This window comes from Psammomys obesus, unplaced genomic scaffold (genome assembly GCF_907164565.1).
Source record: "Psammomys obesus unplaced genomic scaffold, mPsaObe1.curated_primary_1811, whole genome shotgun sequence".
Lineage (NCBI taxonomy): Eukaryota > Metazoa > Chordata > Mammalia > Rodentia > Muridae > Psammomys > Psammomys obesus.
In genome coordinates this window covers 11,823,616-11,895,704 of record NW_026588752.1, presented here as the reverse complement: position 1 = coordinate 11,895,704, position 72,089 = coordinate 11,823,616, and the positions used below count along the sequence as shown (strand labels likewise).

Below are 72,089 nucleotides of genomic sequence, written 5' to 3'. Positions count from 1 at the left end.
ACATATCACTCTCTCATTAGCCCTTTCATTTGTAAAAAGCTTTGCAGTCTACTCAACAAGCCATAGTTACAGAGACATTTTGTTTTAGGGTAAAGTAAAACCCTTATGAAGTGAGTGTGTTACTCCTATTGTACTAGGACCTGTCCGGTTCTCACTTCCATCTGGAATGAGTCGTTGTGGGGGGAAAAACCCACTAAATGCACAGAATTATGCATGGGACACGCTTTGATATAGAGCAAAGCAATGGGTTAGTCAAGTTCGGGGAAATGTTTTTTCATAACCCTCACTGCTATCCAATTCTAGGGGACAGAATTCCTTATCCCAAGTCATTAAGCAGGAAAGAAACTGTTCAAATAAGCCAAAGTCATGCACGAATGGTAGGCGAATCTTCTCTTTGGCTTCAAACTCTCTTCCCCTTACCTCTGGCTTTCCCCTTTTAAGTGAGTCCCTGAAGAATTTTAGGAAATATATTTTGAAAAAGCATTCAAAAGGTTTAGTAGCCGAAGAGAAGAGTTAACTGCGAATCCCCTTCCCGCATCTCCTTGTTATTCTTCAAAAGCCACTTCTTCAAATGATAGCTTGTGAAGACGTCCCTCGTCATTAGGTCATCTCTCACCCTGGTGTGTCACCACCTTCAAAGATGAATGACCTGGTAAGAGGATGAAACACACTGAGGTTCAAACACTCCCATGGACAGATGGCTCCACACTGTAGCTAGGAGGTATCTTTCTCTCTCCTTTCCAATCCTGGTGCTCTGTGCTGAAAGGACAATGATTATTTCATTGACTCCAGAGGTGAAAAATGAAGAGTCAGGGCCGAGAAGAATTGGAACCAGGACATCTAATCACATGTTTCTTAGGAGAAGATAAAACAGATGAAGAAACACATAGAAAAAGAAACTCTTTGCACAGAACAAGAATTAACCCTGCTCTATTAAGAAACTCAAGAGTGTGTTACCACATACAGTCACAATAGCCAAGCTAGGAAATCAGCCTGGATGTTGGTACTCAGAGGAATGGAAAAACTAAACATGCTGTATTTACACAGTGGAGTACTATTTGGCCACAAAGAGAAATAAGATCAAGTCATTTGCAGAAAAATCAATAAAGCTGAAGCTAATCATGCTGAGCAAAATCAGGCAAGCATACAGAGGCAAGGAGCACATGTTCCGCTCACTTGTAGAATCGAGAAACAAAATCTGAAAGCAGAAGAGCAACTGATAGAAAAAGAAAACGAGGTGGGGAGAAATCAGGAGAGGGCATGAGGGAATGTACATTCTCACAAAGCACAATAAGTAGACTTGTACACATGGCAGAGAAGGAAATTATTCTGCAATTAATAACATTTAACAATTAAAAATTTAAAGTATGTATTATAGAGAGGCCTTCAGAAATTTCTATGTGTTCTTCAAATGGGTCTTTACGGTTTAAGTTCAGGGGCTGATGAGATGGCTCAGTGGATAAAGGTCCTTGCTAGCATTCTGAAGATCTGAGTTCAATCCTCGGTACCCATGTGGTAGAAGGAGAGATGCTTTCTCTTGCAAGTCGTCCCCTGACTTCACATACGTGCTGTGGCACATGAGCACTCCCAACACATAAGATACATGCGCACACACACAAAATAAATAAAATATTATTTAAAAAAATTAATTAAAGTACGGGTTGGGTAATTCTAACCAAAGAAGCTGAAGTGTGAAATATTCCAACATCTGAAACTTCAAGATGTGTTCAAGAAACCTTTACTTCAGAGTTTCAGATTAGTGAAGTTCAGCTAGCTACTGAAGTACCTGTATGTATTCACCAAGCAGAAAAGCTATGAAGGGTCTAAAGGATTTCAGGGAAGGGAGGCTCAGCTTGTGTTATTAATAAAATCCCCCGAGTCTCCCATTCCACGGAGATGGAAGACTCTTAGCAGAAGGTTTGCCCCACACCCCTGCCTTCTTTCTCTCTTCCAAAGCAGTTCGTGTAGCCCGACTGCCAGAAGGTGACAAATGGCCTGTCACTGTGTGGACTGCTCCCAGCAAACCTTGTTGTGTCCCCTTTTACTGTTTGCACATGCCATGCTTCTTCTATGGGACTGATGGTTTCTGAAAGCAAGCACTGTGTTGACTCACTCTAACAAGGCCATGCTATGGAGATTGTGTTGGAGAAGGTTTAGTGCCTAAAGTCAAAATGGAAAGGAAGCCAAGTGTGGTGGTCTGTGTCTGTAATTCTGGCACTTGGGAAGATACTTCTAAGTTCCATACCACCCTGGTCTACAGAATGAATTTCAAGTCAGTTAGGGACACACAAGACCCTAACTCAAAACCGCGCCAAAAAACAAAGGCTAAAATCTCCTGTGGCTAAAGCATCTTTGGAACTCTCTAAGAAAGGGACAATGTGGAGACCATCACTCATTTAATTCAACATAGGTTTCCTCTAGTGTCAGAGCAGACTGCTGTGCCCATCGATGGATCTTTGTATAAAAATTTATGTTCTATCATTTCCAGCTGGCCATCAGTTGTCCTGTGATTAGGTCTCTATGATAGACATTAGTTCTCATTCAGTGCTTCTCAGGTATGAGAATCTCATACTGAATGAGAAATAAGAACATTTATATCTTTTGTGGCATACTTGCCACAGTTGGAACTCTGTCATGAAAAGGAACCTAGGCTAGGAGTTCGAAAGAGAAGTGAGAATACAGAGAATGAGTTCCACATTTATTGGAAGGCTGAAAGAGCACAAGGGGCAGGCAAGCATAGGGAATGGTTTAGCAACCTGGATCTCTATTGCTTTGGGTCATGCACACTCTGTCTGTGTGTAGTGTGCCGGGCAGCCTATCTTCTTTACCTGCATGTGCTAAAGGTGTATGCTTTACCTGCACATACACCCCTCTCCAAACAATGCAGACAGTAACTGTGAACTCACATCGGTGATGAGCTGCATGTAGTACCTCTCTGAATAATGGAATAACTTCTCCTCCTCCAAAAAAAAAAAAAAAAATCAAACATGGATGGTTTCCATTTAAATACTTTGCCAATACGTATGGAAAAGCTGATCTGGCCTGAACTGGTTTGGGACAAATGAGCAGTAAGGCAAAACTCTGTTGTCAAATAAACTTGAAGAACAAACTCCTATTCCCTATTTCATGCTTGTGCATCATTCAAGGTGCATGAGAAGTGACATGTACAGAAGAAAACAATTATATGACCCCCCTCCCTTCAGGCCTTAAAAGGCTCAATGTTCTTGCTCTTGAATCCCATTGAACTCTTGATGCCTCAAACAATATTCAGGGCTTTTGACTATCTTTGCTCGTGACACCACTGCTGCCTAGCAGTACATTAAAGTCTTCTCTGTTGCTGTCTTTTTACATAATCTCCTTACTGAATTTGCAAGTCTGTGCGATCTTTTGTTTCAATTCCAAGAACCCAGCGAGACCAGACTCCAACCCCAACCACCAGGCTAGCCTTGCCATCAGGGGCATGAGAAGTGGTTATAGGTATTGGAGCTGGAAGATTGAAGGAGAAGACCTGATATTTCCTAAAGCCAGACACTTGGGGTAGAGGCGGGGTTCTCACACAGTAGATGCCCAGATCACTAAGATGGCTCAGAGCCTCTGAAGAGAACATTACATGATTGACACTAGAATCCAAGAGAAAGGATTGCACTATCAAACTGTGGAGAAATGCTGACTTCAGTCACATTCCTGTCCAGGTCTGGGGGGAAGGAAGCTGAGCAGACCTGAGACAGAGACCACCTTCTGCCTTTTACTCCTTCCAAATTGCTGCCACAGCTTCAAGCCGGTATAATCTACCCAGAGGCCCCCTAGCAATGAAGTCTGGGGAGTACAGTCTGTAGACCCCTGCTTCCAGAATAGAACACAAAAGTTGGGCTTGATCATTCTGAGATACAAAGTAACTGAGTCAAACAGACAGATGGTGTTTCTGATTTCTCTGCTCCTGCACTGAACAGGCATAGATCATAGATGAGGCAATTTTCACGTGGAAGAAACTTCTTTCGTACAGTTCTAGAGGCTGAGAAGACAAAGGTGTTGGCAGTGATATTTGAAGGGCCTACATGTGAGGTCGTAACACGGTAGAGAGCATCCAAGCATGATAAAAAGAACTTTCTTCATAACAAAGCCAATCTGCAATAACTAACCCACCCCCAGTAACAGCTTTAACTCATCCAGACAATACAGCCCTCATGAGCAAATAACATCTTAACACTGTCACAATGACAATTCAGTTTCAACACCAGTCCGGAAGGTGCATTCAAACCACAGCACTGCCCTATTTAGATTATTTTCTTTTCACAGTCTTTTGCCATAGTTAGATTCTAGTAAGCTAAATGTATGCATGATGTTAAGTCACCTCTTCTTGACCATCATTTTTATGGTTTGTATTCCCAATGTCCTGCTTGCAGCATGCAAGTAATGGAAATGTTGAATGGATGATAGATGCTTCTTTGATCCTGGTGGGATTTTCTCTGATTATTAGCCCTCTTTAATGGCCACTGAAAGCCAAGTTAGAGAAGACGTACAGGAACCCAGGGTAAACTCCGATGTAGTCCATAGATACTGCAAATTGCACCAGAACAGCCGTTTCAAAAAATTCCCTGGCCATGTCTGCTAACTTCAAATGTACTATTGAAAAAGTGCTGTGGTAGCTAGAGCTGTGCTTGCATAGCCTAAGAGTGACATCCAGTGGTTTGCTGAGGAGGGATGCAGAGAGAACAGTTTCCTAAGTTCAGACTCTACTGAGTTTGGGTTACAGACACTCCCTAATATCCCCTAGCTTTGTTCTAATAGCGCAGCTGACAGCCTAGTTTCTTCTTCACCTGCACGTACTGTGCACCCCTACCCCTCCTTGATCAACGCACCTAACAACCTTGGGCCCCCGCCTGCACCAAACAATGGAACAAGTTTCCCCTGACCTAGTGATCACCAAACTTGGATAGTCCCCATTTACACATATTTTCAGTTATGTCCAGGTACAAGAATCTGGGGTGAGACCCAGTCTGAACTGGTTTGGGGTATATGCACAAGGCAAAACTGCCCTCCAGTAATTTTTTTTTTTAAGGGAAAATATCCTTAGTTACTGTCTTATGCCTCTGAAGAATTGGGCATGCTTATGATTAAAAGCAGATGCAGTATGGGTAGGGACATGTGTGGCAGAAAAAAAAAAATATATGACCTAACCTGTCAATAAAATCAGAGAACCACCTACCGTATATTCTTTAGTACTCAACCCCCTCCTCCTATTCATGAAGCCCATAAAATGAAGCTCCAAATAATAACTGGGGTCGCTGAGAATCTTCACTCCCAGGGCACATTGCTCTCTTGCAGTATATTCAGACCTATCCTATAGCTTTTCTTTTAAAGTTTTCTAGATGCATTTTCAATGCATGCGTGCTTTTTATTTTGAAGTCCTTGAATCAGAAACCCCAAACTTCAAAACACCTGATCCTGGCTACAACACCAGCAACGTAACTTATAACTTAATCACGTCTGTAATACATCTGGAAATCTAATAATCCCTCCATTGTCAACATAAATAGGAACATAATACGTGAAACCTTAAACACAAAATCATTAGATTTACTTTGGGAAATTACGAAGTAGTGTTACCTAGTCATTGGAGACCTCACACGTTCAAGTTCATTCATCTGTTTTACTCTTGTAAACAAAAGCCTGTTCTCATGCTGGTGATATCTGCTGAAGGCATGAGCTAGTGGGCACAGAGGGAGAATGGAAGACAGCTATGTTTACAACTAACCATCAATGAATGCAGATGCAGAAGGGAAGTAAGATACATAGGGATACTCTAGGAGAAGTAGCCAACTCTAGACCTGGCTCTCAACACCAGACGTTCAATTATTTATGGCTCGAGTGAGTGTCGAGAAATCAGCCCAGACACTGGTTTGAGTTAATATATGAATGCTCCTCTGAGAAGAGAGCCTGTCTGTGCAGGGTTCCGTACAGAACAATACTTAGAGTTCAGTGAGTCTGTGCTCATGGTCCCAGGAGATTAGGCAACTCTACCAAGTTTCCCAGACAGCAGCTAAGGCAAGGAAGCCTGAAAGCAGTGAACTGTCAGCCAATAACTAAACTGCCTCAGATTCAAGATGGTGCTGCGTTCAACAACATGCTTCAGAAAGCTCACGGGGATTGTCACAGGTAGACGGGGGAGTCAGTTTTATTACATTATAGACAGAGTCGCAAAGTCAAATAATTAAATAACCAAGTCCATGTGTGTTTCGAATCTTCCCCCATTCTTTTCTCTCCATAAAAGAGTCAAAACAATAATTTTCTAACAGCTCATACTTATGTCAACAAGGAAATCTTTGCAACTTTGTTTAGATAGATCTTAGCCCGAAAAACATTAATTCAGAACTCATAGTGATTTGAATATGTTCTCTGGCATAAAGGAATTCCCAGACAAGCCTCTTCCCCATTTAATAATATTTTCCAGAAGCAAGACAGCAAAAGCGTATTTATTCATAAGTACAGAGCAATGACAGCAAAGGAAATCACGAGGTGGCTGCAGTTGGAATTGTTGAGAAACCTCTTAAGACTCTTCTTGATTGGGGAGCAGGATGCTGACAGTGCGGGTGCTGTGAGTACTGTAGAGCCACTGTAAGGTGTGGCTGGAGACTTGTCCTCGCTTCCCTCTACATAGGCAAACCACACAAGGCAGTGGGAGCTGATCTTCTACAGCATCTGCAACAAACCAGTTTGCGCAAGGTTTGCTTGAGTGGTACCTCAAAGTGATAGATGGAGTTAGCCTCCCTTGTGGGAATTTCATGCATGTTTCAGACCATGTGGAAACTGCAAGGGAGAGCTATAAAATCCATACCTGCTTACAGTGTTAAAATGTTCTTGACAGTGAGGTGGTGGACTCACCTTCTAGCAGGCATCAGGAACTTTCAGGAATCAAATCAAAGGGAAATAATTTTCAATGTTCAAATTCCTTTTTTGTTGTTTTGGTTTTTTAATTTGTTTGTTTTGAGACAGGGTTTCTCTGTATATCAGCCCTGGCTGTCCTGGAATTTGCTTTGTAGACCAGGCTGGCCTTGAACCCAGAGATCCACCTGCCTCAGTGAACAGGATGATGTCTGAAATGAAAACAGCAATGATACGCCATTCAACTTTCTCTTTTGTTTTTATTAATATGACTTAGCAATGACTGCCTGGCCAAGACAGGGTGAGGCAGATATTGCAATTCAAGTAGAAACTTATTCAATAGCGTTTTGTCTAGAGTTTTTTTATTTTTTTCCCCCAAACATGCTCTTGTTTCTAAGACTATTTTAATAGGAAACAGATTATGTCTTGGTCTAATCTGTCTATGCAAAAACTCTCACTTCTCACCTCCCTTTCTAGTTTATCATCCACAGGCATCCTGCCTGTGTGTTCTGCTTACTTAAGTATGGGCTTTGTTCTACCAAAAAGGAGCCCAAGAAATATGAAGTAAACCTGGGAATCCTCTAGCATTTGAAAGGCCTTCATGGCTTATTATGTGTCATGGCAGACCTGGTGATAACAGCCTGAAAGAGTATTTTCAGGAGAGCCTCCACAAAGTTTATTGCAAAGGTCCACTGCAACTCACTTCTCTTCAGCCCAGAAGGCCTGTCCTCAGGACTGCCCTGTCTCATACAAGCAGGAAGAATTTCTAGGGAAAGTGTTGACAAATCTGCAAGGAGGTCAAGGTTAACTTCCAAGAATTGAGTTCAACCCAGTGATAAGACTTTTGAATTAATTTCTTACTTCATGCAAGATGAGAAAGATTATTACTTAAACATGTAAGAGAAAGTTAAAATAAAGAAAAAGTGCGTTTAACTGAGAAAGTTTCATGATGTGTGTTTGTGTATTTATACACAATATATGTATGCATGTCTCTATATACACATATATGTATGTATGTATGTACACACAAGTATGTATTTATAAATATATATATATATATACAGAGAGAAAGAGATTGAGCTTGTAACAACCACTCCCTATAATACTTTATACTACCAGTTTACCTAAGGGACAAAGAACAAAATGCCACGTAAAATATTTATTAAAGACTCAGTTGAGAATAGATTATATTGAAGTATAATATTTTCCAGGAAAACAAAATTTAATTCTCCAACAAGCACAGGCTAGAAGCTCAAATTCTGTCTTTTCTAAAAATTATTATAGGATCAGATCCTCATAAAAATGCTTTCATTTGCATATCCAAATGAAGATCTCTCATGTAACTCCCAAGAAAGAGAAGGGTTCATATTAAGTATGATTTCATATTCTTGTAACATAGCCCCTGTTCACTCCATGCCTAAGGCACTCAAATATGAATCCCTGCTTGTATTTTCAGTAAATCAAGCCAGAAGACGTTGACTGCTCAGCAACTTTCAATTTCTGTGTTCAATTATGTCACCCATTTAAATGAAATGCTTAACACAGACATGTATGACCTTGAACAAATGGTATTTGTGTTGAGCATTGTTCAAAAGTGATTATGTTTAGTGGAAGAGAGAAAGGCAGCAAGATTTATCAAAGTAAAAGTCAGTTAATATTTTTACAAAAAAAAAAGAGAGAGAGAGAATTTAGGCCGGTGACACCTTCATCTACCTATAACAAGGCAGGGGTCAGCCGGGGTTCCTCTGATCACAAGAACAGGTACAAGGAGCTCTGCTGGAGAGTCTGAATGATCCAGAGGAGCTGGGTGTATCAGGAGATGGCACTTATAATCTGATGAATCTCAGATACATGCTGGCCACATTTGCTGTAAGATAGATAACATGCAAATGTAATAAATAGTATTTAGGGGCAAAGCAGCTGTGGCCTAACCAACTGCTCTGTGTACAAGACCAAGGAGGAGCATGAAACAGAGGCTGAGGTCATGGTATGAAAAAATCACCATGGCTTAGGGCTTGGCTAGCTTTTGGGTTCCACTGTTCAACCTGTCATGGACTGTTCTGAATTTCATCATGAGGAGAACAGATAACTAACCAATGCAACAAGTATCTTCCCACTTACATTGTCACAATTTAAATGGTACTGGACTTTTGACCCAGAGAGTTATTTTCAGGGCCTCAACTCTACGTAAGTATTTGCACACGGAAACAAAGGCAAGTAAACAAAGTTTTTCAATGTAATACTGTTTTTAATAAAGATATTGGAGCAACTTAACTATATACACAGAGGAATACTAAAGTATGTTATATTTGGGGCTGGGAAGGTGGCTCAGTGGGTAGGAACATTAGCTTCATAAGCCTGGAACTTGAGGTAAAATCCTTAGCACCCATGTCAAGAATGGCCATGCCTGTGAGTGCCTATACCCTAACACTCATTGGTGGCAAAGGCAGGCAGAACCCAGAAGCTTACTTGACAGGCAGCCTTGCTTCTGGTTCAATGAGAAAACCTTCCTTTCTTAAAGGAACAAAGAGAGCAAGACACTTATTGACACACATATATATACACACACGTACATGCAACACACACAGTTATGTACAAATGCATGCATACACATACATGAACACACAGACACACACACACACACACACACACACACACCAAAAGAAAATAAAGCAAACACAAAAGAATGTGATAGGCTTATACCAGGAACAAACTATAGTGTTTGAATCAAAGCCATCAGAATTACAGTTTGCTGCTTACTAACAATTTAAACTTGCCAAAATTATCTACATATCTAGTGATTAAGCTTCCCTTAAGTGTAAAATGATAGTGAGGTGTCATTCTTTACAGAGCTATTATAAAAATTATACAAGGTACCCTTAGTTAATTGCCAGAATAGTGACACATGCCAAATACTTAATTTGTGCCTACTTTGAACACACTGTTGTGTAATATTTAAAAAAGAGTAGAGTTCAGTTGTAACTCTTCATGAAAAAGAGACCTCTAAAACATGAGACCAAAAAATGAACGTAAAAAGGTATATGTCTTTGTCACTGTTCTACTGCTATAAGGAGACACCATGACCACAGCAACTCTAATAAAAGAAAGCATTTCATTGGAGCTTGCTTACAGTTTCAGATGTTCATTATCGTCATGGCAGGGTACATGGCAGCGTGCAGGCGGACACGGTAGCTGGAGAGGTAGCTGAGAGCTCTACATCCTAATTTACAGAGAGCAGGAAGAGAGAGAGCCACTGGGCTTGGACTTCTGACGCCCCAAATCTTGCCGCCAAGAACATACTTCCTCCACCAATGCTGCACCTACACGGCCACATGGCCTAACCTCTGTCAAGTAGCACCACTCTCTAATAGCCAAGCATTCAAATCTGAGCCTGTGGGGGCCATTCCTATTCAAAGCACCACAGGACGATATTAATTTTAAGTGCATGCAGGCGAACTTTTGTTTGCATAAATGCACAGAAGATAAATAGAAAGAATAGGTGAGGTCAAGGGTTATCCTCAAAGAAGCAGTTGAAACAATGAGGGGGAAACTTGGAAGGAGATCCTCCTTGTCTACTTCCATCTACTTTGCCACTTGGGGATGTGTTCGAGGATTATGGAATGGCATATTGCTGATGAGCCTTAAAAATAATACCTTTGTAAATATAACATATAGACAAATAAAGAAAAAAGAATAAGTAAAATTAGTATAGACAAATGAATGTTTACAATGTTGCAGTCAGGGAAGCTGGGGTTTTCAGTCCGTGTTCAGGGGTCCAACACAAAGGCCGGATGAGGCTGAATCAAATTATGTGCCTACTGAAGATGCTTAAGAGGGCCTCCCTTTCAAGGCCATGTCATGCATGAACTTTAGACCATCATTGATCTAACACTATGATGAAAATACGGCCACAAAGAGCCTGATTATTAGTAGAAAGTACAAGTTCAATGTCCTGAAATGCCCAATATAGACTTCTTTTCCCCACGTCTTTCTTAAATCACAAAATGAGCAATACTTTAATCTGTTTAAGTTTAAAATGCCCCAAGTGTAGTCTCTTAGAATGTAAACTGAAGTACTTTCTGGCTTTAGGAACGTCTCCTGAGAAAATTCAAACAAACAAACAGTTGACAGTTGGGGAGACCTTCATGGGACTTTCAAATACCTGAATAATAAAGTTTGTATTCTCAAAGGATCTTATAGGGGATTTATCCTCTTTCTTTTACAAGTATGGTTTTACTATGACCATTTGTAAAGTTAACTTTGGTTAGAAATGTAATATCTTACTTTTTCAGTTTTTTTTTAAATAAAAGCAAAAACATAGGTAAAAGGAAAACTATATAATTAACAAAGAAGCTGAAAACAAACTGTTTTCTCAACATAAAACAAGGGAACTATATTACACAAACAGGGGTTGAAAATAAATGTCAGTACACCACTGACCAAGAAAATTTTTAGCTGAAGCAAAGAAAAGGAATTTTTTCTTTTTTTATTAATTTTTATTTCATTATTTTTACAATTTATTTGCTTTGTATCCAGATTGTAGTCCCCCCTCATCTTCTCCCCATCCCACCCTCTCTCCCTCTTACCCACTCCTCCATCCTTCTCTCCTAATCCACTAAAAGGCGGAGTCATCCTTCCCTACTATCTGACCCTAGCCTATCAAGTCTCATCAGGATCCTCTTCCTTTGTGGCCTAGTAAGGCCACTCCACCAGGGGGGAAGTGATGAAAGAGCCGGCCACTGAGTCCATGACAGAGAGAGTCCCTGCTCCCCTTATTAGGGAACCCACATGGAGACTGAGCTGCCTATAGGCTACATCTGAACAGGGGGTCTAATCTTCTCCATGCATGGTCTTTGGCTGATCCATCAGTCTCTGCAGGTCCCCTGGACCCAGATTTTTTTTTTTGGCTTTGATGGTCTCCTTGTGGGCTCCCTGTCCCCTCTGAGTCCTTCTATGCCCCTCTTCTTCCATAAGAGGCCATGCACTCTGCCCAAAGTTTGGCTGTGAGTTTCTGCATCTGCTTCAATCCCCTGATGGGTGGAGACTTTCAGAGGACATCTGTGATAGTCTCCTCTCCTGTTCCCTTTCTTCCATTGCTTCCTGTATCTATCTTGTTTTCCATTCTTAATGAGAACTAGGCATCCTCCTTAGGATCCTCCTTTGTAGTTTAGCTTCTTTATGTCTGTAGATTTCATTATGTTTATCCTATATTATATGTCTAATATCCGCTTGTAAGTAAGATATACCATGTGTGTATTTCTGCTTCTGGGTTACCTCCTCAGAATGACCTTTTCTAGTTCCATCTATTTGCCTGTAGATTTCATGATTTCCTTATTTTTAGTCACTGAGTAGTATTCCATTGTGTAAATGTACCACAATTCTGTATCCATTCTTTGGTTGAGGGACATCTAGGTTATTTTCAGATTCAGGCTATTACCAATAAAGCTGCTATGAACATAATTGAACAAACGTCCTTGTTGTATGGTGGAGAATCTTTTGGGTACATGCCCAGGCATGGTATAGGTGGGTCTTGAGGTAGGGCTATTCCCAGTTTTTTGAAGAAAGAGCTAGATTGATTTCCAAACCCAGAATAGCTAAAACAATATTATACAATAAAAGATATTCAGGAGGTAACTCCATCAGAGATTTCAAGCTGTACTATAGAGCAACAGTAATAAAAACTGCATGGTACTGGCATAGAAACCAGTTAGTGGATCAATGGAATTGAAGACCCAGAAATAAACCCACACACCTACAGACACTTGATTTTTGACAAAAGAGCCAAAACCATACGATGGAAGAAAGATAGCATCTTTAACAAATGGTACTGGCCTAACTGGATATCTACATATCTAACTAGAAAAATGAAAATAGATCCATATTTATCACCTTGCACTAAACTAAAGTCTAAGCGGATCACAGACCTCAACATAAAAGCAGACACATTAAATCTGTTAGAAGAAAAAGTGGGGAAGAGCCTTGGTCTCATTGGCACAGGAGATAACTTTCTTAACAGAACACCAACAGCTCAGGCTCTAAAATCAGCAATTAATAAATGGGATCTCATGAAACTGAAAAGCCTCTGTAAAGCAAAAGACACTGTCAACCGAACAAAATGACAGTTTACAGACTGGGAAAAAAATCTTCACCAACCCTACATCTGACAGAAGGCTAATATCCAGAATATATAAATAGCTCAAGAAATTAAACACCAACATACCAAAAAAATCCAGTTTAAAATGGGATACAGAGCTAAACAGAGAATTTTCAACATAGGAAAATAGAATAGTGGAGAAACATTTAAAGAAAATTTCAACGTCATTACCCACCAGGAAAATACAAATCAAAATGACTCAGATTTCACCTTACACCTATCAGAATGGCTAAGATCAAAAACTCAAGAGAAGGTATTTTTAACTGGACTCTAAACTGGACGCTAAAAGAATTTATCATCAGCAGAAAGCAATACAGCAAGCTTTTTCCTGGAGACAGGGTTTTTCTGTGTAGTTCTGGATGCCCTGAAACTCGCTGTGTAGACCAGGCTGGCCTTGAACTCACAAAGATCCGTCTGACTCTGACTCCCATGTGCTAGGATTAAAGGAACGGGCCATCAGCCCCTATACAGCAAGCTTTTTAAGTGGAAGAAAATTGATACCATATAAAACAGAGCTAAAAAAAAAAAATCCAAGATATAAGACAGAGCAATGGCAAATGTGAAAATATACTATAAGTGTGTGTCTGTGTGTGTGTGTGCCTGTGTGTGTATACCTAAAATAGTAACTGAAATTTACTGTAGTTCTAAATTATATAAACTTAGAATCTCACACCTGGTCTAGTAAATTTTTCTCTCTTGTTTCATCTTTTAGATGAAATATTTTTATTATAGTATTTCTCTTCTTTTCTATCTTACTCTCATATATTTTTAACCTAAAAATATTTTTTTCTGGTAATTACAATATTTCTAATGTGCTTAAATCTGGTTTGAATGGTTTGCCATATTTCGAGACAAGCAAATGTTGTGAGAATGTTTGGGTCTACTTATCTCTCTCTTGCCTTGTTATTTTGGGGCTCTCGTGGTCAGAGACACATCCCACTGGACATATTTGCCCTTCTCCCCTCGGGTTACATTTTCTCCTATTGGTTTAACTTCAAAAATCCGTATTATTCCTGCTTTTAACGTTTTCTTTTTATTCTGTTCTTTATCTGCAGTATATTATAAACCTTGTCATCCAGTCCACGCTCCTCTTTTAAGAACAGCCTTATTGGTAAAAATGACATATGGTGAACTGTGCACACTTACTAAGGACAGTTTGGTGAGTTTTGACATGTCTAGGTAACATAAAACCATTACCACAGATACCCAACACATGGGAAAATTTCTTTGTGTTCCCATCCCGCTTCATCCTCTTAACTTCCCAAACCCATTCTCAGGCACCCTCTGACATGCTTTCAATCACTATAGATGATTCTGTTCTTCTAGAATGTTACATGAAAGGAAGGTACAATATGTACTCATTTTTGCCTGGCTGTTTTACTTGGCAGAATTATTTTGAGATTCAGCCATGCTGTTGCTTCATTCCTTTTTATTGTTCTGCTAAAGAGAATCCTATTGCATACACATAGTAAACTTGGCTTATCTGTCCATGTGTTGATGGACATTTTGACTGCTAGCATTGGGTATTAACAGTCTTTTTACTTTTAGCCACTTTAGTGGCTGCAAAGTGCTATCTCAGTGTAGTTCTCTTACATGCTTTTTGTGTACTTACTAATTCTGTCAGCATCCCTTGCTCATTATAAATTTCGTTGTTTGCATTCCTATTATGAACCACAAGAGTTCTTTGTTTACGCTTAATATAAGTCCTTGTCATATAGATGTTTAAAGAACTTTTTTTTTCTTATCCTGTTATGTCTTTCAAAGAAATAGATTTTTGGCTCAGTAGTTAAGAGAGCTTGCAGCTCTTCCAGAGGATCTGGATTTATTTCCCAGCATCCACTTGGTGGTTCACAACTGTGTGTAACTCCAGACAGATGCAGATCTGATTTCTTCTTCTGGCCTCCACAGACACCTGCACGCATGCATATCTACACACACAGACACATACATAAAACAGAAGAGATTTTTAAAAACATTACTAAAAGCTTTTTCATTTTCTGTACATCTCAGCAACAACTCACACTCTGAGAATTAGCTGAGTCTCAGACTCTGAGTTAACTATTTATGCTGTTATATGAACTATGATAATAGGTCTTCTGTGTTTCTACCAGTGAAAGATGAACAGAAAACCTCCCCTATGTCAAACAAAAAAACTATTAAGAACATTTCAGGGCCCCTTAGATCATTGTTATAAGAGTTGTTGGCTTCATAATGGAAGCCTCTCAGAAGAAATAGAGTTGCTATACACAAAATCTGCAACTGATTTAAAGTTAAGAAATTGTTGGCTCTAATTAGTAAAGCAAGTTCATCAAAATGTCACTTTAGGAAGGCTACCACCGAGTGAAGGCACTCTAAATCCAGTGCCGCCGCTGATGCTTCTGTCTCGTGAGGTCCTTGGGAGAGCATTTCGAATCATTACCAGGTTCCTGAAAAACTTATCTGTAGCTATCACTGATTCTCACTGAATATATCCTCTAAAAGCCTATTCCAAATATTTGCTTTCTGTATTTGTGCAAGAATACATAGTAGGAGAGTCTCAGAAGAGAGAGAAAGAAAAAAAAAGAACAAGGCAAAGAAGGAAAATGCTATGGTCAAGGACCAACTTCTGCCAAGTACAACCAGACAACACTTAGGAAATACTGTCAAGAACTCTCCAAGGAACACATCCACTAAACTGAAGATAACAACCTATTTTTACATTATACCATTAGAGAAGATAATGTGGAAAACACCTGCACTATGTTTTCTTTTACAGGTGCTTACTGCTCACAGGGCAGGTATCCAAAAACAAAAGTGTAAATAGTGATGAAAGAATTGATTTCTTAGTTTCTGAACTTTAAAAGCCCAGAATTTGGCCTGAAGAATAAAACAAGATTTCTCTCCTCTACCTACCTGCACTCAGACAAGACAAGTTTCTTAGGTGATATTCTTAATTAAAGAATAGTTTAGATCCAAGATGACTAAATGCAGTGAGTGATCCCAGACTGGATTAAAAAAAAAAAGAAGAATTGTGGGAACAAACAACTCAGTCTTTTTGTTTGTTTGTTTTATTGCATGCAGTATTAGTTTCTTACACGATTTTGTATCCCTGTAATAGAATTCAGGCATAAAGAAAAGAGGTAGGGTAAGTATGATGAGGCACATCTTTAGCGCCTAGCCACAGCTGCTTGGGGATCTGAGGCAAGAGGATAACCTGAACCCAGAAATTTAGGGCCAACCTGGGCAAAATGGCAAAAGCCCATATTGAAAAAGGAAAAGATCTCATCTGAATCGCAGTCCTGGAGGCTGCAGCCCACCCACAAGGCTGAGGACTAGAGGACTCCTCACTGCAATATGGTTAGAGAAGCAGATGTGGGCGAAAGAGACCAGGATCACACAGTGTGGCCTCACTTTAACAGAGTCCTCTCCCGACAAGTAAGACAATCTCAAGAGACTTAACCCCCTGCCAAACGGCAGGAGATAACTCCTTCCTAGAGTGATGATCCCATGACCCCGAACACTTTTTAAAGGACCCCTAATTTAACATGGCTACATAGGGGACCAGGCCCCAACATAACTTTTAGTGAGGACAAATAGCATGTAATTTTTAACTTCTTCTTATTATTATCGTGTGTGGAGCAGTATGTATGCCACGGAGTGTATGTGGGGGTCAGAAGACAACTTTGTGGTGTCAGTTCTTTCCATCTTTCCGTGGAGATAAATTACTATCTATTTCAAAGAAATACATAGTATGATTCAGGTAATCAATTCTTGATTCTGGAAAAGTGTGTGTGTGTTTGGATGTGCGCACACATGCGTGTTCACAGACAGAAAGACAAATGAAGTAATCAAGGCCCAACATAAACTATTTCTGTACCTAAATGATGGCTCACAAATGTTCCTTGTTAGTCACATATATTTCTTAAAGGTCCAAACTCTTCCACAAAATAGAAACAGAAGGAACATTACCAAACTCATTCTATGAAGCCACAGTCACCTTGGTACCTAAACCTCACAAAGACCCAACAAAGAAAGAGAATTTCAGGCTAATCTCCCTTATGAACATTGATGCAAAAATACTCGGCAAACCGAATCCAAGAACACATCAAAGGTATCATCCACTATGGCCAAGTAGGCTTCATCCTAGGCATGCAGGGGTGGTTCAATATACGGAAATCCATCAATGTAATCCACCATATAAACAAACTGAAAGAAAAAATCCACATGATAATCTCCTTTGATGCTGAAAAAGCATTTGATAAAATCCAACGCTCGTTTATGTTTAAAGTCCTGGAGCGATCAGGGATCTCTTGGTTTAGTCACAAAGGCCTGATTTTGAGTTGTTATATTTTATTTCCACTCAAGAGAATTGAGCCTGGATAGCAATGGTAAAGTTCGGTTTTTAAGAAAACCAAACAAAACTCTTGTACATCTGCATTTTTGTAGCGTGAGGCTCTACTGAGAAGCAACATTTCTCTCCAACATTCTGCTGGGTGTTAAGAAGGTAGTCAGCGCGTGGGGCATTGGTAATTTAACCTTTATTTTGTTCTCAGAGATCCCTTGTGATCACTACTAGTTGACTGGGGCAAGGAAAGAGGAGGCGGTCACTCACATTTATGAGTACCAAATGCAAGGACTCGGCTCTTCATCTTCTAGCAGACAAATTCCTCTTCTGGGGTGTGCCTCTTTGGTAAAATGGCAAACAATTTTAAACAGGGAAATATTTTTAAAGTAACATGTGCAAGGCTTTCTGACACAAGACACCAGCCTTGGTGATTGCAGCGTTCCCTTAAGCACAACCTTGTACACATGCTCTTCATATTTTGGACACATTAAGTTACAATTTTCAGTTTAAACTGTGCTTTAAATGCCAACCCTCTAGAAACGCCTAGACATATTCCTTGTAGTTTGTGTCACGAGGCTAGATCTTTACTTGGCAATGCTCAAGGTGGGGATTCTTACATCAAGATAAGAATCTCTTCTGTGCAGATTTTCAGTTCCTCAGGGATTCAAAGATCAAGTTGCTTAGAGACCCCATGGAATCTGCAGAAAAAGCAGCTCTCATCTTGACATCTGTAATTAACATTTTCTCTTATTCTGTAAATTCAGTTTGCTGGCAACTGAGCTGCTCTTTGGAGATGAGTAATGATCCTCCACACCGCATCCCACACTAATCTCCATCCCGAGTGTGGGCGGGGTGTGTGGAACTCTGGGCCTCTGTTTTGGGCAAAATGTCACACTCTTGCTCTTGGTATGCACTGCTTACAAACACCCGAGTTTCCATTCGCTCACTCTCCCCGTAGGCTTTCTAAACTAGGCTAACATTTGCCAGGCTCCCAAAGCTTTCTCTATTGCAGCCCAATGCACACACGCCCCGAGAGCGCAGGATCAGCTGGAGGCTGTGAAAGTGTCTGTAGAAAACAGTGCTCTGTGGAATGCAAAACTGTTGCTGGATCCTGCAGAGCACAATTATAAGTTGCCTCTTCCTCATTGTTCATTCAGACAAAAGTCAGTTAAGTAAATCCGAACTCCAGAAACACACAGGAAGTTTGTTGTGACTAAGACACATTCCAGTCACTCCAATCCCTACCCACACACTTATAACCGGTCTGAGATGCACCAGTGCCTGTATAACATGCCAAGCAATACCGTCACCGAAGCCAAAAGACAGCTCCTCTCTCGTCTCCCCTGGAAGGGGTCAAAGCTGAGGGAGAGAGTGTCAGAGACAACCTTCACTGATTGCACGAATCTTTCAGGAATAACTCTGGGCCCCAGTAACGTCACTAAGGGTGACATGGTAAGCATACAGAATGGATCCCATTCCCTCCAGCAAGCTCCTGAGAGGACAGAGGGACAAAGAACAAAATTAATAAAATAAACGATAGAGGGTGAAAAGACCCAAGAATCAAAACAGTGCGCTTTCATAGAGTTATTGGGAATGCACCCGATGGAAGGCTCAGTGACCATTCGAGCAGTGGTGACCTTTGAGCTGGGACTGATTCACAATTTTTAAGTTAGAGCAACATGTTTGAGTTTTAGGTTTTTTTTTTTTTTTTGGCTATAAGAAGGAAAAAAATCTCCCTCATTTAAGTTGAGTTTTCATAATATACCTCTTGATGGTTTGACTCAATATTACATCCTTGGCTTCTACCTACTTTGATTTTACGTTTCAGTTTAAAATGCCATTATATTACTCAGATTCGTTTTGGAGCTATAAGTGGCAAATCTAAACCCATTAGCTCTAAGTAATATAAAAATATCCAAAAGATGTTCTTGCAGGGACTGAGCTGGCCTTTCAGACAAAAATAATGAGTTCATTGCTACTCCAGCTGCCACGGGCTCACACATCTCAGCTGCTATCAGTAACCCAAATCATCCAACAAAATGACTCCTCAGATGGGCATGATGCAGAGCGGTTATGCAGGCACTCAGGCAGGCACTCTTACACCCAAATCCTCTGTGGATTCTTCAGCCCACAACTCCCCATGCTCAGGGTTAGGGGCAGACATATTTCTTGCCAGAAATTTCATCTGTGAGATGCTGTAGATTATTCTTCACCTAGCATTTTATACTTCATAGGCGTAACCCTGTGATGTATGGTTGGAGTCAAGAGAAATGACCACCTAGAGGTGACCCCAAGCAAAATTCTGCAAAGGATGACATAACCACCAGTCATGTGATCTCGTGATAATCATTTATTTATGTGATATCATGATAATAATTTGCTCTCTGTAAGTACCCATTTTTATATATGAAAAGAAGAAATTTAAGCACAAGAGTTCTATATTTTAAGATTCCATTAAAATGGCCAGGCAAAGGTGGTACATGCCTTTAATCCCAGCACTCAGGAGGCAGAGGCAGACAGATTTCTGTGAGTTTGAGGCCAGCCTAGTCGCCAGATGGAGTTCTAGGACAGCCACGGCTACACAGAGAAAGCCTATCTCAAATAAATAGATAGATAGATAGATAGATAGATAGATAGATAGATAGATAGATAGATAGATAGATAGATAGATAAAATGCATTCAAACGATTCAGACAATGTTTTTGCAGGGTAGGATATTAAGCATTAAAAAAAAAAACATTTGTTTAAATGCAAGAAGGAATCACCTCTGAGGCTGCTGAGTTCTGTATCTATTGGAAATCTGGTTGGCTGCACCCAATGAACAAGTCAACAGCAGCCTGAACAGACGAAGTTTTGTATTTCTCACATAACAAGAAGCCTAGAGTAGGCTTCATATAGCTCTGGCTCAGCAGCCCTTCAATATTAGGGTTAGCATATCTCCTATGAGGGACAGCTTGTAACTTTGGGTTCCCAAAATGGCAACTGTAAGAGCAAAATATTCATGTTTTTATAACTCAATGGATAACTGGAAGATTGGGGAGAGAGGCAGCAATACCAGCCAGGTTTGGTATTTCTATCTGGAAAGCATAGCATTTTAAATCTTTTAAAAAAGTGTCTTAATCATATGCGTATGGATGCCTTACCTATATGTATGTCTCCATACCACACACAGGCAGTGTCTTCAGAGGCCAAGAGACGGTGTTGTATCCCCTGGAACTGGAGTTACATATGGTTGTGAGTTGCCATGTGGGTACTCGGAGTTGAACTTAGGACCTCTGAGGAAGCAGGCAGTGCTCTTAAACCTTGAGCCATCCCTCAAGCTCCAGAATAGCATTTTATAGACATTGTTTGCTCCAGCCGCCGGTTTCTCATATGTCACATGGCAAAATGTAACTGCAGAAGAGAAAATCTTTATTTTGCAACCTAAAGAGTGGAGAGCTCAGTTTCTCCTACGTTTCCTGGATCAGCCAAACAACCTTGGCTATCACAATCAATTCAATACTATATGTTCATACCCATTTGCTTTACAATGATTAATCCTAGCAGATTTACTCAAGGTTTTTCCATAATAAAGATATATAACCAAAATCAAATGGCAAAATGATTGAAATTTGAGAAGATGTGGCTATAGGAAAGACGAAAAGGAAAGCTAATGTCAACTGAACCCATCTAAGGCCTCAACATTTGTCATAACTAAATAAGGCTAACAGTTGGATGATTTTTAAAATATGTTTTAGAACCTTCACAACAATATAACTTAGTGAATAAGAATCTTAGACTGTGGTGAGTTTTAAAGAAAGTAAGTCATTTCAAATAACTCCTTCTGTGGCACATCTGACACATTTTTTTCTAAGCAGTCTCGTATTTTCTTTCTTCCTCTGCGCCTTCTGTAACTGCTGGTTCTTCTGAAATCCATTCTCTTCTTTTGAACATATTCCTTTTCTTCATGGTTGTTGTGTAACAGCCATCATACAGGGATGGAGTGAGGAGCCCGGACCCAAGCCAGGCTGTCTGATGTCATCACAACCACGTCCTTTACCACTCACATAACCCTGAGCAGATGGCTCGACCTCTTTGTAGCTCAATGTCTTCAGTTATCAAATGAGATAATAATACCATCTATGCAGAAGATTGTTGTGAAAACTGAGCTAATTCTTACGATGCGCTCAGTATGTGTCAGCCAAGCAGCAGCACTAAATAAGTGTCAGCTATTTTTAGTGTGTGGAAATATGTCAAGCAGTTTTATTAATCCTGAGTGTGTGGGTGGGTATTGACATCTTTTAAATATTTGACTTTATAAATGGCTCATCCATGAATATCTTTGAAAATATATCTTTGACCAGTATCTTCCTAAGGATATAGTCCTAAGCAGAATTTCTGAGACAAAGGATGCCCACATTTAGAATTCTGCCACCCATCTCTACACTACTTCCAGAGAACGTGCTTCAGGGCATTCAGCTGCACTTGTTTTGTGTCTTGGCATTACTGTTCTTCCACACTGCTAAATAATGCCTTTGCCAACTTGGTCAGTAACAACAACAAAAAAAAGTCATTACTCCTTTAATTTACATTTCTTTGGTCAGTAAAAAAAAAATTGTAATGTTTAAAATGGATTTAATCATGCATATTTTTAATTATTTGATTATATCCTTTAGGGCTTAAATGATTTTTTTTTCTATTGTAGGCATTACTTGGCCTACATGCCCTATAGACTGAAGATGTCAATGCAATTTGTTTGATTTTATTTTTTTATTATCCTCATTGCTACTGAGTGTTTTACAGTTTGAAAGAAATACATAGCCAAGAAGAACAGTGTAAATGTGAATCTCCTAAGACATGCTTATTTGAAAGAATACTCAAAAAAAAAAAATGGCATTAAGGGGTGGTAGTGGTGGTACAGAAGAATGCCTCAATTAACGGGGCTGGATTAAGGAACCACACTCTTGACTGTTTTTATTTTCAGCACAGTTTTGTTTGGCTCATTATTATTTTGACTTGTCCCAAATCATTGGGGACAAAGCGATAGACTGTCCTGCCTTACATATTTGGAGGGAGCAGAGGTCACAGAACAGCAGTCTTTTCATAATGCTTCGTGGGGTTTCTTCCTCACGGGGGGTCTCTTCCAGGTGCATGTCACCTGGCACCTGACTGTGAAGCTCAGTTCTCACACTAAGGTCAAGGGTCAGGAAAGACACAGAGGGAACAGCTGCATCTCTGAAATGCCCTTCCCTGGCGATTTTTACACATGCCAGCACCAGTGTGTCAGGAAATGCCGGTTAGTCAGCATTACTTGATGTAATTGTTCACTTGTCTGTCAAAAACATAACTGAAGTGGGTGATCACCTATGATGTCAGCTACTGTGACATAGGCATAACACTGAGCTAAACAGCGTCCATGTTCTAGTGAAGCCCATGTTACAATGGAAGATAACAGTGAGTAAATAAGTAAATACAGCACAAGGTGGCATGTGCTGCTGTTACAGTGTATTAGGAAAGAGAGCATGTGAATGAGAACCTCTTTATTTAACGGTTTAATGATAAATAACTTTTATGTATCACTTTTATAAATAATAAAGTAATTGTCCTAGAGGCATTGTAATCTTCCAGTTTACCTGGGTTGGGTGCTGCCTCTCCAGCCCTTAATCCCTACTTCCTTTCATCCTAATTCTATAGACAACCGGGCACATGGAGTATTAGCAGGAGAAAAAGTAGCAACAGGAAAAAGATTGTCCTTCTCCAACATGAATAAGCTAATATGTGGTAAACAGAAAACAACATTCAAGCAGTGGGGTGAAATTTGAACCGGGGTAGCATTAACAGTCGACTCAAGCCTAATGCACTATCACCTAGAGTCTTGAAGACACTCCGCACCTCATTCCTCGGAAGCATCCAGACCTTCAGATAGTAGCAGCAATGGAAAGGAGCAGCTATGGTGCTCCTCTCAGGGCCACCAACTTCCTGCTCATTTTATCACTTAGGGCTTTGGGCCAAAGGAAGGTATAGGAGTGGGAGCTGCAGGAACATACTGACGCTTCAGAAGACACTGAAATATATCTGGCCAACCAAGAACTGGTCAAGAACCCTTAAAGCTGAGATCCAGCTGGAAGCTTGTGCCAACAGTCCCTACTCTTTTGAAAGCAGCTGTAACAGTAACAGCAGTGAAAGCAAATGCCTGGCAAACATAGATAGAGTCTTTGGCAGTTTAAGAGTCAGCCCGGCATCCCTGGGGATTCAAATACATTCCATCAAGAACATTATCCTGTATCCCCACATTGACCAGCCCATGACTCCCTAGTGCACAACTCCCTATTTAGGCAATTAAGGGCTCTCTCTCTCATGCACTTTTCCTAGGGAGACGTCCTACACATTTCATCAGATTTTCAAAGGCTGTGACTAAGAATGACTGTCTTGGATCCAATACCAACATACTTTAGACTATACGGGAGAACAGCTACTTGAGTCACAGAGGCAGTTAGTATGAATACCATAGATCAGGATTTCTCAACAGATCATAGCACACTACCATGCTTCTTCACAGTAATAAAGTTCCTGTGCCTTCTAAGTTCAGTTCTTTGGAAAAACAATGGTAAAAGCCTCACATTCATTACATGAAGATCTGGCTTAAGCATTTAAATAATTACTGTAGCTTTTCAGTTTCATGAGGTCTAGGAGGACCCAGGGTAAGATGATCAATCCTCACTCAGAAAGGCAAATGGGATGGACACTGGAAGAGGAAGAAAACAGGAAACAGGACAGAAGCTTACAACAGAGGGCCTCTGAAAGACTATACCCAGCAGGGTATTAAAGCAGATGCTGAGGCTCAGAGCCAAACTTTGGGCAGAGTGCAGGGAATCTTATGAAAGAAGGGAGGGATAGAAAGATCTGGAGGGGACAGGAGCTCACAAGGAGATCAACAGAACCAAGAAATCTGGGCCCAGGTGTCTTTTCTGAGACTGATATTCCAACCAAGGACCAACCTAGAACCCCTGCACACATGTAGCCCATGCAGTTCAGTATCTAAGTGGGTACCCTAGTAAGGGGAGCAGGGACTGTCTCTGACATGAACTCAGGGGCTGGCTCTTTGATCACCTCCCCCTGAGCGGGGAGCAGCCTTACCAGGCCACAGAGGAAGACAATGCAGCCAGTCCTGATGAGACCTGATAGGCTAGGGTCAGATAGAAGGGGAGGAGGGCCTCCCCTATCAGTGGACTTGGAGAGGGACATGGGAGAAGATGAGGGAGGGAGGGTGATTAGGAGGGAATGAGGGAGGGGGCTACCACTGGGATACAAAGTGAATAAACAGTAACTAATATAAAAAATAAAAAATACTGTAATGACTATGCTGTCTATTCATTCATAAAAACCCACCCAAACTTAATTACTTAGTGGTGATACCTGTTCAATATCCTCTGTGGTCAATGTTATGATCAAGTTCAGCTGAAGCATTGTTTTGTCTAGCAACTCATTACACATCACATTTTGGTATGGCTGTTGAGACAGTGCATCACTATATAGCCCAAGTTGGTCTCAGACTCAAAATTCTCATGCCTTAGCCTCATGAGTGGCTAGGTTTCCAGACTCACAGGAGTAGCTAGCCTACAGAATGGAGTTTGAGAAAGAGATTCCACCTCCTACTACAATGAACGACAGGTCACTTTGCAAAGGGGCCACATAGAGGGGGAAAAATCACATTGGCCTCCTTGCAAGCAATCTACTACAGCCACATACTCAAGAATTTATGACTAAAAGAATTTGGTATCTGTGGTTTTCTGCAAAACATCCCAGAAAAATGTCGGTGAGGAAATAGATGGAATAAAATTAGAAAACATGGCCATTATCGAAGGCCAACAATGGGCTTGTGGAGGTCACTCACATTAGCTTCTCTGCTTTTGTGTGCATGTGTAACTTTTAAGATAAAAGTTAAATTATGTTAATACATGGCGCCAATTCATTAAACTGTTATTTTCTCTAGTTTTACATATAAATAGAATGCGATAAAGGGCCATTATTTACAAAGGCTTCATGAATATTACAATGTAGCTCTGCCGTGTAATATAACTATATTATTTACCATATGCCAGCCTCTTGCTCACCACAATGCTATCTCATTGGATGCTCACATTGCTCTGAGTCAGGGGCTATTATTTTTGTGCCTCGGGTAAGAAATACTAGGAGGATGCACAACATCACTGAATTAGTAATAAAAATCTGATTTGGACCCAAGAAATGGGTCCACCCCCAACCCTCTGTTAAGTGAATCTGAAATTAGAACCAAGATTGGTAAGGCTGTTAATGGCAGGAACTTATATTTCATAGTGCCAGCCTGGGAATTTCAGAGCTAATGTTTCCTCTGTGGTGTTCCTCTAGTGACTAGTCTAAGCCTGTCTGGGTATGTGTTCCCCATATTGTAGGTTGAACGGACCATAAAATCTCAAAGACAATCGGGTATCTGGATGGATTACCTAACCCATTTTCTACATAAGGAACAACACTATTTTTTTCACTACATAATACAGTGTGTTTGTGCTTTCTCAAACAAAGGGCATTATGAAAGTTTCTCTCTTCTTCAAACATCAATAATATTTTAAATCGGTTACAATTTGTAAAACTGCTCTACAATACTTCTCAAAGAAGCGAAATCTTGTAGTAAAGTTTTCCCTTAAACTTCTCTTGTAGAACATCTCCATTGTGACTCTATTTACATTAGGCCAAGAACTTCAGGGTTCCAGAAGTGCACAACTTGTAGGAGGAAAGCAAGAAGACCAACAAAAAAAGGAAAAGATTTTTGACTGTTAAAGTCTATTTCTAGGAATGAACCAAATGCAGTCTGGGTTTTGTCAGCTACCCTTGATTCAGAATGAAGATGCTGTAGGCCCCTTCTAGACACTTTCCTGCTTCTGTAACTGAGCAGAGATGTCCCAGCCATTATTCACCATCCCTAGTCTGAAGAGAGATCTCCCCAAAGAGTAAACGTCACCTGAAGACTGGCCTAAAGACTCCTTTATCCACCTCAAGCACTGTGTCAATGCCCATCATGACTGCAATTGTGACTACCTATTCAGACTAGAGAGTGGAGGGAGGGAGGTAAAAGAGGGAGGAAAGGAGAGGAGAAGAAAGAGGAGGAAGAAGAGAGACAGAAGGCGCACACACACACAAAGGGGGGAAGAGAAAGAGAGGAGGAGAGAGAGGCAAATTTCTTACTTCTTAATAACCCAAGTCTCAAACTCAGTCAATTACAGTAACACATAAAACAGTCAAATATTTAATTAAAACTGTTGGAACTTGACCCTAAGTACTTGTAGCTGCATTGTATCAGGTTTCCCAGGAACAGAAGTCATAAAACACATTATTTATAAAGAAGTATTTCCTCCCCACCCAAGTAAACTCTTCCCTTGGTAACCAAGCAGCTGTTGCCAGCCACTGGGGGAGAGGGTGGGCACGAATGCTCACTTTCCTAACCACTCTATTCTCTGGAGGCAAAGGTATACCAACTCTTCAATTCTTCTTAGCTTTCAGACTATCAGAGAAAATCAAAGTCCATTTTAGCATGGCTGAGTCCACTGGCTATATTCTTTGAAGGGGTCCTCACTAAGAAGGGAAACCACTGGGATTTCTACTTTAAAGTCGGTGTTGCTCAGCCTGGAATGTACTCTAGGTCATGGCTCTTAGTGTATGGCCCTTGCAGTCATGGCCACCGTCATTTTTCTTTCGCCGTGGGAAAGTGTCAGGTCCTTTTTCTCTTCGTGTGCATATTTGAGTCACAGGAAACGGACTTCACATTCGAGAATGAATGGGGTGTGAGAATTTCACAAAAATGTTTCACGGTTTTATCAGACTTATTTTCCTTTGTTGATTTTACATAGATGCTTAAACATTCCAACTATTTAAAAAGCGATGTGGATTCCATAGGGGGAAAGACACAGAGTCAGGGAAAGGAATAAGTGGAGGAACCATCTATAGTTATGCATCTTTCCCTCAAAATATGAATTAGAATGTTTTCATCACTCAGGATCACCTTCCTATTAAAAAAAAAAAACCAAACAAACACTGGTGTAATGGCTCATAATTTCATGACAAAATCTTGTTACTTAAAAATAAAAGTATGCGATGTTGTAATTCTTATTGCAAATAATGGTTATTGAACTCAGCTGCAGTAGAGACCAGAAAATAAACCTGAAATGGTACTACAGGCCATTAAGGATAATAGAAGTAACATTGGCTTTGCTTAAAGTCAGAAGATGAATTGAGGGTTAAGTTCTGACATTAATCCACAGTGTGACCAAGGACAAAAGTTTTACCTATGCCAAGTAGTTTAATATATAAAATAAAGAGCGTAGACATCATCCTGAGGCCAGTGCTGACATCTGATGCCAAGTGGCACAAATTCAATAGCTGAGTGCCTTGCCAGATTGCTTACACACTGGCAAACACTTCAGATTTTTCAAGTCATTAATTCTGTTCTTTGCATGTTGATAAACTTGTCTTAATGACTACTTTTATCCAATCAGTGAAAACATGGGCAAAGAAGAAAGCCTACTTAACAACTATTCTGTTGGAGACAAATTCATGCTGTAAGCAGATTAAATTGAAATATGACAGAAATGATGAGTTTCTTCCTCAAGCAAAGTTACCAGATAACCTGTAACAATACAAAGAACTACATTTGTGTAGGAAAGACTCATAGACTCAGCTTGGGCGATAATGAAGCAATACTTTAATCTAATCTTGCCTCACCACAAAGATGGCAAATTCAAATACACATAGAAACCCCTGCATATAATATAATTTCTCCTTATATCTTACTCATTTCGCTGAAGGAGCAAGCCCAATGGAGGAGGCAGGAGTGAGCGAACTGGAAAAAGTACATGGAGAGCAGTAATAAGAGCTAGTGAGTTATTGTCACAATGAAGGTGGGCATTGGGGTAGGATTAACAAATATGCTGAGCTTCTGAAAGTAAGCTGAAAATCTAGACTGTGTGTGCATGGTCCTAATTTTGCTCAAATATTCTTCTTTCCCTTGCATTGTGAATGGGTAAATAGAACAATGTAGGGTTACTATTTTGCACACCTCTCAACATACATGAAAAACTCAACTCCCTCATTTTCTGTAAGACAAATTACACAGACAACTAATGAAACATTAAAGCAGGAAGTAAATGACCAACCTCAGTGTTTATATCTGAGAAGATGGGTTTTTAGAAGCTTCTGCAAATCACTTTAAGTCTGTTCACCTATGAGTAGCAAACACTCTTTTTAAATTTTAATTCTAATTTTTTATATTAATTATAGTTTGTTCACTTTGTATCCCAGCTGTAGCCCCCTCACTCATTTCCTCCCAATCTTACCCTCCCTCCCTCTCCCATGCCCCTCTCCAAGTCCTGTGATAGGGGAGTCCTCCTCCCCTTTCATCTGACCCTAGCATATCAGGTCTCATCAGGACTAGCTGCATTGTCTATTAAACACTCTTAATAATAGATAATTGGACTGTCTTACCTGGATGTGCACAAAACAGGTAACTCTTTGCTTTTTAGAATTGGCATTCTAAAAGTTTTATTAATTTATGCAACTTTCCTGAGCCTGAATTCAGGCTGAGCAATTATCCCAAGGTCTCTGACCATCCCTCTCCCACAGCTAGAGAGGAATTAGGAGCACAGCTAAAAGGGATACCTCACTCCCCTAAGGTGTGAACATTATGGCACTGGCCCCTCTCTCGTGTTCCTATAAAATGTCTGTGCAAAATGGGCCCAGCTGTTTTACAAATATGTCCCAAGATGCAGGCCAGCTTCCCCCTTTCTTACTACCCTTTTCTTTTTTCTAACGGTACACATTTCCCTCTCAATATCCAATGCTTTGTGAAAAACAATGCTGCTAACGGGTTGTAAGTTAACAGGCTTCACCTGCTGTACTTCTCTCCATGGACAAGCTTGGACATGGCTCTACCAAGGGCAGCACGTATCCAGTGACAGGTAGATTAAGAATTAGAGTGTGCACAATAAAAGTCAAGCCTGAAACCACAGAGCAGGTTCAAACAATATGTGGCAATTCCCTCAAGGTCAGAGTGAAGGCACTGGGAGCTGTGAGCTGTGGGTACAGGCATCAATTCTTACGTTCTATCTATGCACATGACAAAACCTCCCATTTCCTGCACTTCTTGAGAAAATGAAAACAGAGGTGTTCATGGGGGATTTCAAGCTTATTTTTAATTTCCAAAGTGCTGATCTTTTTTTGGGGGGAGGAGGAAGGAGGTGATGCTAGTGACTAAACCGAGGCCTTTACAGATGTGAAGCACACACTCCACCCCTGGTTTTTTTACATACCATCATTACGTACCATCAGTTGGAAGGGAAAGAACTCTAACACAGACTCCGACCCTGAAATCAATGATGCAATGCTCTCCCCAACATTAGTTCAACCACTGACTTTTCCAAGGAATAACCCATGCTCTCTTACCTTGTTAGCACATACGTAAAAACAGTATGCTGATTAAATTTGATTTTCAGATAAATGGTAATTTTGTATTATCCATTCCAAATACTGTATGGACTCACTTATAAATAAACAAAACAAACTCTGTTTGGCTGATACTGAGCCTCTATTTTATTGGACAAAGTCTTCAATGGAGAGTGAATAAAATGGCTGGACATTAAAACTGAGAGATCTTAAGAAAAGTCAACAATCCATAACTTCTATAAAAATAACTAGTGAGTACAAATTCTGACCATGTATGAAGCTCTTAATTGCCAGAAAAATACTGAGGGACTCATATTGCACTACCTCCTTAAATGACAGTAGAGTCACTGGAAGCGGGCGTGTTGTAGCAAAACATTTTTGATACTTAACTGTATCCCTTATGTAATGGATCAGAATGGGACTTTTAAAACTGCTGCTCTATAGTACAACTTAAGATCAGGGATGGAGATACCTCCAGAAGATCTTTTATTGTAGAGGATTGTTTTAGCAATTTTGGGTTTCTTGTTATTCCATATGAAGTTGAGAATTTTTCTTTCCAGGTCTGTAAAGAATTGTGTTGGTAATTTGATGGGAATTGCATTGAATCTGTAGATTGCTTTTGGTAAGATGGCCATTTTTACTATGTTAATCCTGTCAAGCCATGAGCATGGGAGATCTTCCCATCTTCTCATATCTTCTAATTCTTTCTTCAGAGACTTGAAATTTTTTTCATACAAGTCTTTGACTTCCTTGATTAGGGTTACTCCGGGGTACCTTATGTCATTTGTGGCTATTGTGAAGGGTGTTGCTTCCCTAATTTCTTTCTCAGCCCTTTTGTCTTTTGTATACAGGAGGGCTACTGATTTTTTTGAGTTAATTTTGTATCCGGCCACTTTGCTGAAGGTGTTTATCAGCTGTAGGAGTTCCCTGGTAGAGTTTTTGGTCTCCACAAGGAGAGCAACAGAACAAGAAAATTTGAACACAGGGAACTTCCCAGAGACTCATACTCCAACCAAGGACTATTCATGGAGATAACCTAGAACCCCTGCACAGATGTAGCCTATGGCAGTTCAGTGTCCAAGTGGGTTACATAGTAATGGGAAGAGGGACTGCCTCTGACATAATCTGATTGGCCTGCTCTTTGATAATCTCCCCCTGAGGGGGGAGCAGCCTTACCAGGCCACAGTAAAGGACAGTGTAGCCACTTTTGATGAGAACTGATAGACTAAGATCAGAAAGGAGAGGAGAACCTCCCATATCAGTGGACTTGGGGAGTGGCATGAATGCAGAAAGGGGAGGGAGGGTGGGATCAGGAGGGGAGGAGGGAGGGGCTTATGGGGGGGTACAAAATGAATAAAGTATAATTAATAAAAAATTAAAAAAAATAAAATCTTTACTTATAAAAAAAAATAGAATGGGACTTTTTGTAAGAATCTGTGGATGGTGACAAACCACTGAGCTACAGAAGCTGCAGAACTCAATGGTATGGTAAAGAGTATGTGATTGCTTCCACGTAAGAGTCTCAAACTCTTCCACACATTGAATTCATGTGCAGATTTAAACATGATGCTGGCACATTCTGATTTAATTAATAGTGGGTATGGACTGTAGGCATTAGGAGCTGCCAATACTCTAGTGAAAGTGTTTCTGAGGCTCAGCAAGGTTTAGAAACCACTCTTAGGATGAACACTGACTAATGACTTTTGTGGGAACAGAAGTGAAATCTCTCTAAGCAAATGATAAAACCAATGAGATATCACTTTTCAAACCTGTTTTTTCCTACATTGCCTGGGAGACTCAAGCCTTATAACTTTTGTTATAAGGATGTCATTTTCAAGAACTTTCACCTATTTGTAGGGTGCATATTAAACTCCTTTACCGGGAATTCTGTGGCTCAAATAATGACCACACAAGAGATTTCTACAGCAAAGTGCCTTGAATCACACAGAGTGATGGCTGTAGAATAATGTGACTGACAGTGTGCACGACAGAGGACTTCAGCAAGTCTAGTCACCGAGCAGAACTGTAGCCATCATAAGGCCACAGTAATGCATTATTCATGTGTCACAGTGATGCTGGAGAAAACAAACCCATTCTGTCTGTCATGTAAATGTATCACACATTCAAATACATATGGTGAATGCTCCTTGATAAATGACCGTGTTTGGCTTTATGTGTTTACTATACTAAAGTTTCTATAAGCATTTTCGAGTTCAAGTCTATTTATTAAGTAACAATGATGACAATCTCAACAGAGGTTGGAGAGATGGTTCATGAGTCTGTCTGTCTGTCTCTCTCTCACACACGCATACAAATAAAACAAAACATTAAAACCCAACAACCTTTGTTTAGGCCTGGGGGCATGGCTCAGCAGATGTGCTGGCTTAGCGTGTGCAAAGCTCTTGTTTCAACCACCAGCACTGAAAAGTAAACCATTTAGAAGTTACTGAAAAACTGCATGCTTTAGACTGGCAGAGGCCTTGTGTAGCACCTGCCCTCCTTCTCCCTGGGATAAGATTTCACTACACAGCTCAGGTGGGCCTAGCTCTCATAAACCTCTGGCTTTTGTTTCCTGAGTGCTGATACCATAAGCATGTTCTACATCTATTGACTATACATGTTAACGTCAAGAGAGCACATCGCACGATTGGGCTGATGGTTTGGGTTGAGTAACTGCAGTCTGTGTTCATTCGTAGGCAAAATGACCATGGTTCTCAGAAGGTTTTTACATTGCTAAACAATGGAATAAAGAAAGCTTGGAAACTCCACACGGACTTAAGCAGAAGCCACACTTCATTCCTGTGTGGCGACTGCACAGCAGGGAGATCTCACAAACAGATGGACATGAAAACGGAGCAGTGTAAACCTCCAGCCCAGTTCGCAGGAAGACAGAAAACAATGTGGGCTTTGCTAATTTAAATGCAGTGATAAGGGACAGCAACCTTTCTTGCAAATTGCTAAATGCACAGATCCTGGAACTGTTTGTCCTCTAACATTTAAAAGGTTACTAACCCTCAAGAGATTTCTCAGCCCTGAGCTAACACGGAGCGAAAAGAGCCTAACTTTAGTGCCAAAAGCTCATAGCTCTGAATTTCCAAAGCAGCACGAATTGTGGGAGGATACGGGCCCTTTCCCAGCTGCTTGGGAAATCTGAGAGCTGGAAGAAGATATGACTGTCAGAGAAGACACCTGATGGGTTCCAGAACTTCATTTCAGGGAACTATTTCGAAAGACTGACCGATTTATCAAAAGTGGCCACATACAGCCAGCAACACACAGTATCTGGTGGGTGGTTGATGGGATTCATTCGCAGTGAAGCAATGGTCCCAGCACCCTGCCAGGTAGTGGAGACTTAAGTACAGCCAGTAAAGAATGATTGGAACAAATAAATGAGCACATCTCCTAACAGAACTGCTTAAAGTTTTATCATCAAGGCCGGAAAGGGGGAACCTACATGGTGTGTACATGCCCACAAGACAACACTTCGTCATTCTCATAGTTTGGGAAAGCTTTGGAAACAAAAGACATTGTCTTTAGGAAGGAGACGGACCATTCTCTAGTACTTCTCATAGTTGTTTCTGTGTCTTCTTACTTGCCGCATTGAGCATGCCATAACTAAGGGAACTTAAGGGTTCTGAAATGATATACTCCAATATTTTCTAGTTGAGAAAATGAATAGCACATGTCATATTTGTTTAAAGAATATAAATAAACCTGTCCATGACCTTGATAAAATATTAGAAAACTTAAAGAGAACATAATACACAGAGTTGATATTTACACAGTGAGTGTGTATGTATATATATATATATATATATATATATATATATATATATATATATATGCCTTAGCCTAGGGTTCTTTGCTTTATGGGCCTTTCCAATAGGGCTAGTTTGCCTACTACATCCTCAGGTATATTGAAAATGCTTGATAGAACTGGAAGTCCAGCACAGTGATAGAGTGCTTGTCTGTAATGTGAGGGACACTGGGTTTTATCTCTAGTAAAACAAAAATGAGAAAAAAAGGTAAAGGAAGAAAATGAAGAAGGAAAAGAAGGTAGGAAGGGTTGTTAGCATTACAGAAATAATATAAAAATACAAATTTTTAATGAAGAAATAGCTTAAGTAAAGGGTGCATATACTGTTTTGGTGAAGGAAGCAATTAAGCTTCTGAGTTATCAAATACCCCTGCATATTTACTTGGTGTACAGAACAAAAGCTACTTAATGTAAGATAATTAATAAATGTTTGGCATATAAATCTTTGGAAGATTTGTTGATCTCTCAGAGAGCCAAGAAATTATAGATTCTCATTTAAATGAATTAATCTGCATTAATATTAGTTATGTGTGTTTTTAAATTTTTTTCATCAAACTTAACTTTAAGTCTTAGCATGATCCAGTCACTGTTACAATTACTGGCAAAAAGGAACTGTAGTGAGCAAACTAGATAAAGGTCTTCTCTAGGTTCAAAAACTTCCAGTTTAGTGCTGAAGGCAGATGCAAATTACCACAAACAATTCATGTTCTAAAAGGTAAGCACAGGGTGCTATGAACTGTATATAGGAGGCAAATACCAGGCTAAGAACCCAAAAAAGGGTCCAAGAGGGTCTACTACTTGGAATAAAAGGTAGTCTTATTGAGAACAACTATTACTTATTGATTAAAAAAAAAAAAAAAGCTTGCTCATTTACGTTCACAGCTATTTGTTAAGTTAGGTGCTTTGATTATCCCCAGGGAAATAAATGGAGGCTCAGGCAGGCAAGCACTTGTGACTGTCACTAGGTTGTAATACAGAATGCACTTCAGTGTCATTGCTAGATTCAGAACATGCAGTGTTAGCTTTTCATCTTTTTATATATTATAGTCTTAGCCATTAGTCATCTGGCTTCTTCAGAGAAAAGTATGAGGCAAATGAATTAAGTAGAGGGAAAGAAAGACTATTGCAGTTAAGGTAGAAGCATGGTCAGATGCTTAATATTGCAAGCTATTGGTGTGTGTGTGTGTGTGTGTGTGTGTGTACACACACGTGTACAGGTATGCATTTGGCCAATCTAAGCAACACTACCAAGTAACATCCTCTTCTAACAGCAGAATCTCATTTGTATGGAAGAAGGCCTCTTCACATAAAATATTTGCCAAGACTGTCACCTAGTGGCAATAAGGCAGAATATAAACTGAATTACAAAACAGTACCTAGCTGCTTACCTAGCTGCTTCAATTTCCTTTTCTAATGTGTACATTTCCCATTCCCAATAGTTTTCCCTATAAATAAAATATATTAAGACAGACCTCGGAATAACATATTCAACTTTGTATGGAAAACTAAAAATCCAGGATAGCCAAGACAATTCTGTGCAGTGAAAGAACTTCCAGGAGTATCACCAGCTCTGATTTCAAGCTGTATTGCAGCACTATAGTAATAAAAACCTCACGGTATTGCCATAAAAACAAACAGGTGTATCAGTGGAATCAAATAGAAGACCCAGAGGTAAATCACACACCTATGTACACGTGATTTTTGACAAAGGAGCCAAAATTATACCATGGAAAAAAAGAAAGAATATTCAACGAAGGGTGCTGGTCTAACTGAATACCAGCATGTGGAAGAATGCAAATAAATCCATTTCTATCACTATGCACAAAACTGAAGTCCTAGTGTATCAAAGACCTCAACATAAAACCAGATACACTAAACTTGATAGAAGAGAAAGTGGGAATAGCATTGGCACAGAATTAGGAGCCAACTTCCTGAACAGAACACCAATCATGCAGGGACTAAGACTGACAAGTAATGAATAGGACCTCATTAAAATAAAAGGCTTCAGTAAGGTAAAGGATACAATCAAAAGGACAAAACATCAATCTACAGAATGGGAAAATATCTCCACCAATCCCTACCTCTGACAAAGAGGTGATATCCAAAATATATAAATAACTCAAGAAATTAGGCATCAACAAACCAAATAATCCAATTTAAAATGGGGTACAGCTCTAAACAAAGAATTCTCAACAGAGGACTCTCTAATGTCCAAGAAGCTCTTAAAGAAATGTTCAATGTTCTTTGTCATCAGGGAAATGCAAATCAAAATGACCCATCAGAACAGCTAAGATCAAAACCCGAGTAACAGCTCATGCTTGTGAGGACTGGAGCAAGGGGAGCATTCCTCCATTGCTGGTGGGAGTACAAACTTGTACAGCCATATTGGAAATCAATATGGCAATTTTTCAGGAAACTGGGAATCAAGACCCAGCTATAGCACTCCTGAGCATATGATCAAAGGATGCTCCAACATACCACTAGGACACTTGATCAACTATGTTCATAGCAGTTTTATTCATAATAGTTAGAAACTGTAAACACCCTAGGTGACCCTCAACTAAAGAATGGATAAAGAAAATGTGGTACATTTAAACAATAGAATATTACTCACCTGCTAAAAACAAAGATATCATGGAATTTGCAAATGGATGGAACTAGAAAAGATCATTCAGAGTGAAGTAATCCAAACCCAGAAAGAAAAACACGGTATATACTCACTCATAAGTGGATATTAACCATAAAGTGAAAAAAAAAAAACATGTCACAGACCCAAAGAAGCTAAGTAGCAAGGTGGGCTTAAGGGGGGATGGTTGAATTTCACTGAGGGGAAGTAGAATAGGCATCTTGGGTGGACAAGAGGAAGCACTGGATGAGGGAAGGGATGGGAAAAGGAACAAAGACCAGGTAGGGAAAGGATGGAGGGAGAGATTACTGGGAGAAAAAACTGGAATGGGGGCGGGGGGCATCTCTGGGATGAGCTAGAAACCTAGCAAATGGAAACTCCCAGGAATCTATGAGGGTATTCCTAGTTAAGACTCCAAGCAATTGGGGGTAGGGACCCTGAAGCAGCCATTTCCCGAAACCAGGCAAGACTTCTACTGGAGGGAAGTCCAATTCAGCCACAAAACCTTCGACCTACAATTTTTTCTGCCTACAAGATATGTAGGGGTAAAGGTGGAGCAGAAATTATGGCACTAGCCAACCAATGACTGGTCCATCTTGAGATCCATGCCAGGAGAGTAATCCCACCTCTGACACTCGATGGAGGGTCAGGAACCAGAGGCTGGATAGCCCAGAGACCTAGGATAGAACCAAACATGACTGGCAAAAAAAAAAAAAAGTTAATGAAATGATTCCTAATGATACTCTGCTATACTCATAGATTGGTGCCTAGCCCAGTTGTCATCAGACAGTCATCACCCAGCAACTGATGGAAACGGATGCAGAGACCCACAGCCGAACATTAAGTGGAACGTGAGGAATCCTGAAGGGAGAGGAAGGATTAAAGGAGCAACTAACCAGAGCCCATAGGAGCTCACAGAGACTGAACCACCAACCAGGGAGCCTGCATGGTACTGACCTTGGCCCGCTGCACAAATGTTACAGTTGTGTAGCTTGGTCTTCTTGTGGAACTTCTACCAGTAGAAGCAGGGGCTGTCTCATACCCTGTTGCCTGCATTTAAGACCCTTTTGTCCTACTGGGTTGCCTGGTCTAGCCTTAGTAGGAGAGGAGGTGCCTAGTTTGACTGCAACTTGATATGCCATGGTGGGTTGATATTCATGGAAGGCCTGTCCTTTTCTAAAGAGAAAGGGAGAAAGAGCGGCACGGAGGAAGAGGGAGGTGGGATGAGGGGACTATCTATCTATCTATCTATCTATCTATCTATCTATCTATCTATCTATCTATCTATCTATCTATCTATCTTTTCTGAGAGATTGCTAGCTAAATCTCTCAGAAAGGTTTAGCATGACCAGTTTGAGACCTCATAGAGACCTTAAGACTTAAGACACTCCATTTTGACTCAGAACCTAACAGTCTGGGGGGTCCATTTAAGTTCAGACAGTGGTATTGTTATTTTATTTCATTGTTCAATAATATAATACATAAATGTTGTATGTGTTGTGATCAAGCTCACCTCCATTTCCTCCCTTATAGTTCCTCCCCATCAAAGTTCCTCCCCATCAACTCACCACCTTCCTTTCCCAACTTCAGGTATTTTTTTTTTTTTTCTAAATGCAGCAAGTCGACTTAATGCTGCCAGTATGTGCATGGATGGGTGCAGGGCCATTAACTGGAGCATGGACAGCCCCTCAGTGGCTGTATTTCTAAAGACAATGGACTTCCCTGACAGCCACTGATTTCCAACTGCTCCTGTGCTTTGTGACTCGCTTACTTCTGTCTGTCTTGTACTTGTAGTCACTGCATCTTTGAGTTCATGGATAGGATGAACCCTTCATGTCTGGGAGAACAGTGTCACTGCAGTCATCCCCCATCCCTGGATCTTACCATCTTCTCACCCCCTCCTGTGCAATTGGCTTTCAGCCTTGAGAGGAAGGGTGTGGTACAGATGTCTTATTCAGAGCTGAGCGCTGAGGAGCTTAATCTCAAATAGAAGCATTACGGTACATCAGTTAGGCCATTTTATCTTCCAAACAACAGAGACCTCAAATTGAAGCTATTTGAAAAGCTATACAGAATAATGAATAGCTGTAGCTTTGTGGAAGGCTTGAGGCATTCAAATGGCACAAATTAGAATCTTTATCATTCTCTACCTGCATCCCAGCTTTTCATTTCTTTCTCAAGCCAGATGGTAGCTGGAAGCTCTAAAGCACAATGTTCTGGAGGGCCACTATCTTCTCAGGTGACCACAGTTCAGTCCACAACAGAGGGAATTAACACAATCCATTTCCCCAGAAGTCTCAATGGAAAACTGCATTGGCTTGTCATTCAGAGGCCATTTTTCAACCAGTTTCTGTAATCAAAATGTTGAGAACCCTAGAGGCAAAAGTATACTGGAAGAATGGCAGAATCAGCTCTAAAGAATCCACATGTTTGAACATGGAGGGAAAGATGAATTGTTTATAAAAGTACCCAGTGCTTTGTGCAGGAAAAAGAGGAAGTTAATTTTAAGAGTAGCCTTTATTCACCCGAGGTCATTGTCATCTCGGAGGCTCACTGCCTCTGTCTGCTAACCCCGGTCTACTCCTGGAAGCTTCTAGCCTTCGTATAATCTAATCTGGGCCTAGAATGTTTTCAGCCTCTGAGACTTACTGTTTAATAAGCTCACCCTCTCTAGCTCTTTCTGAATTCGGGCTGGCTGGTTCAATTCAGCTGTTCTGGCTCAAAACTCCTCTCTAAGCTGACTGATTCAATCTGGCTTCTCTCAGTTTCTCATAGCTCTGCTTGGCCTCAAACTAACTCTATCAATCTGTTTTAATATTCTGGCTCCCTCTCATTCTCTCAGTCATTCTGTCTTCACCTGTGTCTAGTTTGTTCTCTCCTCAACTTCACTCTGTAAAACTCCCATTAAAAACTGCCTCTGAATTCTACAAACTGAACTGCCACAAATTCAACAACTCTGCACTGTCTCTCACTCACTGACTCAACCAAACTGACTGAAAGCACTGACTAGAACTAAAGAGTTCTGCATGCCTCTGTCTCCTGAGTGCTGGGATTAAAGGCATGTACCAACAAGCCTGGACCTAAGCTTTTCTTTACCTAAAAATTGCTCTATACTAGGCTGGCCCTGAACTCAAAGATCTGCATGCCTCTGTCTCCTGGGATTAAATTAGGCATGTCTGTAGTCCAGCTGGATCACACAGACCTAGAAAGTCTTTGGATGTGATCTCTTGCCAGAGCAGTCATGTTCTAAATTAAAATCCCTCTACAGTTAATCCCTACCTTACAGTGAGACAGCATAACATTGACGAGTGAAGGAACATAGCAATAGGGCTCATTAGGATTTAAAGGTGGTGCAGGAAGAGACTGCATGCTAGGCTTCATTATTACTATTAAGCACCCAAATCTGCCTTCCTGGACAGTTACTCTTTCTGATAACTGACTGTCACACTGGGAGCTATGTCAATTTGATTTTCAACCTGCCTCATGTTTCTTCTTTCTCATGTTAGTTCAGTAGTTCTCAACCCGTGGGTTGCAATCCCTTTGGAGCCAAATGGCCTGATCATGGGGGTTACCTAAGACCATTGGAAATGGTATTTACAGATGTATTGTAATGTAAATATCTGTATATACAGATATATATCTGTATAACTGTCATAACTGTAATTTTGCTGTAATTACAGTTATGACATAGCAATGGCATTTTTATTGTTGGGGGTCACCACAACATGAAGAACTGTATTAAAGGGTTGTGGTATTAGGAAGGTTGAGGACCACTGTGTTAGATCCTTATTGCCCTATTTATTCCACGGGTTAGGACAATCCCATCCCGAACACAGACAGTTCCTTTCTTTGCTTTGTCCAGCTATTCTGCAGGCTTCAATGGACACATCCTTCATCATAATTTCTAAAACTTTTCTCAACCCATTCTATCAATCACGGAACTTTATTAATTAATCCAGTTTTGTTCAGACTGCTAGGTGTCTGAAGAGTCCTGTACTTATTTTTGCCTGGTCTCAAAGAAGTCTAGCTTGCAGACCTATTTAATAACGAAAGAACAAGGACGTTGAGGACATCCTCCAGTTAAGAATAATTTGGTAGGTGCCTCTTTCACTAAACTCTAAGCTTCTTAAGTACAGTGCTTTTCCTCTGTAGTGCTCTAAACCATGAAGTCAGTTTGCATCAAAATAGATTTTCAAGATGATGCAACATCCCCAATACACCACGTCTAACACGTGAATTAGTACTGTCACAATGAAAGAGTGATGACAAGTTTATTGCAACATCCAACCAGCACTTGAATAGCTGTAGTATTAGGATTTTGTTTTATTTTCGTTTTTTTTTTTTTTTTTTTTTTTTTTGTGACAGGGTTTCTCTGTGTGGCCTGGCTGTCCTAGACTCACTTTGTAGATCAATCAGGTTGACTTCGAACTCACTGAGATCTGCCTGCCTCTGCCTCCCACGTGCTAAAATTAAAGGTGTGTGCCACCATGCCTGGCTAGTATTAGGAGTTTTAACGGAAGTTGGAGTGGATATTTTTATTGCTTCTCAGAATTCAGAGGCCTTTTCTATGTTTGGTGAACCCACTATCATATGAGGAAGAATGCACCATCTGTTATGTAAAATGAAAATGACAGACACAAAAGATCCCACAAACCTTTGACATGTAGGACATGTATGTGGACTTGAATCTGATTTGGGAGAACTGTACTTAGAACTATGAAAGAGTTCATGTTCATCTACGAAGCTATCTAAAACTGATGTCACTTGTGACTTCTAGTGTCTAGTGATGGTACTGGCTGCACTCTATCCAGGGCATTCCTAACCAATGACTTAACTAGTCAAAAAAGACAAAAATCGTTCCAATTTTAGTATATGTGCTGCCGAAGTGAGCATTATAGAAGGGGAGGAGGACCTCCCCTATCAGTGGACTTGGAGAGGGGCATGGGAGGAGGTAGGGGAGGGAGGGTGGGATTAGGAGGGATTGAGGGAGGGGGCTACAGCTGGGATATAAAGTGAATAAACTGTAATTAATATAAAAAATAAAAATTAAATTAAAAAAGACAAAAATCACAGCAAATTTATTTTAACAATCATAGCTGACTTTTATTTATGATGCTACAAAAAAGCAACCCTCAGAATCAAAGAAATTCAATTAACTCCTTCTAACAACAAGATCAGACAGTATTTGTGGACAGGAAACAATTAAGAAATAGAGACAGCTTAACTGGGTCCCCGATCAGCATTCACCTGAGTTGAAGCATCTGGCCACTGAAGATGGCTTTGAAGCTCAGCTATTCGTGTGCCAGTTCGCACAAGTGATTACATGGTACTTTTGTGTAGTGGGTCAGTGTAGACTACTCCAAATCAGTGTTCTCCTATGAACTTCATTTAACAATTACAAGATGAGTGGCTTTTGAGACTTTGTGAGCACAGTCTTCTCCTCCTTGAATTCATTTTCCTTAGCTCTGTCATCTTTAAAGGCCCTGCTTTGTGTCAGTGGTTTGTAATTTTTTTAAAAAATTAATATCCACACAAAATATACTGTTTCTTTCACACAGCTCCTTCTATGTAGGGGCATATATCATTCATATATATATGAATTTCTGTAAGTATAAAATACATGTAATTAATATAGCTATGTTGTGAGCAACTCCTCCATTGTACATTTTATCACATCTTTCTGTCTACCTCACTGTGGCCACTTGATCCTTTACATGAGAGATAATATATGATTTACCTTCCCTTGAATCAAAGAACAAAACAAGGCACTCATAAAGATTTCAGTTACCAGTTGCAACTAACATGGCTGGCCAAGGCAAAAGGTTATCTTCCTGACTCATGAGTTGAGGAATTTTAAAATGATGGAAGAAATAAAATTTGCTTATTTGAGAACTCACTGATGATTATATCTCCTTGAAGGATCACTGTTGCTCATCTCAAAAACCAGTTCAAGCCTTTAAAATCTGGTCTAGCTGTATCAGAAATACAGGCCTACAAGTGGAGATGAAGGCAGAAAGTCAAGGAGTATGGCACATCAAGATATTAAAACTTGGAGGCATTCAACTCTGCCAAATGCAGGAAGAGGGGAAAATAATATTAACTACTGGACACTGAAGGGTAGAAGTCACTGGGGGTGCTGGTGCACAGTGCATGTTTGGCCTGCATTAAACACGCACACACACACACACACACACACACACTGGTGACTTGTGTAGAGACAATTCACTGTACTGGTTTAAGACCAGACCACAGGTGGAGTACAAAAATATTAAAAGAAACAGGAGAGTTCCAGGACAGCCAGAGAGGGTTACATGAAGCCCTTGTCTCAAAAATCTAAACAACAACAACAATAATAATACAGAAATTGAATAGTGAAAACTTTTTCAGTCGTCACATAAAGAAAAACAAACAAAAATGGGGATGCGGTTAACTGGGGTCGGGAAGTTTTCGATTAACTTCTGCAACTTCATCATCTTCATCTACTGATGGGGAAGATTCAACACAGAAAAACATGGTAAAAAAAAAAAACATACAGTCAAGTCCTTAGATAAACAAGATGCCACGTGCCATTTACCAGAACTCTCCAGATTTCCAAATTCTTAACTTTTAAAAGAAATAAGCACATTTATAAGACACTTCTATTTAAACACGCCCGCGATCGCTCTGTACTGCAGAACCAGCTGGCGTTCCAGCTGTCCTCTCACTTTGACAGGTCACATTTCTTTGCGGGGAGACTCTGAGTGCCTCGGTAAGATGAAAGACGCCGTGACTTGGAAGGGTCGTCGGCGGGCCTAACTGGGAGGATCCATGTGGAATGTGGCACTGGGCTGGCTCGGGTGAAACTCAACGCCTTAGCTACCAGAGGCCACAGCACGCAGGCCCGTGTGGGGCTGGCTTCACCTTCTGGTCCGGCGACACGGTCCCCTACAATGGCGCTGCTAAAGACGACGCCAAATAAATGAAACTCAGAAACACGGTTCACTGTAAGCAGACAGTTAGAAACACTGACGCGCAGAAAAACCTAAAAGTCCCGGGTGCGCCGCCTGCGCCTGCGCAGTCGCTGCAAGACGCCCATCTTGTGTGTGGCGGAGGCTCGGATTGGGCAACACATCTCGTGAGAAATGCGAGTTCTCGCGAGGACGGTATTCAAAAACTCCGGCGCTTACTTAGCAGCCGTTCAGCCGAATGACTAGGATGGGTTTTCTGTGCTGAGTTGGATTTAGTGTCACGAGTTTGGGCGCCCGGTGATCTCTGGACTGTCCTCCGGTTGCAGCAGCCTTCTCTGCAGAAGTGTGGGGAGAGAGGTAAGTGCGGGCGGCGGGAGGGAAGAACTGGGCGTCCGCAGGCGGAACTCCTGCTTTCCCGGAACCTGAGTTCTCAGTAGCCGCCTCCCGGGTCGGTGCTGTCTTCGGTCGGACCGCCTAGCTGCCCTTTTGGCTGCTAGTAAATACGGCACTGTGCGGTCTTGATTCCCAGTTCAGTGACCTTCGAATATGAGTTCTCCAGTTTCGTAACTCCTAGCCTGCATCAACTGTTGCATATGTGTAATACACACACAGAGGATTCTCTTTTTTTTTTTTTTTTTTTTTTTGAGGATTCTCTTTGTAGCATCTGGTTTTAAGTATTCTTTACAATGATTAGGGATTGCAGTCCCTAACATTTTGGATGCATTGGGTTAAATGTTTTCAAATGTACTTACTTTTGAAAATGTGGCCCCCAGAAAGTTTAAAATCCCATTTGGCTTCCGCGGTATTTCTATTGACACATAGTATTCATGTGTTATCAGCTTTAATATTCTCAATCTAGTTAGAGGCGCTTTTTTCCCCCTATTTCTTATATAATATGTAAACTAGGTAAAACAAGATGTTTACAAAATGTTTTCACAGCCAAGCATTCGTGCCACACGCCTTTAATCCCAGAAATAGGGAGGCAGAGGCAGGCGGATCTCTGTAAGTTCCAGGCCAGCCTAGTCTACGGAGCGAGTTCCGGGACAGATAGGGCTACACGGACAAAATGTGTTTCGAAAAATCAAAACAAACAAACAAATAAAAACCTTTTTCGCAATGATGTAGCCAGTCAGTAGTGGAAGTGGTCTAGAACTCAGATAGCTTATCCACAGACCTTTTTGTCATTTCAATGCTTTATGCAGGTTGTGGTTTTCAGAGGTTGGACTGAAATGTGATTAGAACATCAGGCTTTGGAGTTGTACTCTTGACTTTATGTCATTTAGCCCATCCTTGCATTGCCTACCATTCTCTCTCAAACCTTTCAGCTCACCTCTCCACCAGAACACCTTGGCCAGTGACCTGAAAATTAAAATCCAATGGGCAATTTCCAAGTTCTCACCTAATTTGACTTAACACCATTTGCCATGACTGTTCATTCCCACCTCCTGAAGGAATTTTGCCTTTACTTAATTACTTAATGGGTCATTCCTGAGAGTACTTTGTGGCCTTCCTTCATGACAGCATTCAGTTCTGAGTCTTGTCAGAAATGATGCTCATCTTCTAGTGATAAGAAATCTTAATGTTGGCAGTATCCAAATTTGTATTTTCAGCCCAGACCCCTCTCCATCTTACATATTCAACTGCTGAAACATGTCATATTCAAAATATAAATTCTTTCTCCCCATAACATTCTTTCCATCTGTGTGTCAAGCGAGGGTAACCTCATTCTATTAATTGCTCATGCCAGAAGCCTTATATTTGTTTCTTACATTTTTCTACATTCTAGAATCCACCTGGCAGAAAACTGTGTTGACTTTCTCTTCACAGGTTTTGTAGAGTTTGGCCATTTCTCACTGCCTACTGTGCTATTGCTGATGAGAGGCATTGTCTAACAATTTAGGAATAAAATTCTAATATCTCTTTGTTTTTTATGACAGTAGTGTTGACTATATGGTTTTTTTTCTCTTGCTCTGATGTCACTACGTTTAGTTCCAAGTTCAGCTTGAGCAGTTGTCTTTTCTCTTTACAGTAGGCTGCAAATAGAAAATATGGAGGCAGAGATCTTAGATCTTCGAAACAAGCTCAAAGAGTGTGAAAACGAGCGACTGAAAGCGGCACAGTATGGCTTACAGCTGCTGGAGAGGCAAACTGAATTGCAGAAAGAATTGGATAAATATCATGAAGAAATGATCACCACAACTGAGGTAGGATCCAGTACACCTGTTTACAAGGATGTGCTTAGGAACTAAAAACTTGTTTTGTTTGGCAACTGTTCATTCTTTTTTGAAGACCTAAACTTATCCACCCTAGCTGCATTGAAAAAGGGAATGACCTAAATGAATTTCCAGTGTTCTTTCCAATAGTGAGCTCTGAGTTTGAAAAGTCAAGCAATGCTTTCTCTCTTTGCTACATTTACTGACGGGTTTTGTTTAGTCCGTGCTCAACTTATGTGACCTCACCCCTTTTATAGTTCTAAAGTATCTAAATGCTCCATGGCATCTCACCAAACCTTTGGTTCTCCCCGAAGGCTAAATTAGTGTATTCAGGTACCTGTCATTAATGGACATCAAGCTTGACACAAAAAGAACAGCTCATTCCCTGGTAACTGGATGTTCACTTGCTTTGCTAAGTGATTGACATTCATCCAGTTGCTTGAGCCTGGAGTCAAGGAGTCCCATATTTTATTTATCAATAAATCTAAGGACTTGACTTACATCTTAGTTAGGTTTCTATTGCTGTGTTGAAACACTATGACTGCAAGCAGCTTGGGAGGAAAGGGTTTATTTCATCTAGAGAAATCAGAATAGGAGCCTAGAGGCAGGAATTAATGCAGAGGCCATGGAGAAATGCTGCCTACTGGCTTGGCCAGCCTGTTTTCTGATACTATCCAGGCCCTCATGCCCAGGGGTGGCATAACCCCTGAGCTGGGACCACTTGCATCAATCATTAATGAAGAAAATGCCTTATGGACTTAACCTACAGGTCAGTCTTACAGAGGCATTTTCTCAGTTAAGATTTCCTCTTCCCACATTTGTCTTGGTTTGTGTTAACTTGTCAAACAAACAAACAAAAATGAGCACAACCAAAACATCTGCCTGAGATTCTGCTATTCTAGCCTAGACCACGGCTGTCTTTCCACTGGAGTAAAGACGATTGGGATCTTCACTACTGTAGCCTTCTAACTGGTTACCAGCTTCCATCACTACCCTTCACACCATTCATGCTTCACACATCCAAGTGGTCATAAGAAGATATACAAGAGGTATCCTTTCTTTCCTTCTAAAAGCCATACAGGGATTTCTGTTATATTTTCAACAGAATCTGAGCTCTTTACTTGAATTTGTATATCCTTCTGTTTTGACCTCTGCCTAACTTATCACCACATTTCAACCACTTTCTTTTTTTCTTACCTATACTGGCTTTATACTAGATGTTTCTTCTTCTGGAGTTATTCAGCCCCAATCTTCTTGATTCTGTCCTCAGCCATAGACTTTCAGTTAAATGTCATGTCAGCATAATGACTGACACTGACTGTATAATGTAAAGTTGTGAAAATTTGCTCTTGGTTCTCTCTAGTGCTAATTATCCTCAGAGTTGCAAGCTGCATGAGAAGAAATTTTGTTTATTCTTATTCATTCATATACCCCTGTTGCCTGGCATACAATTATTTGTAAAATGACTAAATCTGTTTAATACTAAATGCTCATTATTTTATAATTAAATCACAGAATTACAAATATAACAGGTAATTTTTCCAAGTACTACTGTTCCAAGTACTAATTTGGCATTGAGCACTCAATGCCAAATTAAAAAAAAAAAGATCATATATCTTAGAATGTAAATAAAGTCTTGCTTGTTTTGAAAATAACCTCACCAAATTGAGGTTTCTTTTAAAATAGAAGAGCTTTGGGGGAAATGATGAAAAGAATTCCAGCCCTTTTTTCTGACTTTAATTGATTTTTTAATCCTATTTTTTGTTTTATTTTAATGTTTTTACTTATTCTTTAAAAAATTTTATACAAAATGTTTTTTCCCACCCACCCCCACCTCTTCCCAGATTCTCTATACTTCCCTACCCAACTTCTTATTTTTTTCTTTCTCTTTAAAACACACAAACAAACAAAAACCATGGAGTCCAATTTCTGTTGGCTGACAACTCCTGGGAATGGATTATATCTTGGAATGTGGTTGATTCACCCAGTGTTACTCCGTTGAGGAAAACTGATTCTTCTCCCATCAGCTTTCAATTGCAAATAGCTTCCTGGTTAGGGATGGTACATTGTACCCATTTCCCTTCCCCTGTGCTGAAATTTTGTTTGGCTGGAGTTTTTGAATGTCTTATATGTGCTGTCATAGTTTCTGTGAGTTCATATGTACACCTGCCATGTTATATCAGGAAAATGTTTCCTTGATGTTTATCTGGAAAATGTTTATTCTTGATGTTTCCTTGATGTTAGGAGCCTCTGGCTTCTAAAGTCTTTCTGCCCCCTCTTCCAAATGGATCTCTGTATATTGAGAAGAAGGCTGTGATGTAAGATAGCCGATTTAGGGATGAGCATTCCAGAGTCTCTTGTTCCCTGCCCACTGTAAGTTTCTGTGTTAATTACCATTTACTATAAGAACGTCTCTGATGAGAGTTGAGTGATATGCAGAACTATAGATATAGCAGTATGTTAGTGGAGTTTTATTGCTGTGCTCATTTAGCAGAATAATTATTATAGCTTTTTCCCTAGCTCATGACCTATCTAGCCTCAAGTTCTTGGTCTTCTTGACAGTGTCAGGCATGGGTTTCATCTTGTAGAAGGGGATGGTGGTGTTCAAATCTAAGTAAAAAGGTGCACGATTATTCTCTTAACATTCAAGCCACTATTGTGCCAGTAGGCCTACCTTGCAGTCAGGTCATTAAATTGTGGCTCACAGAGTTTGTAGCTGGGTAAAACTGATCAATACTTTTCTCTTCTAGTATTGTGCATAGCACTTTGGACACTGGTCAGTAGGGTGAAGCTTCTAGCTAAGCACAGCTAGATTTTTCCATGTTGGTGACTTTAGTAATAAGCTCTTAAAGTTGTAGAAGGCAACCAATTGGCAGTAGGATTGGCAGTAGTTATAATGTTGCTGGGGTGGGGGGAGGTGTCTATGGGATCCTATTGGTCAACAACTCAAAAACACATCTCTGGTTTGGGCATTATACTGACCCAGAATTATATGGTAACATTATTTAACCCCCTTTTTATAAATGTATACATTTTAGGAAACTTTTACAAGAATTTTTTTCAAAAGACTTTCAGTGTTATTGTCAGTCCCCATAATCCCTCTTCTAGCCTGTTTTATCCCATTAAAAACAAACAAAAACATTTCGTAGAAATTGGAATACTTTTTTTACCGTAGCATGTTTTCATTCTGTAGTTACTTTGTAAATGTAATAATACTCTGAAAGTAAAGGTTGATTCAGTATTTTTCCTTTTTACCCATTTCACTGTTTTTCAAAGTATTATACAAAGAAAGAGCATTTCATTGACGAAAGCGGTGATTACCAGGAATATTTGAATGATAATAAAGCATCCTTGTTTCATTTTCTTTCCATAGGAATTGATAGACTATCATGTTGTGGGTTTTTTTAATCCCTCCTAGATAGTGAACTGGAGCAATTGCTATACCTCCTGCATGGGCTTTAACATGCTTCCCCCGTCTGTTGTTGTGCATATGGAATATATGGACAATTTTATATATAAATAATTTATAAATCTGTAATGGGGGCATCTTGCCTGGGACATGCGTCGCTGTCCAGGGTACTTGAAGCAGCTGGCACTCCTCTTGATGTCTTGTATGGTCGTTGGTCATCTGACACTGTCAAAATGCCTTATGCACACCACACTTCATTTTGTCACATGGATATTATGCTATCTAGCATCATAAGAATAGTGACTATAATACACTAAGATTTTGAGAGAAAAATGACACATAACTTTCTAAACTGCTCATTGTATTATTATTCATTAATCTCTTACTGTATCAAATTTAAAATTAAATTTTGTCAGGATAAATATTACATATTGGAGGTGGGTAAACATGGTTTATGTGGGGTTTGGTACTATTTGAGGATCCAGCCATCAGGCCGGGGTTCTGGAAACATCCCCTGCAGATAAGATGCAAATGACATCCAATGCTGTGCTGAAGCTCGGGTGCCTGACACAATATGATCTGTTGAACATGCTTCCCTTATATTCTGTGCAGCAGAGCATCTGGCATGTGCATTTTCTCTTACTTTGAGAATCTGTTCATACATCATATCCCTTAGAAAGCCTCCTCTTAGCCTGCCCTTGTCCTCAGTAGCAATCACTGTGGCTTAGTGTTGCTAAGTGTTTGTTCTAGACTGATCTTGAAGTTAGGCACCATGTTTTATCTATTACTGGGTTTGTTACCTTTCACATTTGCTACCTTTTGAGTTTGCATAGAATGGATTGTTGGGAAGGAGGGCTCAATGTCTTTCTGGAACCTGGGTCCTACGTCCCACAGCTGAGTGTCTCTGTGAGGTTGTTACAGTGTGTTTAGTCTTGTGCTACCAAAGATTCCTTTAATTTTTCTTGTTGTCTTTCAAATGGATTTAAATTATGAAAAGATCCTGATAATGTACTGGTTTCAATTAAAAGTAACTTACTGTTCTAATAATCAGTCAAATTCCTAGTTTTTTGATCAGTGTAAGACTTACTGCCATGACAGTTGTTTAATTAAGAGCAAGATTTTTTTCAGGAAAGCCTTATCACTCCTAAGTATGAGGTTTCATTTGGATTTTGGAATCTAGAGAATGCCACCTCCATTTCCATTTGCACTGCTAGCTTTCAGGTGCCAGAGACCGCAGATTGGAAAACAGAAATGGGAAATTTCCTGGGACCTATGCCTTTCCCTCTTTCAGCATGAGTGTTTTGAGATCACTGTAGTCTCCAAATATACCGTTTGGGGTTCATTCAGACTGATTAGCAAGGGTGGGCTCATAGCTCATTTGGTAAAATAGTTACCTGAGTATTGTTCCCAGAACTCCTATGTAAGAAGCCAGACGTGGTGGAACATGCTTATCAATCCCAGCGCTAGAGGCAGAGATAGGCGAACCTCTGGACCTCAGCCCACTGACAATTCTGCCTAGCCTACTTGGCAGGCAGGTTCCAGGTCAGACTGTCCCCAAAATAAGGTGGCCATTGCCTGAGGTTGTCTGTTCTACACTAACACACATGTACATGTGTGCTTCCCACATGAACATGCATGTAACCCTGCCCTTACCTCAGAGAAGTAAAAGACAGATTAGCTGCGTTATTCCCAATTTGACAGATGGTTGTTACTTGGAAAGCAACAAATAAAACAGGTAAGAACCAGCTTATGGTGCTAACTAGTAATATCTAATTATTGAAGGGTTTTGTACAAGGCATTTTGTATAATTCATTAAATGTATTTTCAGAATTATAACCAAGAGAAGTATGCCCTTCAAAGAGAAGTTGAGCTCAAGAGTCGGATGTTAGAAAGTTTGAGCTCTGAATGTGAAGCTGTGAAACAACAACAGAAAATGCAGCTGGAGCAGTTAGAAATGAATCTAAACAGAAGCCACAGGCAGCAAGTGAATGACCTGAAAGATAAGGTTTGGATCTATTTCAGAGCAAAAAAACGTGTGTTTGCATAGCTGTCTGTAAGTATTGGGTGGTTGGGGTGCTTAAGTACTAGCTATGGCAAACAGTCAAGATAAGGTTTCTCCATCTTAATGTTTTGAGTGGAAACACTGAGAAACAAGCTATTAATGGAATTTTTATCCATACTTGTCTTCTAATTGCATGCAATTATTTATCTAATTATTTAAATTTGGTAGTTGGATATTCGTATTTGAAATATGTGTAATATTAGTAACCAGTGTACTGTCCTTATAGCTTGTAGTGTGGTTCATCTTGCAAGATACCTAGTTCTGCAATTAGTGCAAACTGTATGTATTGTAAGTTAATGTGTTTTAGAGGTACAACTATTTAATGTGTTTATGGAAGAAAGATGATGCAGTCCTCACAAGAACTCTGTGAAGGAGGTAACATCATCTCCATTATGACAGACAAGGATGCTGATGGGTAGGCAAACTGAATAAATTGAACAAAATAAGAACCAAAAATTGTCAGCAAACTGCAGTACTGACTTCATGCACTTGGTCTGATGATACCTTTTATACTGGTTCCATTATAAACATAAGAGTGGGCAGCTGTTCAGTGGGAGTCCATTCACCTCAACCCTCCCCACACACAGCTTCCCAGGGACTTCACCTTGCCTCTCAAACATCTAGGGCTTCAGATCCTACTCTACCAAAACTTGATAAGATTTTTTTTAATGGCCTATTTTCTCAGAAGTCTGTTTTTCAATGCTTAGTGGTTTTTTTTTTTATAGTGTCTTTTAATATTTTTCCATGTCTGTTTTCACCTATAATTTTTTTATTAAACTAACTACATATTTTTCCATTTTGAATAATGGTATCAGTGAAATCATACCTAAGTAAATATTGCTTTGTGTAATACACACTTCTCTTGCCTGTGTCTCTGACATGTACTAATCCTGTTTTTAGCTAATCTGATTTGAGACGTGGGTAACTGGAAATGATATATCCTTATTTTTTATTCCTGCATACAATTAGCAGTAGCGCTAATTACCTAAGTAGATATGATAGAGGAAATATTTGGGGACTAGGTAAAGCAAAGATGATTATAAAGGTGGCCTTTTTATAGAAGAAAAAGGAGTAAATTAAAAAAAAATTACTGTGTTACCATTATTCTGAAGCCATTTGTTTTTAAAATTTTCAAGGTCTACTCATTGTCTTTTTCATATTTCTCACATTTCATCTGTCCTTGAATTCCAAGGAGTTGATGTGTAAAATATCACAGTAGCTCCTGTCCCTGTAGTCCAGAACATCATTACAGGAGTGTGGTCTTCTAACCAGGTTACCTGCTTGCATCATTGTTGCCCATGCCTCCTCTGCTTAAGGCCTGCAGATGAGTACTTCCTGTTTTTTAGGGATGCCTCATGCTCTACCACCTTCAGCTGCTTCTAAGAAACCAGGTCTACTTGGATGATTAGCGTGGGGTCATTCCTGACTTTGTTGAAGAAACACTCTGTGTGTGTGGATGTAATACGGTGTTTAACTTGAAAACCCAAGATCCTGTGTTCATTTCCCAGCACCGCGGGAGGGGGAGGGGGAGAAGGAGTTGCATTGCCATTGCTCGCGTCACTCAGATCCAGTGCGTTTCTGTAGAGTAGCACCTAGAAAGTCAGGTTGTAAGACCTGGGGTCTCACAGCTCAGGAGTTCAAGATCGCGCCCTTCCCAGAAACTCCCCCAGACCAAGACTCGTTGCAAAAGCAAGAGGTTTATTAACCATTGCGCAATGGGGTCACCCCTGCCGGTCAGCAAAGAGTGGCACCTGAAGACAAAGGCCTTTAGGTTTTTAAAAGAAAAATTGCGGGAGATTTGAAGTTGCAGTCTTGGCAATCTAGGATTGGACGAGGAAGCTATAAAGTAAGATAATTGGTTAGTCTTAGGTGTTCAAGCTTGGCCAGTCCTGCCAAGTGTGGATGCAGCTGCAATTGAAGGTGGGAGTGGTTAGCTCATCCTTGAAGATTAGGGGCTACAGACTTTTGGCTGGAGGTCAAAAGCTACTCAGAAGAAGTCTAGGTTTGTTGCTAAGAAATGCTATCTCAAAGACAGGAGTTTTTCTTTTTGCTGAGTGAAGGTCATTGCTTGCTTGCCTTTTTTTCTATTTGTCCTCATAGATAGGGTCACATTTTTCCATTCTCTGGAAAGGTACTAAGAGGCTTTAGCTTAACCTGAACCTAAAACTCAAAACTATAGGCTTTAGAAGACATATAGGTTACAAAGTTAGTCTAACCCTTTCAAGGTATGGTGTCTAAATACAGCTTTCAGAAAGGAAATAGCCCTTGAGTGTGAAGGTTGTGAATCTTTCTCTGTCTTCTCTGGATTTAGTTAGAAAAGCTGAAAGTGGAGTTAGATGAAGCGAGGCTCAGTGAAAAGCAGCTGAAGCAGAAGCTGGAGGACCAGGAGGAACTTCTCTCTCGAAAGTCTGAAGAGCTCCGGCTAATGCCTGAGCAGCGCAGCCACAGTAGCATGTCTTCGGAGGTGCTGGCTCTTCAGATTGAGCTAACTGAAATGGAAGGTGTGAAGGTAATTTATGTTTCATGTGTTTTCTTGTTTTACTGTAGAATATTTCTGCGTGTTCTTGTAATTGCTCTAAGAACTAGTTTAAGGACTGAGGTGGTTTTTGACCTAACAAAAAAGCACCCTGCAGAGTTTTCAGGAAGATTACTTCATGGATAAATAGTTTTCTGTTTTGTGATTATATAAGGCAGATTTTACACTATGAAAACTCTGGAGTCATTTATAGGCTTTTATTTTCATTTGAGTCATAAAAGCCCAATATAAAATGTTAGTACAGTGGAAATTAAAATGTATATCAATACGAATTTTTCATTTCAACTGTGGAAAATTAAAACTTAAAATTTTCAAGAAAAGGAGGAAGTTTCCAAGGTAATTTTGTTGACTTTCTGCTAAAAAAAAAAAAATTCATTTATTAAAAAACGTTTTAAAATATACCTCTCAACATTTGAATTTTTTTTTTTTTTTTTTTTTTAATGTGTGGTGGGAACCATTAACATTGAATCAACTGCTGTGTGAAAGATTATTCAGAACTCTTGTCTGTGTTCTTGTTGAATAGGATGCCCTCAAGGAAGAGGTCAAGGAACTGCAGTACAAACAAGAGCAACTAGAATGTTTCAATACTTCCTTACTGCACCAGGTAGACCGGCTTCAAGAAGAAAAAGAGGAGCGAGAGAAGGAAGCAGTGTCTTATTATAATGCCTTGGAGGTACGAGTGGCACAGTGCTCCGGTCAGTAACCAGTTGCTGTCTGTGGATCTCCATCAGTGAAACTGTTCTCTTTTCTATCCAGAAAGCTCGCATAGACAATCAGGATCTTCAGGTGCAGTTGACTCATGCACTCCAGCAAGCGTTGGATCCCAACAGTAAAGGAAACTCTCTGTTCGCAGAGGTACTTGCAAGCAGCGTTCTCATGACTGAGTTGACCACTCTGGCATTCCATTCACTACAAGAGCGAGCACATTAATATTTTCCAGGTGGAGGATCGAAGGGTGGCAATGGAACGCCAGCTCAACTTGATGAAAGTCAAGTATCAGTCACTGAAGAAGCAAAACGCATTCACCAGAGAGCAGATGAACAAAATGAAGGTATAGACTCATCACTGGTCAAGGCCTTCAGATCTGCTTTGTCTTGGCACTGCTTATGCATATATGTACAGGAAACTGTTTTCCTTCAGAAACCATGCTTAAATGGTTATTTGTAGAATTGCATGATTCTGATTTTTACATCTAAAAAATCATCTTGGGAAAGCAGCTGTTGACTGCTTGAGTGGTTACTCACTGGCTTCACCAGGTAGGCAGTGAGTCTTGTCAAGTTGGAATGAGAAATAGTTTATTTCTAGCTCATAGCATGGTGTCTTCTTGACCGTAAGTTGTTTCCTACTTCATCCAGACTTAGCTCTCTCACCAGTTCTCACAGGAAGGCCTAGTTTTTATTGACATCTAGACCGGTTCCTTGTCACCTGCAACTCATTAAGTCAAGGATAGACTGAATTGTAAGGTTCTTTGTTCTTCATTTCCTCATTCTGATCATGTGAGAGGTTATGGAGAAGCTTGCCACAGAGAACAGCAGGCCTGTCTGTACCTGGTTTTTATATCTGACCCCTCCTCTCTGACCATGATGCTGCTAAGGCAGGCTCCCTCCTCATTTTCTTCATAAGTGTTTTACCAAAGCAACAAGGAAATTCACTAATTAAGCTTGGGAGTTAGATGAGATATGTGTGAAATGCAGTATTAGGTTTCATATGTAAGTGGGAAGGTGATAGCCAGAATGTGCCTCTTAGAGTTGTCCTGGACTTAACGTGTAGTAAAAGGCTGTCCCATTTTGTCGTTTATTTCTGTGGGTAACTTAACAATTTCTGCCACTTAATTAAAAATTTTAGAAAACCCCCAGTAGACCCATAGTGTTAATTCAAGTGAAGAGTAGCAGGTAACATTTGAACCATCTGAATGGCATGCTTCCAGACCACAGCATGTAGTTGAATGTACATTTCACAGACAAATATATTAAAGACTTCAGACAACCATAAAAAGTAGTCATAAGTACTCAGACATTATATCCACAACAAAACTTCTAATGCAAATGTTTTCAGATTATGAGATGGAAAAGAACTAATGAATCTGAGATGAACTCAAATTAGTAGAGCACAAAACAGTAATTGTACCAGAAATGTGTTTACCAGGATCTCAGTTTTGATTTTGGGAGATGATTTTTTTTTTTTTTTCTAGTTACAAATCTCCACACTGCTGAGAATGAGGGGATCTCAAACAGAATTTGAGCAGCAGGAGCGGTTGTTTGCCATGTTGGAGCAGAAGAATGGTGAAATAAAACACCTTTTAGGTGAAATCAATAATCTGGAGAAATTTAAGGTATATGAAACATCTTTTTAAAAACACAGCCAAATTTTAAATTGAATTTCTCAATATTTTTTAACTTCGATAGTATATTTTGCAGTTGACTTTCAGTTTCAGTCCACCTTGACTCGCTCTTTAAATTTTTTGGAACCAATGGCAGCCTTAACTCAGTCTTATATATATGCTGTGAAGTAAGTCCCAGCATTACTTGTTGCCTTCGACCCCAGTGACCTGCCAGGGTTGTCAGATACCAAGTCTCTGTGGATCCATGATCTGTCAACATTCTCTGTGTTTCCATTCTAAAAGCCAGGAGGGGAACTGTGGAACTGGTGTGGTTGGAAGCCTTGGTTTCAGAACTAACACCTCAGTTCACCTCTTACAGCAGTACTGTACTGCTTAAGTTAAAGAGGTTTTGTAGTATGTTTTTATTTTTAGACTTTATTTTCCCTAGTTTTTTTTTTTTTCTTCACAGTGTTCTGGTTACTTTTCCATGTTTGCTTTTTCTCTTGCATAATGTATGCAACACACATACACCCCCCCCCCCCCCACACACACACACAGAGAACTATCTGATCTTTTTACTGGGATTATATTACATTTATGAATTTTTAAATTTTGAATTACCTTAGGGAACATTGGTATCTTTTCATTAAGCTTCTTGTGAAAGATTCAAGTTTCTTTAAGTAACAGATTTTGTAAATGTGAACGGTCCCTTAAGCATTCTGTATTTCGACCGTTGTTTTACTTCTATCTTTTGGAAAACTGTTAAAAGAAGGAAGGTTTTGTTAAATGTGTCTTTACTGGGTAATGGCGTGCCAACACTGGGTGAGCGCTATACTCTAAAAAGTACATTTTGAAATTAGTGCGATTGGGGTTTCTGCAGTCTTAAAATTGTTTGTGAATTTTAAAACAAATTTACCCCCTGGTGAAATACAAGGAATTTTCTTCAATAATGGGAGTGCGTAGGGGGTGGACAGCAAGAATAACTTAAAGGATTTCCTCTCCGTGGATTTTCATTTTATGGCTTTCTCTGAAGTTCAGAATTGAACCCAGCAGTCATTGCTTCTTCCCTTCTAAAAACTAGCAGAGGGAACTGTGGAACTGCTGTGGTTGGAAGCCTTGGTTTCAGAACTAACACATTATTTTTATGCCCGTGTCACCCTGAGTCACTGTCCTTATTTGACAAAGGACTGCTGACTCTCCTTGCTCCAGAAGGCAGGTGAGTGAAGAGGGTGGTTGTTGGCATGGTGGCTGCACAGGGATGTCCCTACTTAGTGGGGGCCGTGCTGTTGCAGCAAACCTGATCTGCTGTCTACTTTGTGTAATAAGAGGTTTTGCTTTCCTTAGAACCTATATGAAAGTATGGAATCTAAGCCTTCCACATCAGCTCTCCCTTGTACTCTAGAAGACAGCACCTATTATGCAGATTTACTTCAGCTAAAGCTTGATAAATTAAAGTAAGTGTTGGGGATTGTGAATATGAAAGTGAAGGTTTGCTTGCTTACATTATTATTATTATTATTGTTATTGACTGATTTCTTTTAAAAACTTCTTAATTGTTAAAAAATTTTCAGAAAAGTCAATAAAAATATCTTTGAGTAGCCTATGAGTTTATATAAAATATGCATTTCTTTTAAGGTAAATGAAAAGAACTCTAAGTTTCTCAATCAAAATTCAAGAATAAATTTCATGTAATATTTTCTCCCTTTATTTCCTTAAGAATTTGTGAAATTTCTGTGGGGGTTGCATTGGTAAGACTTAGTTTAATTGTTTATTATTTTCTTTATTGCTGCGAACTCAGAAAAATGACTTTTTAAAACATAAGATTTATTCCACCGTGTTTGTATCAAGTATTATTTTAATGTTCTTTAATTATTCTTTTCTGTTAACTGTAGCAAAGAGAATGAAGGTACAAAAGGCGAACTATCCATTCAGAGAATGAAGGCATTATTTGAGAGCCAGCGAGCCCTAGAGATTGAGCGGAAACTGTTTGCAAATGAAAGACATCTGCAGATTTCAGAAAGTGAAAATATGAAACTGAGAGCTAAGCTAGATGAATTAAAGCTGAAGTATGAACCTGAAGGTGTGTGTTTCACAGGATTTTGTCTTCCAAATCATGAGTAGCTCTGGGAAACAAGGAAGTGTTTTGAAGCATTTTACCAGTGTCATTATGAACTAACTTGTGTTTATGTGTCTGTAGTTAGTGTAGCTGTCAAATGTGTAGGAAAATTAAGAGAACTGGCTACTACATAATCATGAATATAATCATGTTTTTTCTTCTGATATCTGAGTTCATCATACTGAATAGCAAGAACTTGAGTTTTTGTCCTTTAAGATTGTAGCATCTCATGGTGACTCAAAGAGTTTTGAAGTTTATTTTGAGAAAGGGTCTCATTGTGCAGCCCAGACTAGCCTCATACTCAAAATATTCTTTATTTTGCCTCCTGAGTGAGATCATAGATTCATGTCACCAATGCCCAGCTAAAAGTTTCATTTTGTTGAATCAGCTGATACTGGAAACAGTTAAGTTTATTTATATAAACACTAAGTAAGGCTTGGATTCCAGTACTTATTCCTTCTTCCTTTTCTCCATCACTTTATCCTTCACCCCCTCTAATGAACCTTTGGAAGAGCATTCCAGGACTGATGAAGGAGTGTGCATGTTAGGATTCAGGCTCTTTAGATGTTGTGTGCTGCCATTCTGTTGACCAGAATTTAGTCCTGTGTCCTTGGGACCCACCACCAGAAAGGCTTAGGAAATGTAGTGTGGATCTCAAGAGCTGTCTGTGTTTCCAGGTCCATATTGACGGTTCTGATTGGTTTTCTTCTGACACATAATAGTTGTTATTTATTAGTATACAGTGTGGTTATGTCTGTATTATATATTGATTAAATCAACGTAATTAATATTCATCACTTTAGAAACATCTCAGAACTGTTCATGGTTTAAGTTTACTATCTTGAACTTTTATCCTGTCAAAGTTGTGAGAGCTTTCAAGATCCTTTCCTCTGACCGTGAAATGCACAGTATGTTAAGGTTGACTGGTTGTCCTGCTGTACAGCTCTCCAGTGAGGGAAATCACATTTGGTTTTTAAACATGCATCTCTTACTACTGCAGGTGAGTGTGTACTTCTGTGTGGACACACACATGTATGTGCTGCGAGGACAGCAACATTAGAAAGCTGGTTCTGTCCTTCTACCGCTGTATAGTCCCTGGAGCTTGAACTCAGGTTGTCCGGCTCACAGGCAAGCACTTTTAGCCAGCGAGCCATCTCAGGAGCCTTTATTTTGCCCTTTTAAAAAATCAGATTGCTCTTGTGGTATTTTGCTTTAAGGTTTTTACAATTTATAGACATTAATGTTTTATTAGCTGTGTAATTGGCCAACATTTTCTTCCATTCATTGTTTCCTTTGCTGTTGATATGATCCCATGTTTCTTTTTGCTTTTATTGCTTATGCTTTTGAGATCCTCTCTAAAAGGTCTTCATTGGAGCAGTCATGTAGCAGTTATCCTGTTTTCCTCTGGTATTTTTAGAGTTTGGGATATTGGATTTAGTGATTAATCCATTTTTAGATGATTCTGTTTCATATGAGGCGAGATGTGTAGTACTTTGTGTGTGGTTGCCAGTTTTCTTAGCACAGTTAACTGAAGAAATCGTCATTTCCCTGTTATGTTTTGATTTTGTGAACCCAGAAGCTCTGTATTGATGGATTAGTTAATTTCTTGGCTTTCTCTTCAGCTCTACTGGTCAGTGTTCCCTCTGTTGCTGATTTCCTTGGGATCAGAAAAGATATTTGATGGGTCCCCAGTTTGGGCTTTTTTTTGTTTGTTTGTTTATTTTTGTTCACAATTGTTTTTTTTTTTTTCCTAACTTGTCATTTTCATAAGCAACAGAGAAGCCTGTGAATTCTACAGCTGTTGGCTAGAATGTTGTGTAAGTTTCTGTTAGCTCCATTTGAAGTCTGAAGTGCACTTTAAATCCAGACCGTGCTGGCTTTCTGTCTGGATGATTTTCCGTTGCTGTAATTGGGGTGTTGCCATCGCCAGCTGCTGCTTGTCCTGCTGTCTGTCTAATACAGATTTAGTCGTGTGTTTGTTTGTATTTATACTTGGTTTTGGCCTCTTTACCATTCTTTAATATCCTAGTCTCATAGTTTTAATATGAACCTTATTTGACTTGACATATATATTCCACTTTCTTCTGGTGGATTACATTTTTTGCTCATTCATTTTCAGCCTCTGCATATCCTTGCAGATTGAGTATCACCTCAGCAGCATTGGCTGTTCTTGTTTTCATAATCCCTTCAGCCATGCTCTGTCTTTTAATTAGATAATGTAATCCATCTGCATCCAATATAATTACGGATCATTAAGAACTTGGTGCTGTTGATTGCTGGTTGTTTTCTGGTAGGCCTTTTTTCTTTCTTCCTTTCCTACTGTCTTCATTTCTGAGTAATGTTTCTCAGTATGTTTGATTTCATGCTGTAGATTTTAGGTTTTTTTTTTTTTTAATTTATAATTACCGAAGCTTATAAAGAACATCTTAATATTTAAAAGAAGTTTAATTGAACCGAATTGTAACAGTTTTAAATACGTTTCTCTCCTTGGAATTTTGATGGCAAATTTCAACTCATTTTGTATTTCTTATCTCTTAACAATTGGTTGTAATTGTTCCTTTGTTAAAAGTGTTTTTTCTGCATATATGTCTATGCATGCCTGGTCCTGGAGAGGTCAGATAACCTGGATCTCGAGTTAAGAACAGTTGTGAGCAGCCATGTGAGTGCTAGGAATTGAACCCAGGTCCTGGAAGAGCAGCTAGTGGTCTTAACCCTAAGCCATTGTCACTCCAGCCCCACTTTTGGATGGTTTCATGTTGCACATTAACATCTTAACACCTTCTTTTTGAACACCCTGTACCTTCTCTTGGAAGACTGGTCTAGTCACAGTGAAGTCTAGTCTTCAGCTTTTATTAGGGAAGAGTGTCTCTCTCAATCCCAAAGAACTGCTTTGACTGTCAAGATTATTCCCTTCAGCGCTCTGAAGTCTGCTCTGGGGCCATTGCTGTTTCCGCACCTGACTTATGCTGCTCTCAGAGTATTTTCCTTGACTTTTGAGAGTTGGACTCTTTGGGTTGGGTCTGATCAGACTTTTGACCTTCCCATAGTTGTGCATTTCTTGGGTTTATAAAGTTTTCTGTTTTGTTTGTTTGTTTTTTGTTTTTAATAAACTTTGTACCTTTTGTCATTCTCTATTTCTCTTCTGGTACTAGTGGCATAGACTTTTCCTTTGGATAGTGTCTCATAAACTGCTGAAGTTTTCTTTTCTTACTCATTTTCTTCTTATTTTCAAACAGCCTGTCTTCAGACTCACTAACTACTTTTCTCTTCTTCATTTTTTATTTATTGCTTTTTTTCCCCTCTTTCTCAGTCCTATTAACGGATTAAGTTTTTGTTATCATATTCCTTGCCATCTGTGTTTGCTTGTGACATCTGTTTCACTGTTTTGGTGGGGAAGTTAGTTTTGCTATTGTTTGTTTGTTTGGAAACTGAGCAGACCCACTTTTTATATTCCACATAAGCATTTAGAGGTCACCCTTAGCACAGGTTAGCTGCCAGTTTTTGTGATAGCTATGTGGTTGGTATAGTATCCACTCTAGGCGGACTTAGGGACAGTCTATAAGAGGGCACCCAGGACATGTGGAAGAGCCAGTCAACACACTTAGTCCAAAGGTCGTGTAGACTGTGCCTCCAGCAGCATGAAACCTGTATGTGGTCTGTCTGGAATGTTTGGCAAGGATGAAGGGCCACTGTCAATAACTGGATATTAATTTCTGTTGGCCTGTTTTCCTTGTTCTCTTTTGGCTTGGGTTAGAATAGCCCCATGGTTCTCCCTTGTGGGCCAGTGCAGGACTGAAACTCCTACATAGTGAACAGGCTGACTGGAAGTCAAATGTCCCCGCTTCATGTCTTTCTTTCTTTCTTTTTATTTTTTATAGTAATTACAGTTTATTCACTTTGTATCCCAGCTGTAGCCCCAACCCTCCCACATTCATCCTCCCTCCCTCTTCTCCTCCCATGCCCTTTCTCCAGTCCAATGATAGGGGAGGTCCTCTTCCCCTTCCATCTGACCCTAGTCTATCAGGTCTCATCAGGACTGTCTGCATTGTGTTCCTCCTTGGCCTGGTAAGGCTGTTCCCCCTGGGCGGGGTGGGGGAAGTGATCAAAGAGCCAGCCACTGAGTTCATGTCAAAAACAGCCCCTATTCCCCTTACTAGGGAACTGAGCTGCCATGGGCTATATCTTTTCAGGGGCTTGGGGTTATCTCTATGCATGGTTCTTGGTTAGAGTATCAGTCTCAGAAAAGACTCCTGGGCCCAGATTTTTTTTGTTCTGTTGCTCTCCTTGTGGCACTCCAGTCCCTTCCAAGTCTTTCTAATTCTCCCTTCTTTCCTAAGATTCCTTGAACTCTACCCAAAGTTTGGCTATGAGTCTTAGCATCTGCTTTAATAGCCTGCTGGGTAGAGTCTCTTACCCAGGGTCCTCCTTCTTGCTTAGCTTCTTTAGGTATACAGATTTTAGTATGATTATCCAATATTATATTCTGATATCCACTTATAAGTGAGTATAAACCATGTGTGTCTTTCTGCTTCTGGGATACCTCACTCAGCAGGATCTTTTCTAGTTCCCACCATTTGCCTGCAAATTTCATGATTTCCTTGTTTTTAATTGCTGAATAGTATTCCATTGTGTAAATGTATCACAGTTTCTGAATCTATTCCTCAATTGAGGGACATCTGGGTTGTTTCCAGATTCTGGGTATTATGAATAAAGCTGCTACGAACATGGTTGAGCAAATGTCCTTGTTGTATACAAGATGTTGTATATGCATCTTTTGGATATACGCCTAGGAGTGGTATAGCTGGATCTTGAGGAAGCACTATTCCTAATTGTCGGAGAAATTGCCAGGTTGATTTCCAAAGTGGTTAAACAAGTTTACATTCCCACCAGCAATGGAGTAGGGTTCACCTTTCTCCACATCCTCTCCAGTATGTGTTGTCACTTGAGTTTTTGATCTTAGTCATTCTGATGGATATAAAGTGAAATCTCAGGGTGGTTTTGATTTTTCATTTCTCTGATGACTAAGGACATTGAGCATTTCTTAAAGTGTTTCTATGCCATTTGATATTCCTCTACTGAGAATTCTGTTTAGCTCTTTACCCCATTTTTTTAAATTGGATTGCTGATTTGTTGCTGTTTAACTTCTTGAGTTCTTTATATATTCTGGATATTAGCCCTCTGTCAGATATAGGGTTGGTGAAGGTCCTTTCCCAGTCCGTAGGCTGACATACTGTGCCATTTTGATGACAGTGTCCTTTGCTTTACAGAAGCTTTTTAGTTTCATGTCTTTTTTGAGCATATTCAGTAAATTCTGTGCAGGATATCATAGTGGCTCGGGGAAAAGGGAGTCATAGTCACAGAGAACCTTTTTATAGTTCAGGCGCTGTGTATGTTTTTGTTCTAGAGTCTTCACCATCCTGCTCTTGCATTTTGTTTTTCTGAGATCTATGAAGGATTTTTGAGTGCATGGCTATTCAAACTCTGGAGGAATAATTGATGGAAATACAGGTCCTACCATCTTCTATCTTTTATCTTGGATTTATTTATAGTTACCTAACTTTAAGACTGGGTCCCACTATGTCATCCGGACCAGCCTGGAACTCATTGTGTATAGGCCAGGCTTGAATTCATAGAGGTCCTACCACTGATGCCTGCTAAGTGCTAGGATTAAAGATGTGTACTGTCATGAATGGCACAGGAGTTCATTTTTTAAGGAAAAACATTTTGATAGGGGAAATACAATAGGTTTAATTACTCAGGAAATTGCCTACCAATATATTTTCTTCAGCTGATATACTGCAAACAATGGATTTTATTGTGTACAAATAGAAAAATAGCAAGTCAGTGTTAAGAAATATATGAATGCCTTTGTTCTGACCCAGAAGGTTGTAATACCATGTCTTAGTTTAAGGGATCTTTTTATTTTTTTTAATATTAATTACAGTTTATTCACTTTGTATCCTAGCTGTAGCCCTGTCCCTTATTCCCTCCCTCCCTCCCTCATCTCCTAGTTTAAGGGTTCTTTTTTTTTTTTTTTTTTTTTTTTTAAGTTTAAGGGTTCTTAACCAGGTTACCTCTTTGCAGTCATCTCTGGGAACTATAGTGACTCTCACCACTAGGGGGAGATGGTTGACAATAGGAAGATTTTTATAGGTTTTAAAAGGCATCTTTTTCTATCCTTTCTCTCTTTTCTTCCAATAGGCCCCCCTAATTAAGAATTACCCATTATGAATTTTAAAGATCTGCTAACCCAGCAAAGACATAGCGTGGTGGAGATTGGGGTGATTCAGAGGAGCAGTGCAAAAGAAAGGGGCATGCTGATTTGAAAGCAGTAGTGTTGAACAAGGAACTCCTTTCCTTGCGATAGTATCTCAGACCTCTAATATTTTTATTTTGAAAATGAAAGGGCACATTGATATGGCAGCAGGAGAGAGATATTGGAGCAAGTAATTGAGTGTCTGTGGGACCCACATAGGGGATCAGTAGGCCACGAGGATAGAGGCTGTGCAGTGGCTGCTGTGAGGCAGGGTGTTGGGACCGGGAGACAGCCATCGTAGAAGTGGCCAGATTCTGAATGTATTTTATAGATGAGTCTAGTAGGTGTTCGTTGCCAATCTTCAGAGTTCCATCTGTCCTTTTCACTTCATCCCTACAAGACAGTACTGAGGGAAGCAAGTGTTCTTAAATTTAAAGACACCGAAGTGCAGAGAAGTTACTACCTGGCTGCAGTGCAGGACTCGAACTGGAACTCCTGGACTCAACCACTGCTGTTCACATCCCAGAGATTTCAAGAGAACTTCCTGCACACCCTGATCATGCTAGAGCTTTATATATTACAGAATTTACAAGGAAAAAGTTGCAGATGGTCTTGCAAGGTAGAGTTGGTAACTTATGGGGCCAGAGCTGGAGTTCAGTGAGGGTAAAGCCTGGAGCCCTTTCCTAGACCAGAAACAAAACCAGCCAAGAGTGTCTATCAAAAAGATGGATGAAAGACAGTACAACAAAGTAGGAGTGAAACTGACCATGAGAACAAGTGGGGCTAGCAGGAAAGCTGAGAAAACGGGGGATACGCTGTGAATGTGTGGGTTGCTTAACATGCAACATACACTTCCATGACCATTTATAAGTACTGAAGAAAGGAACAGTGATTTAAAAATATGTGTTTCATCAAAGAGAAAAAGGTATGTTAAGAGTACAAAAAAAAAAAGGAAACGAATTTATATATAACTCACTTGGTTTCCTAGAGTTGTGTCTTTGTTTTTATTCACTGAGTATATATTTTAATAATTTTTTTTCTTGCAGAGAAAATTGAAGTCCCTGTACTCAAAAAGAGGCGTGAGGTGCTGCCGTTGAACATAACCACCCCAGAAGAAACAGCAGCTACCAGTGCCGTGGGAGAAGTTCCTAGCCTCCCACTTCAGAGAGAGGAGAAGGAGTCCTGTCTTAATAACTTAGAAGATAACACTGTGCAGTGGGAACAGCCAGCCTCTTCAAGCATTCCGCCAGCCACTCTCTCTCCTCACAAGAGCCTGCCTCAGGATATGCAGCCAAAGAAGGAGAAGAAATGTGTGAAGCTTGCGGATGGTCCAGCCAACACTGAGGCCTTGCGTGAACAAAGTGGGAACAGCCCCTGTCCTCCCAGGTCAGTGTGTCTTTCTGCCTGGCTGCCGGCAGCCTTCTCAGTCTTTCTCCCTGCCTGAACGGTGCCATGCTGCTCTGTCTGTGCTCTTTCCTAGCGTTGTGTGCACTGTACCTTTGCAGTTTGATCGACCCTGCTTTGGTTCTCTTCAGCGGCTCTGAAAGACTAAGGTGATCGCAGCAGGAAAGGGCAGTGAACACAGTGATGGATGCTAGGCAGTTACATGTCCTGAGTCCATGAAGCAGAAACAGCCCAGCCCAGCGTTCCAGAGTGTTTCCCTGGGTGGAGTAAAAATGGGCTGTTGTTTTTCTCTCAAGAGTAGCCATGAAAGAAAACCAACTCTCTCAAAGGGCTTTTCAGATACTTTTCAGTCTGAAACACTTAGACTTAAATTTTGGCGGAAGAGCAGGTAAAAGTTTTTATGGTTTTTGATATTTATACTAAGTTTTCAGAAATAGGCTTTGATGCCTGCTTGACATTTTTAAATATCAAAGCTAATTTAGTTTCATTTTTATTCCAAAACTTCAGAGTTTCCAGTTTCCGTGTAATTGAGTTTATGACTACCAGAAAAAATATCAGACAGTGTATGGAGGGCTCTGTTCCAAAGGGCTGTCTTTTAAAGTAAAACTACTAGAGGTAAGAAGGTAAAAGAGTGGAGCCCAGGAGTGGACTGAGGTCTAGGTCTGTCCAGCAGGATCAGCAGGACAGTAGCTAAGTGTGGAGCTGACCTAGATGTCCAGCATCACCGGCATGGGCGGAGGATGTGTGCTATACATACTCAGTGGAACTTTTCAGCCACAGAGGCCACAAAGCTTGATAGTTTGGAGAAAGATGAATGCACTTGGAGATGCTCATGCTAAACTAGTGCAGCAAAACTCAAATAAATGTTGCATGTTCTCTCACTAGTGGCACCCAGATTTTATATGTAGATAGAATCATAGATGTACATGTGACATGGAAATAGAAGTGGAAAGGATGGGCACAGGAAAGATAGATCGATCTGTGGACCCCTGTGGACCCACACACTTGTATAAAATGTTTTAAAAAGTGAATAAGCAAATGAAGGAACTAGATAGTTTTAAGGAGATGGATGATGTTTGCATACCATGCAGTGGTAAATGTATTTAAAATAATACCCTTGTACATTTAAAAATTGAGCTTATTGATGAGCATTTTCACCATGAGATGAGCTCTCTGGGAGCTTCTAGGGCTATGGGAATCTCAGAGAGTGGGTGCAGAATCAGACATTTAACTAAGATAGCAAGAAACAGCCCACCTCATACCAAAGGGCTTTCTGTCCTTTTAAGTCTCCAGTACTTGGTGTTCACCAAGAAGAATCACCTTCCTTTGCTGCTGCATTACTGTGTTGGATTTTTAAAATAATGCTTACATCTATAAGACATGTAAAATAAAAACTTGATAATCTAGCACATACCCGTGGTTTCAGGCAGTCCTGGAAGGAGTTCAGCAGACTCTGCCTGCTGCCTGGGAAGTCTGTTGGACAGTGTGTCTTTGGAGGTGGATTTCTAGGCGAACACTCCACCTTGCTGTTGGTGTTCATTTCTCTTTCTGCCCTTTGAGGCTTGAGAAACATTACATAGATGCATGCCTCTAATGGATTCAAATCTGTCTGGTGAAACAAACAAACAAATAAGAAAATACCACAGAGCATTTGTTTTTAAGTGTGTAAGTCCATCTACTGACTTAGAACATTTCCAGCTTTACGTCTTTTCTCCTTGGATAGCTTAGACACATGGTTTGACGTTAACTTTGTCACAGTAAAGATGCATTTCGCTGAGAACTGGAATACTGAGTGCTTTAGTCACATAATGAATGCTCTTCCATGAAAAATTTATGAACGCTTTCAAAACATCTCCTGCACTGTTTATCTGCTTTCCTGACGGAAACTCAGTTTGAAGGTTTTTTTGTTTATTAGCTTGCTTTTTCTTTCTTTTCTTTTCTTTTCTTTTCTTTTCTTTTCTTTTCTTTTCTTTTCTTTTTTTTTTTTTTTTTTTTTTTTTTTTTTTTTTTTGTCTGAGACAGATCTCTACTTGGGTAGCCTACGGGTTCTGTTATTTTATCCTGAGCCTAACTTTTTGTATGTGGTGCCAACCTTAAAATATTGCTTTAGCACTTTGAACTTTGTATTCCGTTTTCTTATGGTGGGTATCTCCTTTTACTTACTACTTTAGGCATTACTTGACCTTTGATCAGATTTAAAGATACTTAAACATTAAACATTTTTTAAAAATTAAGCCTTCTGATATAAAATATTGTTTTAGAGTCAGCCATCCAGTATCATAATGGAGTCTACTATAGTTTTTGTCTTGTGTTTATAAAATAGTACTCCCCCGTTTGGAGGCCCACTCTATTAGGCATTTATTTCTTTTTCTGACCATACTTGAATTCAGAATATCTACTTTATTGCTTGTAGGTTAACTGCAGAATCAAGACTTCCAACAGAAGTGAAAGAAAGGAAAGAAATTACAAACAAATTGGACAAAGGAGCTTGTAAGAAATCATACGACATCATGTATGTGTCTTCAAAGTCAACCCCAGAGGTGCAGTGCCCACAGCAGTAGTGGGGCGGTGCATGCTGGGCTTTGCTAGTGATCATTCACGTGCCCTAGACACCTGTGGAGCATTTGCATAACCCAGTGCTAACACCTGCTGTGCTCCTGTCTCTGTGATGTGTTCAGATGTGGCTGTGATGCTGACCTGGAAGGTCCTTAAATGATGTTCCTTCTCAGAACTGTGAAGCACAATGAACAGATATATTCATATATGTAATCTAGATGTTTATGATTCAAGTATACTAAATAATTTTGAAGTTTAAAATAAAATTTCAATATTCCATTTGTGTTTTCTTAATTCTACATAAACAGTAGGATATTAATGAAAGAGAACGAGAAGAAAAATGAGCTTCAAGGATTTTTATTTCCTGATAATATAATTTTTTTGTTTGTTCGATTGGTTTGGTTTGGTTTTTTGAGACAGGGTTTCTCTGTATAGCCCTGGCTGTCATGGAACTCACTCTGTAGGACAGGGTGGTCTTGAACTCAGATTCTCCTGCATCTGCCTCCTGAATGCTGGGATTAAAGGCGTGGGCCACCACTGTGGCTGTGATAACATGTATATATGTTAACTTTACTCACATATAATTATATGTTCACATACATATAGCAAAAGATACTTGATTTTAAATTTACTAATTTTTAAGTGATTATTGATTTGTCTGTAACTTAATTTCATACATTCTTCATTATAGGTAGGTGAAATAGGCCTCTTCAGAAAACTATCATGGTGTATACAGATAGAGAAGAGGAATTCACAGATTGTAAGCCTAAATACACAGTTGGGATTGGCAAGGTTGTGAAGAAATAACAGAATCCTGGTTTTGATCTTTGTGTTGTGATTGGCATCCTTTTAGTTAATTTTAATTTAGGCCTTTCTTGACCTCTTTGTCAGCCTTAAATATATTTATCATACATTCAAAAATTTTAAGTCTTGTCAGAAATCACATAAATATCCTCCAAATCAATCCCAGAGACCCAGTGCCACAAAGATTGCTCAGCAGATTGGGAGGCCCACCCATGTGGGCCGCCTGCTTTGCCTTGCCTCCCCAAACCTGTGAGCAGTGCTTGATCTTATACTTGGGCATCATTGCCTAGGCATAAAGTTAAAGACATTAGGAATCTATCTCAAATAAGTCCATGAAAACATGTTAGGTAAGAGTAATTGCCTCTAGCATCTAAATAGATCAAATAGTAAACTTGCTTGTTTTAATTTGCAAAAGGCATACTTTAGGAAATTAGAATATTCATGTTCAATATCCCTCACAAAAACAAAGTAGCTGAAGGCACTAGGAAATAAATAACAGTTTCAACAGGATAGTATTGAATTAGAGTCCATGTTTAAATGTATGTTGGAGAAATGTACATCAATTTCTTCCAACACTGTCTTAGCTGGGTTTCTATTATGATAAAACACCATAACCAAAAGCAACTTGGGGCAGAAAGGTTTTCTTCAGCTTGTAGTTCCACACTATAGTCTCCAATTGAAGTCGGGGCAGGAGCTGATGCAGAAGTACTGCATACTTGCTTGCTCCTCCTGGCTTCCTCAGCCTGCTTTCTCACAGCACCCAGGGCTGGTCCCGCCCATCATGAGCTGGGCCCTCCCACATCAGTCCTCAATCAAGAAAAATGTACCATGGGCCAATCTGGCAGGACCATTTTCCCTACTGAGGTTTCCTCTTCCCAAAGGACTCTGACTTATGTCAGGTTGACATAAAACCAGCCAGCACACACACTGCTCTTACTTGAACATCTTCAGAAGCAAAACAGAAGCCCTCGGAGCTCATCGATAAGTAGATGAGAAGAGGCAGTTGTGGTAGTGCTACAATTTGTTATGATGAGCTTTTCTGCAAATCCCCTGTGCCAGGCACTCTTCATTACCACATTTAACTGGGCATATCTGTCAGCTAGGTGCAGTCATTATCGTCATGTTGATGATAAGAAAAGTTGACCAAGACTGTAAAAGCTTGTTTGTCTAAGGTCACAGGTGGTAACAATGGAAAAGATTAGTCTGCCTACAGTAGAGTGGCGTGCTGGAGAAGCAAGCTGCCTAGGTTATTTTGTAAGTTTCCTAAGGCATGGAGAAGATGTCTTATTCATAGACAGAAGGAAAATATTCAGAGTGTGAGTGTGAAACATTTTATTTTAGGCCGTTTCCTGTGTGTATATGATGAATTTTTATCATTTTCACTCCTCCAGGAAACCCAGCAGTTGCCTCTGTCACTGTTAGGTCTTCTGGCGTGTGTGACCCGCTGAGCTTAATTCAACTTGCATGTGTGAATATGGGGAGGGTATTTCCTGAAGCTTGAGCAACCCATAAGTGGCTATGCCACTGAAGAAAGTGACACCGTTACTCCCAGCAGCAGCTAACATGAGTAAGGGTTGGGGCCTCATGAGACCCTCCTCCATGATGAGACATCCACAGGCCCAATCCAGTGCAGGTCTTAATGCAACCTGCCCTGAGTTCCTGAATGCAACAGCCATGTCTTTTTTTTTTTTTTTGCAGCACTCCTCCCCATCTCCAGCTACTACATTTCTTCTGCCCCCTCTTCAGAAAAATGTTCCCAGAGCTTTAGAATGGGTTATAATGATGACCTCTTTGGGGCTGAACCGTCAATGGTACTTACTCTGCATTTTAACCAGTTATGATTCTCTACATTAGCCTATTGCAAAAAGAAGCTTCTCTGATTAAAGGTGGCACTAGTACTTGCCTGTGAATATAAAGGCAGTTGGACAAAAGTTTGCAAATGATCAGTGAGGGTCTACAGCCTCCTCATCCATGAGCTCCTGACCAGGCTTACAAGTGGTCCTTAAATCCTATCAGCAAATGGCTGCTGGTTCACATAATAGTCTCATCACAATTGTACTCGTGGGAACATCTTGCCTGGCAAGTCATTGTAACTTCCAGGCTCACAGCTGGTAAGACCTTCGGTGGCTTTTCTTCTCCAGCAGCCTGCATAGCACCTTCAGGCATGTTAATACTAGCGAGCAGGAAGAACCTTCCAGCTGGGTTCCAGCTTGATTTCTTGTGTCCTGAAACCACACTGGTTTCTTCAGCAGTACGCTCTCACTATCCAGTTCTTAGCCAACCAAGAGCAATGGGTGGCCATGGGTTTTAGACACTTGTTAAAATATTTCTTGGCCATTTGTATGTCTCATGAGTATTCTCTGTTTGAGTTGCTTTGCTTATTTTTTTTTAATTTGGGTTTTCTTGGTGTCTAGTTTTGTTTTTTTAGTTCTTTGCATATTCTGGGTATTTGCATAGCTGGCAAAGATTTTCTTTCATTCCATAGGCTGTCTCTTGAGTTAATTTTCTTTTGCTGACAGAAGCTTTTAGTTACATGTGGTGGGGTCCCTTTTGGCAGTTTCTGGCCTTATTTCCTGAACAATGAGGATCCTGTTTGGAAAGTCCTTACTTTTGCCTCCTTCCTACTCCCCCAACAATTTATATTGAGGTCCTCCCAGGCTATCTGGGTTGATTTTTGTGCAGGGTGAGAGATGAGGGTTTAGTCCTTTTCTTCCTATATGTAGATAACTGATTTGCCTAGCATTATTTGTTGAAGAAACTGTCTTGATATCCATTAGTTTTTAAACAGCTTTGTCAAATATTAGGTAGCTGTAGTTGCAGACTCAAATCTGGGTCCTGTTTCTAGTTCTTTAATCTACCTGTCTGTTCTTGTGTCGGTGCCATGCTGTCTGTATTTCTATGGCCCTGTAGTATAACTGGAAATGGAGTGTGGTTTTATTTCTAGCAGTATTCTTATTTTTTAAGATTGCCTCAGCTATCCAGGGTCTTTTGTGCTTTCGTATTAATTTTAAAATTCTTACTAAATTCTGTTTTCATAGCCTACCTTGACTTTCTTCATTCAGCTATTTATTTTCTTCTAGAATACACTTAGGAGCTTATTTACCTCATCTATCAACTCCATGAACACATTCATAATCTTTCTTTTCATTTCTTTTTTTCTAAAGTTTTGTCTGCGTTGCTCTCATTGGGAGTTATTTTGGAATTGGTATTTTT

At 40.0% G+C, this 72,089-nt stretch overlaps 1 protein-coding gene across 1 annotated transcript; it reads left to right on the top strand.

Annotated features, from left to right (window-relative positions):
• Positions 1-45,248: 45,248 nt before the first annotated feature.
• On the top strand, positions 45,249-68,295 carry Spdl1 (spindle apparatus coiled-coil protein 1). Its single transcript, XM_055604700.1, has 11 exons — positions 45,249-45,404; positions 50,651-50,827; positions 53,196-53,393; positions 53,944-54,093; positions 54,177-54,275; positions 54,361-54,471; positions 55,612-55,752; positions 57,085-57,194; positions 57,633-57,820; positions 65,159-65,498; positions 67,930-68,295. The coding sequence occupies exons 1-11, from the start codon at positions 45,249-45,251 to the stop codon at positions 68,075-68,077; spliced, it is 1,818 nt and encodes a 605-aa protein (XP_055460675.1). The 3' UTR covers positions 68,078-68,295.
• The last annotated feature ends 3,794 nt before the right edge of the window (positions 68,296-72,089 follow it).

Excerpts from the sequence above, each read along its gene's own strand:
- Spdl1 (XM_055604700.1), top strand. The coding sequence starts at position 45,249 with ATGGAGGCAGAGATCTTAGATCTTCGAAACAAGCTCAAAGAGTGTGAA. Across the intron at positions 50,828-53,195 it reads TGAATGACCTGAAAGATAAG|TTAGAAAAGCTGAAAGTGGA; the intron begins GTTTGGATCTAT and ends CTCTGGATTTAG. Across the intron at positions 55,753-57,084 it reads ATAATCTGGAGAAATTTAAG|AACCTATATGAAAGTATGGA; the intron begins GTATATGAAACA and ends TGCTTTCCTTAG.